The sequence below is a fragment of the Schistocerca nitens genome, chromosome 2 (genome assembly GCF_023898315.1).
Source record: "Schistocerca nitens isolate TAMUIC-IGC-003100 chromosome 2, iqSchNite1.1, whole genome shotgun sequence".
Taxonomy (NCBI): domain Eukaryota; kingdom Metazoa; phylum Arthropoda; class Insecta; order Orthoptera; family Acrididae; genus Schistocerca; species Schistocerca nitens.
Window position 1 is genome coordinate 511,394,088 of NC_064615.1, and position 72,089 is coordinate 511,466,176.

The 72,089-nt window shown below is 41.9% G+C and overlaps 1 protein-coding gene across 1 annotated transcript; it reads left to right on the forward strand.

Moving 5' to 3' along the window:
* The first annotated feature begins 7,579 nt into the window (after positions 1 to 7,579).
* LOC126236498 (uncharacterized) lies at positions 7,580 to 39,820 on the forward strand. Its single transcript, XM_049945853.1, has 2 exons — positions 7,580 to 7,713; positions 37,459 to 39,820. The coding sequence occupies exon 2, from the start codon at positions 37,509 to 37,511 to the stop codon at positions 39,609 to 39,611; it is 2,103 nt and encodes a 700-aa protein (XP_049801810.1). The 5' UTR covers positions 7,580 to 7,713; positions 37,459 to 37,508; the 3' UTR covers positions 39,612 to 39,820.
* The last annotated feature ends 32,269 nt before the right edge of the window (positions 39,821 to 72,089 follow it).

Consider the following 72,089-nt stretch of genomic DNA (forward strand, 5'->3'; position numbering starts at 1 on the left):
TATGGACGCCTAAAAATTTCGAAGTTTCTATCCTATTTATTACCTCCTCAGCATGTGTCACAATTGTATGTAGTATAGTACCTATACACGTGCAGAATTAAATATGTTGTCTTTTTAAATTTGAGAGTAAAACTATTTCCAGAAAACCAGTCAATGATGATAAAACCTTCTCGGGTTGACAGCCGAGTCAACGCATTGACTCGGCTATCAACCCGAGAAGGTTTTATCATCGAGATTCGCCGAGAAAGCCTGCATTCTCATATACCAGTCAATAATACTTTTATGAACACTGTTTACCATTTCTTCTGTTGCCGCACGTATTCTTGGACCGATTACAATACTAATAATACTACAGACTCGCCTCCGCTATTTCATGTCAGTAATTAATACTTCACTCCAGTTTTACTGAATCGAGATAAGCAGGCTTAATACGTCTACCTAATGAAAGTAAAGAAGCCACACAAAAAGAAAAAAATAATAATTTGTAGTATAACGCCCCACGGTCTGTCGGCGCTAAGATAAGTTTCAATTTCACGTACAAAGAAAGTTGCTGGTCTGCAGTTGCGAAATAATCGGTAACCGAAGTTTCAAAAGTATTTGTGGTATCAAAAGTAATTCAGTCGAAGATTGTTGGATGGATAGTAGAAGACAGTGAAATCTGAGTTTGCAGGACTGAGAAAATATGAGGGGTGTCAAACTATCTCCCTGCCGATTTACAGAACAGCTATATTCCTCATGTAAACTGAGTGCGGATATCCATTATCGTATTGCAGCTGTGAGTAAAGCTGTAATGTTGATAATGTTGGTGAAGTTTCTTGAACTGAGAGTGCAATGCACTGGTATAGAAACTGGTATAGGCATGCGTATTCAAATACAGATATATCTTAACAGGCAGAATACGGCGCTGCGGTCGGCAACAAAAAGTGTTGTCAGATAGTTTACTGCTGCTACAATGGCAGGTTATCGAGATTTAAGTCAGTTTGAACGTGTTGTTATAGTCGGCGCACGAGCGCTGGGACACAGCATCTGCGAGATAGCGATGAAGTGGACATTTTCCCGTACGACCATTTCACTAGTGTACCGCGAATATCAGGAATCTGATAAAACATCAAATCTCCGACATCGCTGCGACCGGAAGAAGAACATGCAAGAACGGTATCAACGACAACTGAAGAGAATCGTTCAATGTGACAGAAGTGTACCCCTTCTGCATATTGCTTCAGATTTCGGTGCTGGGCCACCAGCAAGTGTCAGCGTGCGAACCATTCAAAGATACGTCATCGATATGGGTCTTCAGAGCCGAAGGTCCATTCGTGTGCCCTTGATGACTGGACGACACAAAGCTTTACGCCTCTCCTGGGCCCGTCAACACCGACACTGGACACGCGTACAGAGACAACCTCATGAAACCATGGACCCTGCTTGTCAGCTGGGGACTATTCAAGCTGGTGGAGGCTCTGTAATGGTGTGGGGCGTGTGCGGTTGGAGTGATATGGGACCCCTGATACGTCTAGATACGACTCTGACAGGTGACATGTACGTAAGCATCCTGTCTGATCACCTGCATCCATTCATGTTCATTGTGCATTCCGACGGACCCGGGCAATTCCAACAGGACACCCCACACGTCCAAAATTGCTACAGAGTAGCTCCAGGAACACTCTTCCGAGTTTAAACACTTCCACTGCTCACCAAACTCTCCAGACATGAACATTATTGAGCGTATCAGGGATGTCTAGCAACGTTCTATTCAGAAGAGATCTCCGCCCCCTCGTACCCTTAAGGATTTATGGGAAGCCCTGCAGGATTCATCGTGTCAGTTCCCTGCACCACTATTTCAGACATTAGTCGAGTCCATGCCATTCGTGTTGCGGCACTTCTGCGAGCTCGCGGGGGCCTACACGACATTAGGCAGGTGTACCAGTGTCTTTGGCTCTTCAGTGTACTTCGGAGTAGACAGCAGTCCGTAAGACATCAGAAATCCTCACCCGATTAGTCGTGTAAGATCGTCTTCTGTGGCTAGGGAAAAACCATAATGTGGGGTTTGCTCTTTCGTTAGAGCTCAGCTAATCATTTTTCTTCCTCATGTTGATATGTGGACACCCCATTCATTAAGAGTAGAAACGTTGAATAGGGAAGGTTGATATCTGCAGGGCCTGTAAATCGAACAATCGTAAGTATGTAGTCACAAAATGAGTTGCGCAGTTCCCACTGAAAGCGTTTGGTAACCATGATGGCTTTTGCAACTGTTACATGGAAAAAAAAAATGGTACACGACCGGTCACCTACTACTGTTTGGGGTACCGGAAGTGGATAATTATGGATGGAAGATTTCTGAAGGTCGTCACCGAAGGCCCATGGAACCACTTTATTGCAATGTTTACATCAGTGACATTACCTCCGTAAACGGCACATATATTTCATGACGTCTATCAGCAAAACGACGCAAAGTGTCACACAGTTCCCAGTGGAGTTGCATGGTTCGAAAGACACCAGGATGAGTTCACGCTGCTCCTGTGTTCCTGAAACTAAACTGATTTACACATACTAGAATAATTTTTTTCCAGCAATTTGCAACTGAATTTCTTCACATCGCTTATAAAACAGGGAGTACGAAATCAGCTCACAACTGTCGTTTGTTGGTGCAAATCAGCAAATTGTCGGTACACTCGTTCAGGCATATGGACATTGCATAAGTGAAAATCGATCAAGCCTCGAATAACATGAACGGTCGGAAAGCTTGCTCGAATTTATCCATACATCCTTTGTAAGAAGTATTCGATTACGCACGCTTAACAAACTTATTGCTACGCGTTTGCTCACTTTTATGCAATATTATGTTGTAGCTAACTGATTAATTTAATCAATATTTACTATTCGTAGTTTACGAATCCACCATAATTATATTCTTTACAGCGACCTGTAAAATATACAAAGCCAATATTTTTCTGGTTTCGCTGTGATATCGTCCATCAGAAGTCACATTACTAATGGATAACCCGGTTCATGACACAGTGTACAGGTTTTCTGCTAGAATCAACGGCGAGAAATAAAATGCTGTGCTGTGGAAAATGTTAGTTTTCTGTCTCGTAGTCAGTTTTAACTACATTAGAGAGATTGTTTCTCCTATACATATTCGTTCTTCTTATATGTACTTTTATAGAAAAATTGTAGACACAACAGTGCGTCGAAGAAAATATGTGATCTATTTTAATGGCTTATCGGCTTATGATTAGAATACGGAACATGAATTGTCTGAAACTTGGTAATCGTAGCCGTTCGCAGATTAAGACTGCGCCAATTACTGTTATTGAAGCTACTATCTTCACACTTCGAGCAGCTGGAAAGGTCTCTCTAATACCCCGTATACCATTGCTCCAAACCGATTTGTCGACTCATTTTAAGCTACTCCAGTTTCCATTCAAGTTTGGTTTGCAATAATAGTAAACAAGCCTTAAGGCGGGAGAGCGAAGTAAAGAGGAAATGGACAGGAAGATGGGAGAGGGGGGAGATCGAAAGAGAGAGAGAGGGAAGGAGGTAACGAAGAGAGAGAAGGAGAGGAGACGAAGATCGAGAAAGAGAAGGGAGAAGGAGAAGGACAAAGAGTGGGGCAGCAGGAGATTAGGATGTGTATCCAACTCCAGTATATAGGGGATTCTTATTAACGTTTAAAAACCTCCGAAGCGACGTAGATGACATTGAGAGAAGTAATTTAAAATAAGACAAATGAGACCGCAAATGTCGGGAAATAGCCCAGGAGTGGACGACAAATATTGAACATGTTCCGCCACCCAATGACATGCCTCACCGCTAGAGCAATGGTTAGATTTTTCACTTCTGCCCTCGCCGGTAGGGGGCAGCACTACACATCGCAAACTCAGCGATGCAATATTTACAATCACACAGACTGTGCAAATTTCGAACTCTTTTTGTAATTTTTTTTTTTTTTGAAACATAGAACTTACAAATTTACCGTCATCGCTGTAACCAATCAAAAAATGTTATTACTTCCTTTTCTTTTCCTGTTTTCCCTTCTGTTTAGTTTACAGATTTTATCTAGTACAGACCCCGTATGTCAAAATAAAAGTGGTTCAAATGGCCCTGAGCACTATGGGACTTAACATCTGTGGTCATCAGTCCCCTAGAACTTAGAACTACTTAAGCCTAACTAATCTAAGAACATCACACACATCCATGCCCGAGGCAGGATTCGAACCTGCGACCGTAGCGGTCACGCGGTTCCACACTGAAGCGCCTAGAACCGCACGACCACACCGGCCGGCCCCCGTATGTCAATTACCAGTAATGACGCTATTCGGAAGCTTATACTAATTTCCTTGTTACGTAATACGGCAGGTTTTTGCTGTACTGTACTCTGCGATAAACCAGCGGAGGCCACAAGACCGATAAATAAAATAACAAATCTTATCTCAACGTAAACATATAGCTGTCTAACTCAAAGCAAAAAAATACTTCCTGCTCAACTCAAGACTCGAACCTCAAGCCCCAAGTACTAAAAGTCGCTCACATAGGCCCGAAGCCACACCGACTTAGAGATAATCAGATGCGTCAGAACGATAGACTCACCCGCTGCACGTACAGCGAGGCTCGTCATCTGGTGACGTCACATGTTCAGCATTGTCATTCCCTTTTAGTATCTTTCCCTACATTTGCGGCCTCATATCCTTCTATATTAAATTACTTGTCTCAGCGCCATGTACGTCGCTTCAGGATTTTTTAAATGTTGACAAGGATCTCCCTCTATATTTATCAATTGTGAAGCATTGCCGTGTTCGTTAGTATTTCGTATAATTATTGGACAATGAGGAGTACTTGGTCACATTGAAGATAACAGCAATCCAGAGTTTGACACATGCACAAACCAAAACAGTTTACTATCTCAAATATTTGTTTTATACAATGACAGGTTTCAGTCGTTCTGTTCGTCTTTAGATTGTTACCTGTATCACCATTTATTAAATTCATTAATGAAGACATTGGTGTACAGATGAATCTGAAGATGATCGCAGCGACTGAGACTGGTCACTGAATAATACAAATATTTGCTATCGTTGATCGCTTTGATTTTTGCATATTATTGACTGACTTTAAAGATTTAAAGTTCCATCATAATCTACTCATTAACGGTAATAAAGTTATGTTAGAGGTTTAACACAGTAAGACGAGAATTAAAAACTGTTTATGTGTCTAGGGGCAGTGTAGCTCACTACACGAATTATCCAGACCACGTTCGTTCACTTAGCAAATTCCAACAGATTTTAAATATAATTTCAAAGTTTTTCTCGCTCGCAACTGTCACAAAATAATGAGAGGAAAAAAGTTATAGCTTATTATATTTTCGCTCTCCTTGCAGTAAAACTTCAGCATCAGGCAGGAAGCGTTAATTTAATACTTTTCTTACTGCGAACTACATTCGCAACTTATTTTGCAGGCGGTATCCACATATACCAAGGAATGTACCCACAAAATTACATCATTGTACGACACATAATCCAGGGGAGACGATGCCAGAAGCATTGAGTTGCGTGAAAAAACTAGCTTTACTAAAATGGGCTTCAGTATCAGCATGACGTTTTAGTCTATTATTTCTTTACTACTGACTCTTATCGAAACACATTTTGCAGACAAAATCCATACAATTATACTACTGAATGTACCTGCAAAATGATATCATTCTACGAAACATTCTCAGCCCCGGGTCTACAGGCAAGAGACAAATAAGACAGTACACATTTCTTCAGTCCTTAGGTCCCAACATTTTTTCCTCTCTAATCTTGCTATAGCTTTACATGGCGAATGACTCTATTACCTCATCAAAGTTCGTAAAATGTTTTACTACACGAAAAATCAAAATGTCCTTGTCTAATACTGAAAAAGCTGTTATTACGAATAGTAACCAAGTCTGGTGTGGTTTCTCGATTTGATAACGTCTATTTTGTCACTGTCTGCTAGATAAAACGAAATAGGTCTTTCTAATATTGCAGCAGTTGTAACACACGAGAAAAAAGTAAGACTGTTTTGGCACAAATGGTCATTTTTACGTACCTCATTTACATAAATACCACGACAGAATATAATTCATGAAGTACCAATATCAAATGCCACTAGACCTGCTACAAGCAAAAAGCTTTATGTTAGTAAATAACTTAGTATTTCATTCATACACTCCACTTTCTCAAGCAGGAGATGGAAAAGCAATAGTACGAAATTTTTACATACATTTGGAATCATCAGAGTCTTCCATATAATTTGTGTCATTCCTCATTTCTTCTCCTAACAAACAACCTTGTCATCATCAATTCTGTAACAGTTCCTGCCATGTCAAAACTTATTCTCTAGTTCAATTCACTAACCCTACCAGAATCACTGGTTCAGTTATCCCGCGTTTATTCTCCTGTTAAGCGCTGTTACGTGTTCGTACAACTCGTTTTCCGCGCCATTCCGAGAATAAATTAAGCGGCACCTAATCGGGGACTGTACAACAGGTCCTTAGTATTGTGGCCTTATGGCAAAAATTTTCTGTCAAAATTTCATTTTCTTAGACACACCGAGAAGACAGTTGGTAATCTTCCTTAGCTGTTATTCTTGTTAGTCGTTTATTTCCACTCTGGTAGCCTGAATCTATGGATTTCGCTAATAATTATAACAATGTTTATCATTCGCACACCCCATCATAAACAAACAGCGATTGTTTATCACATAAACAAACAGCGATTGCTATTTATTCGACTCAGCTCGTGTAGCCCCTTTCCCGTTTGTCTGCGGTAAAGAATTTTATTTCTAGATGCGACGGAGATTCCCATGGCAGAGACATCACGTACATTATGCACGCATTAAAAAATCAACCTATGGTTTGTTCAGAAATCAACTTAGAATATGTTCAAAAATGTTCAAAAACAAACTGGGATGCGTTTCAAAATCATAAGAATAACCAATAGACCAACACGCGCTGCATGCTAGGCGCTTTCTGAAACAATGTTTTGTTTTTCAAGAATATGAATTTGGCGCCCCCTAAATCCCTAAAATTGCCTTGCCGCCCGGAGCAGATACCTCGGTTTGCGCTCCCCCCCCCCCCCCCCTCTCCTGATTCGGGTCTGCACATACTTCAGTACATATGACGTCGTAAAGTGGAGATACCTGAAAAACTAGGTTTTGCTTAACATGGAGCGCAAATGGCGTAGACATTATTCATCCTGTGTTTCATAACGAGAGCACTTATGACTTCCAACGAACTTTAAAACATAATTTCAAAACTTTTCAGAACTTTTTCTTACTTACAAGCTGAACGTCGAATATTTAGCACATTAACTCATCTGCAAACAATCAGATATTCGAAGCTGTTTGATACGCTGGTGTTTGATTCTTTAAAGAATCAGGGGTTTATTGTTAACAATCTGTTATTGAGGGACGCTGGCGGAAAGAATGCATACAACCCGCCACACAAATTCCACTACCGCTTTCAAAGAAGTTCCTTTTCTGAGCTGCAGATGGCAGCACTCCGACAGCAGCGCCTCTTGTAGCGCTGTGGGGTATCACGACGAAGTAAAGCCGCGTGAGTGGCAGGAAAGCGTTACTTGGTGACGGTAGCTGGGCGGAGCAGCACGTGTCTTTTGGCACCCATCCAAACACCCTAACTGGAAGCTCGAGAAGAACTCTGATCAGAGGGGCGTGCTTCTGCAGCTGTACTGTGAGGTAGGCTGCAGCACAGCAAATACGCACGCACTTGTTTTGAGGGACATGTATTTCATCGCATTTTTTGCAGAAAGCATTCAGACATAATATTTTGCTAACGAGTTCATAAATTTGTTACACAATTCGAGAAATAACTTCCGGACACGTTAATAGTACAGTTTAAAATTAGTTGATATTATCTACTACCACAGAAAACTGTTAAGTACAAATAACTTAGAAACTAAGGGACAAAGTTAATGTTGTCAAAGGCAGGACGTGGAGAAAAATTGGATTCATTATGATGGAAGTATGGTTCTGAGAGGCACTTCCACTGGATCCATTGGCTCTGCGTTCTAATACTGGCATTTAACTCACTATAGCAGCAGTAAATTTTAGTAGGTAACTTCCACCGCTGGCAATTTATATGTTATCAACAATATACTGATACTGAAAAATTGTAACGATATAAAGAATAATTTCTGTCTTATGTACGTAATTATGTTTTCAGATACTGCAACAAACTGTTTATTTGTATGTAGTTGAATACTAATCATCTTATTTGTTTGATCTTACCACTGTGCACCTGTATTTCTCACACGTTTTTGTAATGCTTGGCATGTGTAGTTCGCAGAACCAGTCTTCTATCTGGAAAAAGAGGCGTCCAGGTATTTTTGGGTGACATGCGCTTCAGGCAAATCTTTAGGGGCGATGGGTATTGTGAACCTCACTTTGCGGTAAATGGTTCAAATGGCTCTAAGCACTATGGGACTTAATATCTGAGGTCATCAGTCCCCTAGACTTAGAACTACTTAAACCTAACTAACCTGAGGACATCACACACATCCATGCCCGAGGCAGGATACGAATCTGCGACCGTAGCAGCAGCGCGGTTCCGGACTGAAGCGCCTAGAACCGCTCATCCACAGGGGCCGGCTTTGTGGTAAATCTGCTGAGAACTATGGGGAGGCTAATACCAAATTTTAAATCAGATGGCGTTACAAAAATAATCATTTTTGTAATGAGGTGAAACCTGTACATTTCTTATTCTTATTCGCTGTAAAATGGTAGAGACACAGCAGCTGTTTACGTTATTTGCACATTGTTTTACAGGTACGAAATTTTTTGAAAAATCATGATTTGGCACATTAGCTGTAAGTCATTATATTAAAACTACGTTTCTGTAAACGACAGGCAATCCTCAGGTATGAAAAAAAAGAAAAAAATGATGTTAATGATAATGACTGGATACATTTCTTCTAATTATGGCCAGTTTGTAATACTCGACGATGATCTACTTGACCGAAAGTTGTAGTTTTAATAACATGACATTCAGCTGTGGCACAAAATCATGATTTTTCAAAAAACATTATACATTAAAATTTTTTATTTAGCAAGTTGTTTGGTCTGTTGCGCTGACTAAGAAAATGTAACCGCTTATGAACAGAAACATAATTCTGTAGGGTAATAGAGTGCTTAAAAATGGCTTTTACATTTGTAAGGAGAAAATAAAAATCTTTTCTCACCATTTCAAAATACAAGTAATTATTTTGTAAATGTAACAGTAAAAAGCATTAGATTATAAATAATATTTTGTTTAAAATTTACTTAAAAAGCAAATTTTGTATCCGTTTTCGCCACTTTTCTTTGTGGTCAGCTTAATTTAAAATTTCTCATTGCCAGGTAGGAGACGGGTGCCGAAATTGACGCCGCTTGAGCGTTTTGGGGTTGCGTGATTATCAGCACTGTCTTAGATACTGCAGTAAAGTGGGGAATCATATTCATTAATCTTTCAGTCACTTTTTGAGCATATATTACAGCAAACCAAAAGCAGACCCATAACAGACTAAGACTGTCAATTACTCTGAAAAATGTCTGTCCTTACCTTACGAGTTTCTAAAATCATTAACACCAGGCATAGTTCGTGGTGGTATTAGCAAGTGGGCGCAACATAAAAAGTATTTGAGAGGTTTGCTCAACTACACTTAGGAGAATTTTCAGTCTGGTATATTAAAACTGGCTACGTTTTCTACAGTTTCAGAAGTTCTCGGCTATCGGGTTCACCATTCAGTTAATCCTTACAGCTAATTTTCCCTGAAAAACCTAGGACGGATCTTCTTCCCGAAAACTGTATGTGTAGCAGGCCTATGGTTCTAGGCTTGTTATGAGCTGAATACAATACACTAAGAATATGATCATTGTAAGATGTGTCAATTCACACCAGTAACAGGAGATAAAGCTAATTCATTCAACGAGAATTCGCGTGTATCGGAGTTAAATACTGGCGCTGTCATCCTGATTTACGTTCTCGAGGTCTGTAAGTCCTTTTGGGACTGCGTCTTAACCGTTTTGCTCGTCTCACTAATTACTGTGAAATCAAAAGGAATACTAAATCCCCATTGCCATTAAAGGTTATATAAACATTTCTGTGGCACTTTGTACCAAGCAATAATTTGTCGTCTGTGATACGTTTTCATAGTTTGTGCGTAACGTAGCTAGCTGTCCACTACAAAGTATCCTGTTTTACCCGCCGTAACTTTTCTAAACATACGATGAGCCGATAGACTGCACGTGAAACGTGTTGTCTTCCAAAGAAATTGTCGTGAAAATATATCCAACGCTGCATTCTAAATTCTTAACCTGGAAATATATACATCCTATCTGGCATCGTCTTTCGAACTGTTTCTGAAACTGATTTATACCTGTTTGTTTCTACTGTGGTCTAGTCCAAAGACTAATTTATTGTAACTCAACATGCCACTCTATTCATCTATACATAACTCTTGCTAGCTACGACGGGCAGCCGTATGAAGACGACATCGATGGAAGAAAGTCGGTAAGCTATTCGCGGTTGCCTACGGAACCGAGATTGTACTCAGATGTGCACCTCTTCGTCCGAAGCAAATAGACGGCCTCTTTCTTCAGGACTCCTGACCACAACAGCAACAAACAGATATAAATTAATTTCCGATACAGATGGATTGGATATACGAGTATTTTCAGGTTAAGAATTTAAAATGCGGCGTGTGGTTTCAGGACAGTTTCTTTCGAAGACAATACGTTTTATGTGCAGGTTATTGACTCACTGTATGTTTAGGAAAGATACGATGGATAAAACAGGATACTATGCAGCGGACAGTGTAAACTATGGAAACATGTTACAGATGATAAGTTATTGCTTGGTACAGAGTGCCATAGAAATATTTGCGTAACCATGAATGAAAACAGGAATTTAGTATTCTTTTAGAGTTCATGGTAATAGAGACAGTGAGACGAGTAAAACGGTTAGGACGTTGCCATCGCGCTAAAGGACTTACAGACCTAGGGAACATAAATCTGGATGACAGCACTAGGATTTAACACCGATGCACACAAATTATCGTCGGATAAGCTAGCTTTGTCTCTTGCCGCTGACGCAAATTAAAGCGACGTAACTACCAATGGTCATATTTCCATGCGGTATGTATATTACGCAGCCCTGAAGAGAGACGTTGGTGCCTGCTGATTTACTTCGGAAGAAGAGGAGCAAGCCTGTGTACAATCATGGTTCAGTAAGCAGCTGCAAACATTTTTCCGTGAATGTATTGACTGTCTTATCACACGGTGGTATGAATGTAATAATAGTTATGACGATTACTTTTGAAATAATAAATAGTTTACTTCGTTTTTTCCATCTGTACCGTTTTCATTTGACTACACCTTATACATTCATTCGAATCTACTTACCGCAGGCAACGCCATAATATTCTGCTACAACTTTCATCCCCCACACCTGCTTCTATTACCAAATTGACGGTTCCTTGGCGCCTCATAATGTGCCCCCTCAACCGATCACTCCTTTTAGCCGTTCCACAAATTTCTTTTCTCTCCAGTTTGTTCTCCGCTCTACCTACCCATCTATTTTTTTAGTGTATTGGCTTTCGGAATGTGCCCATACATACAAGCACTGGAAATGTTATACGACAGTTTATTTAGACAACTTAGAGCATAGATTAGTTTAAGTCGTAGCCTGGTACGAAGTTAGGGGGCTTAACAGAGGACAGGACATAAAACAAATTCTGAATTCACAGTATACTGGAACAAGCAAATCCATCAAACCTTGAACCTTCTTTTGTAGCATCAAATTTGCAGAACTTCTGTTTACTTCTTGTCACAACTCCTTATCGCTCACGTTTCACTTCCGCTCAAGGCTACACTCCACGCAAACACCTTAGTTTTAACAAAGCACCCTGGCTAATGCCTGTGATGGCGAATGTCCTGTTCTTTGGTGTTAAATCTGAAAGAAGACACGTTTTATGTGCGTTTTAATACGGATAAAACAGGGCGCTTTGTGCAGCACAGCTAGCTATGTTACGTGTAAGCTGTGAAACGTGCCACAGATGACAAGTTATTGCTTGGTATAAAGTGCCATAGAATTCTATCAAAAATGGTTATAGCGTGTTATTCACTGTTCCGTTAATTAAATGATGATTTCATCACGATGCCGTATTATAGTTTGAGCGTAACACGTCACGAATGTGCACAATTATTATTGTCTCGCCCGGCGCAAAGTAACAAGCGATTAAAAAAAAAGAGCAGGTGACTCCCGTGTATAAGAAGGGTAAAATAATGGTCCCACATAATTACAGATCAGTATCCCAAACATCAGTTTGCCGGCCGATGTGGCCGAGCGGTACTAGGCGCTTCAGTCTGGAACCGCGCGACCCCTACGGTCGCAGGTTCGAATCCTGCCTCGGGCATGGATGTGTGTGATGTCCTTAGGTTAGTTACGTTTAAGTCGTTCTAAGTTCTAGGGGACTGTTGACCTCAGATGTTAAGTCCCGTAGTGCTCAGAGCTTGAACCATTTGCACATCAGTTTGCCGCAGAACTCTTAAACATTGTCTGAGCTCGGAAGTACTAAATTTCTCCTGAGATAGAAAAGCATCTTTCCACAAATCACCACGAATTTCGAAAGTATCGCTGTGCGAATCTCAGCTTGGCCTTTTTTCCGCACGGTATCCAGCGGAACATGGATGTAGGGCAAGGGGCATATTCCATATTCCTAGATTTTCGGAAAGCATTTGACGCGATGTCCCGCTGCAGACTGTTAATGAAGATCGGAGCGTATGGGTTAGGTTCCGAGATACCTGAGCGGCCTGGTACGGGTTCGCGTCCTCGTTGAGTGACAGTAGGAGGATACAAGGTGACTTAGATAAAATTTGTAGTTGTCGTGTTGAGTGGCAGCTTGCTATTAATATAGAAAAATGTATGTTAATGCAGATGAGTAGCAAAAACAATCCCGTTATCTTCGAATACAGCAGTAGTAGTACGATGCTTGATACCGTCACGTTAACTAAAAAATAGGCATAACGTTGGAAAGGGATATGAAATGGAACAAGTATGTAAGGATTGTAGGCAAATTGTCGATTGAAATTTTTTGGAAGAATTTTAGGAAAGTGTAACTCACCTATAAAGGAGACCGCATATATGAGTGCGTCATTGATAGTGACCGGGCCAAAGATCTCACGAAATAAGCATCAAACGAAACAACTACAAAGAACGAAACACATCTAGCTTGAAGGGGGAAACCAGATGCCGTAGGTCAATCGGATATCAACTGCGTTTTTAAAAATAGGAAACCCCATTTTTATTACATATTCGTGTAGTACGTAAAGAAATATGAATGTTTTAGTTGCATCACTTTTTTCGCTTTGTGATAGATGGCGCTGTAATAGTCACCTAACATTCCGTCAGTGCGGACGGTATGTGCTTCGTGATACATTCCCCGTGTTAAAATTGACCGTTTACCAATTGCGGAAAAGGTCGATATGGTGTTGATGTACGGCTATTGTGATCAAAATGCCCAACGGGCGTGTGCTATGTATGCTGCTCGGTATCTTGGACGACATCATCCAAGTGTCCGGACCGTTCGCCGGATAGTTACGTTATTCAAGGAAACAAGAAGTGTTCAGCCACACGTGAAACGTCAACCACGACCTGCAACAAATGATGATGCCCAAGCAGGTGTTTCAGCTGCTGTCGCGGCTAATCCGCACGTCAGTAGCAAACAAATTGCGCGAGAATCGGGAATCTCATAAACGTCGGTGTTGAGAATGCAACATCAACATCGATTGCACCCGTACCATATTTCTATACACCAGGAATTGCATGGCGACGACTTTGAACGTCGTATACAGTTCTGCCACTGGGCACAAGAGAAATTACGGGACGATGACAGATTTTTTGCACACATTCTATTTAGCGACGAAGCGTCATTCACCAACAGCGGTAACGTAAACCGGCATAATATGCGTTATTGGGCAACGGAAAATCCACAATGGCTGCGACAAGTGGAACATCAGCGACGTTGGCGGGTTAATGTATGGTGCAGCATAATAGGAGGAAGGATAATTGGCTCCCATTTTATCGATGGCAATCTAAATGGTGCAATGTATGCTGATTTCCTACGTAATGTTCTACTGATGTAATTACAAGATGTTTCACTGCATGACAGAATGGCGATGTACTTCCAACACGATGGATGTCCGGCACATAGCTCGCGTGCAGTTGAATCGGTATTGAATAGCATATTTCATGACAGGTGGATTGGTCGTCGAAGCACCATACCATGGCCCACACGTTCACCGGGTCTGACGTCCCCAGATTTCTTTCTCTGGGGAAAGTTGAAGGATATTTGCTATCGTGATCCACCGACAACGCCTGACAACATGCATCAACGCATTGTCAATGCAGATGCGAACATTACGGAAGGCGAACTACTCGCTGTTGAGAGGAATGTCGTTACACGTATTGCCAAATGCATTAAGGTTGACGGACATCATTTTGAGCATTTATTGCATTAATATGCTATTTACAGGTAATCACTCTGTAACAGCATGCGTTCTCTGAAATGATAAGTTGACAAAGGTACATGTCACACTGGAACAACCGAAATAAAATGTTCAGACGTACCTACGTTCTGTATTTTAATTTAAAAACCCTACCTGTTACCAACTGTTCGTCTAAAATTGTGAGCCATATGTTTGTGACTATTACAGCGCCATCTATCACAAACCAAAAAAAGTGTTCGAACTAAAACATTCATATTTCTTTACATACTACACGAATATGTAATTAAAAATGGGGGTCCCTATTTAAAAAAAAACTGCAATTGATACCCGTTTGACCTATGGCAGCGCTATCTAGCGGGCCGACCATAGCGCCATCTGGTTTCCCCCTTCAAGCTAGACAAGTTTCGTTCTTTGTAGTTTTTTCGTTTGACTCTCATTTCGTGGGATATTTGGCCCGGTCCCGATCAATGGACCACCCTGTAGAACAATAGTGCTACCCTTTCTTGACTACTGTTCGAGCCTGTGGGATCGCCACCGGGTCGGATTAAAGGAAGACACGGAAGCAGTTCAGAGGCGTGTTGCTAGATTTGTTACCAGTAGGTTCGATCAGTACGCAAGTGTTACAGAGATGCCTCGTGAACTCAGAGGAGAATTCCTGGAGGAAAGGCGACGTTCTCCTGCCGCCAATGCAGGTTTCGCGTTAGGACCGCGAAGATAAGGTGAACAGCAAAGGAAATGGCTGGTATCATCCGCCACGCACAGTGCCCTGGCATGCGGATTGTGTATGTCACTCTAAAATCGCTGCTGGGGGGCTAGTGCTCTCATGTGGTTTACAACAGGCACGTGAAACACTGAACCACGATTTCTCGGAAACGCGTGAGAAGCGCATCGTACTTGAGCATCATTTGCTACACAGAATGCAATCCGTCGAAGAATGAGTGAAATAAACAGCACCTTCGGTGTATGCTTCCACTGTAAGACGGTGAACTCGCTTTCGGGATGACTGCGGTTCGAATACTCTTCGTGCCATCACGAGGTCGGCTTTACACAGTGTCCATAAATCACATCTGGGGAAATAACGGGACAATTTCCTTAGAAAGTTCGCAACTGGCTTGTTGTTTCTTCTTGGTCAATTCCAGCTTCCTTTGTAAAGATTTCCTCGTTGATAACCTTTAAAACAAAATGATACTTACGTATTAATATAGGAAACGAATTTCCGGTATGAGTCGGCGATCATCATGAGGATTTTATGATCAAAACCGTATAGATAGCTAGAAAATTGTCATTATTTCGGCATCTGTCATCATCAGATATAAAGAAACTTTGTACTTACAGAACGAGATAAGGTATAGATTTTAATATTTACGCTGAATCTTGTTTCGCGACTTCAAAGTTTTTGACACCTGATCACCGAAAACGCCTAAGAGTCGTAATGTAAGGGGTGTCCAAAAAGTTCCAGTTTGAGTGCGTTCAAAAATGTTCAGATGTGTGTGAAATCTTATGGGACTTAACTGCTAAGGTCATCAGTCCCTAAGCTTACTGACTACTTAATCTAAATTATCCTAAGGACAAACACACACACACCCAAGCCCGAGGGAGGACTCGAACCTCCGCCGGGATCAACCGCACAGTCCATGACTGCAATGGCTAAGACCGCTCGGCTACCCCGCGCGGCGAGCTGAGTGCGTTCCTATAGCGTATATGCAACCCAGCGCGACTCCGGTGTGGGCATGTGATTACCGACATGGAGGCAAGGGGTTAGTGTAGTCGTCGAACGAAAACTTTTGGATCGCCCCTTATAAATGAAAAAAATTTATTTACAGAGCTAGAAGGTTCTACCCGTAAATTCATACATACCTACTGATGCCCTAACATTGCCCGCTGTTATTCGAAAACCTAGTGAATCTGTATCAACAGCAGTACGAAACATATCAAAGGAAGTGAATGTTCACACTGTTTATAAATATCCTATACTCTGACTGCAAAAGTGCATGATATAGCGGTAAACTATGTGGCAAAACTTAGGAAGAAGCTGTCTGAGTTATGAATGCAGATTCTCTGATTTAGACATTATCTCTAAGCTTTTATGTCACTAAAAGCGAAAGAAGATTTGGCTTTATAAAGTCCAATCAACGTCGAAGTCACTAGTCACAGAGCACAACCTCGCACTGTACGGGGATCAATAATGAAATCTGCTTGGTCAAGATTTAGCGCCCAGTCCCGTCGGCGTCAGAATCATTACAGACGAAGCACAGGTAGTTCCCCTCCTCACCCTTCCCAAAACCCAGCTTGCGCACCGTCACTGACAATTCCATCATCGACGGGACATTAAACCGCAATATTCCTTCATTTCATATTAGGGAAGGAAATCGCCAGTGTATTTTTTAAAGGAACCCTCCCAGTATTCCATTAGAGAAATCGAGGCAAACCCAAATTAGATGGGGATCTGATTCGCCGCCCTCCAGAGTCGGGCAACGAATTCAAACGTGCCAAACTCCTCTTTAAGATTTTCCACGTGAATGACGTCCAACATGCCGATCATCCCGTAAGTGAAAGACATGTTGCCATGGCATATCCGAAGAAATAACACGTTTCGTTTACCATAAGGATATAACTATTATAAATATTTGTGCAACATATCCCACGCATTTTTTAAAAATATTCAGCAAAAGCAAAGAGTGTTGTCTACAGTGAAATACTCCTATCGAACAGGCCTTGGAAGGCCCAACGGCACCGGCCGACCGCCGTGTCATCCTCAGACAGTAGGCGACACTGGATATGGGAGGGGCATGTGTTCAGCACTCTGCTCGCGAGGCCGTTATCAGTTTTCGTGACCAGAGTCGCTACTTCTCAATCAAGTAGCGTCTCAATTCGCCTCACAAGGGCTGAGTGCACCTGCTAGCCAACAGCACTCAGCAGACCCGGACTGTCACCCATCCGAGTGCTAACCAAGCCCTACAATGCTTAACATCGGCGATATAACAGAAACCGGTGTTACCACTGAGACAAGGCCGTTGGCACATCAATAGCGAAATACTATCTGCAAAATGCTGTACAAAGGTACAGTCACATCTTGAAAATATTTTAAAGCTGTGCAAAGATGGACAAGTTGCTTTCAGCGTTTGGGAATGTATCACTGAGTACTTCACAAAACGAAAAAATTCATCTCCATCTGATACAATGTCAAGGGGTCACAAATGAAACTTGAGTATAACTACTCCACACGATCTGAGGCACCTTCCCACGATTCACGTGGCTTCCCCTGCCGGAGGTTCGAGTCCTCCCTCAGGCATTGGTGTGTGTGTTGTCCTTAGCAGAAATTAGTTTAAGTTCGATTAAGTAGTGTGTAAGCCTAGGGACCGATGACCTCAGTAGTTTGGTCCCATAGGGTCTAACCACAAATTTCCAGATTTTCTGAGTATAACAATTTGTACAGATATGAAATGGAACGATTACATAGGCTCGGTAGTAGGCAAAATAGATGACAGACTTCAGTTCATTTGATTGGCGACTCCATAGTGTCCTGTGCACTACGACCAGATAATGGGTATACTTGGAAGGAGAGACAGCATTGGTCGTATATTTTTGTTTATTATCGCAAAATCGAAGTGACCATCTTCAGTGCTGTAATATATAACTTAAATTAGGAAGCACTGGTGTCAATAAGCTTACGGCGATCACATAGACTCACATAGTCTATGTGATCGCCGTAAGCTTATTGACACCAGTGCTTACTAATTTAAGTTATATATTACAGCACTGAAGATGGTCACTTCGATTTTGCGATAATAAACAAAAATATACGACCAATGCTGTCTCTCCTTCCAAGTAGACTTCAGTTCGTTTGTCAGATGTGAAGAGCATCCTTATAATAAAAAATAAAAGAAACATATTTTCATATATATGCTCCTGCCACCTATAACCCCTTTGATCATCCACTACACTGCAATACTTCTTCATGTCCCTTGCATTTCCGGTCCTGCAGACACGAGTGCCCTCTGCTGTTAGCCTGAAGTGTACGTCGCTATCACAATAGTAATGCCCACACTACATTCGCCCTTGCATTCAGTACTGCCCGGTACTGTCTTGGTTTTCTTTTTCCATCAGTGTTAGTTGTACAACATTGATATGCTGCAGTATAGGCAGTTTTACAGTTGCGGAGTCGGCTGTATGCAACTCGTGTATTGGTTCACTTATTGCAGGGGAAGCCAAGAATTAGGCTCATGAGCCATGCCCTGGCACAAGTGGTGTAGCGCTCAGCCTCACTGCACACTACCGGCCGGGGTGGTCGAGGGTTTCTAGGCGCTTCAGTCTGGAACCGCGTGACCGCTACGGTCGCAGGTTCGAATCCTGCCTCGGGCATGGATGTGTGTGCTGTCCTTCGGTTAGTTAGGTTTAAGTAGTTCTAAGTTCTAGGGGACTGATGACCGCAGAAGTTAAGTCCCATAGTGCTCAGAGCCATTTAAACCATTTGAACTCACTGCACACTTCCCCCACCACCACACCATGCAGTCTGAGTGCGAGCTGCCAGAACAGGGGTAAACAGCAAATGCGCTGCATTTAAATAGCAGCGCAGTCACACGGCATGCAACTTGGTTTTATATTTCACATTCTCAACATCATGTTGACAAACAGTATTATTTGAATATTATTTCACAGATTTTCTCACTCAGGTTGCTGCATAATTGTGACTTATTTAGTTTCATAATCGAAACAGTTCTTTCCCAATACTATGTCGATCGAAATATTGTAGCACCATTGCAACCCTATTATGGAGACGTGCAATCTCTGCTGAGGAAACTGATGTCTTTGACAGTTTTAACGCAAAAGGATTTGTCATTGAAACGGGAATTACATTGCAGGTCAATCAGTTACGTCTGCATATGCACAAGGTCGCTTTCAAATGACGCGGCAAAAAGTCTCAAAAACAGCTCGAAAACGAATGCGAGCTTGGCAGTGCCCTCAGAATGTTTAGGAAACTATCCTCGTAATTCTTTCAAGGCCATAATGAATTCTTCTATCCTCGCGTTTTCTTTAATGACAGTGAGCTTAGGTAACTAGACTGTGTTTGTAAGACTGTTCCTTCTGCAACGCGATTTTCATTTTAAATGCGTCCACATCAAATAGGAAAGAAGTTATTTCTCACGTTGCAGTGTCTTACTGTGGGCAGTGTGCAATCAAGTCCACTTAAGGAGTGAGGTCTGCAATCCGTAATCCATTTAGGATGTTTTAAGTTTCGTTCCTGCAGTCTTTATGTTACATGCCAAATTTAGTAAAAAATGCCTTGTTTTATACCCTACTGGAACCGTAAATTTTACGAGGGTTTGGTAATTTAACGTTAATTAAACTACGCTATGCTGAGCTTTACACGCAGCGGCAGCAACCACATCACAGCAATTTGATGTTTGTCTCGTTACTTTTTTTTTTGTTTTGTACATTTTGGTGACTACATATTGCAGGCTTTTCCAATGTGGTAAATGTAGGTACTGTAACGGAAATAAAAGTAACTGGGCTAACAGAATGAATAAATCACACCTATATCGTTGTTCTGCAACGAACCACCGGAGCCCGCGTGTCCTTTGTACGAAAATACGCAGCAAAGATGCGAAATTTTGTCGCTAGTTTTCATCCCCCCCACCACCATCCCCACCCCCACCCCCACCCCCACCTTCACCACCCGTATTCTGTTTCAGCGCCGAACTTCATACAGTGCAGAAGTCACATTTTTGGAACAAAGAACTCATGTGCTGAGATCCGTATAAGAGTTGTTGTTCCCACGACTGGAGTTGTGCTTCCTGTCATCTTAAAAATGAACGGGAGGAGCACTCCTGTAGCATACAGGTGTCTCAACACACAAACTAGGCTAAATATCTACAATTTGTACACGAATATCCTGTTTTCTAATTCGGATTACAGTAGAATGATTAGCAGCTGAGAGCTACCTCTTACATAAAAAGGTTTGTAATGGATGCTTCTTGTCTTACTTACCTTAACGGCCTTTCCCTTACCCTTCCATAAATCTACGCCGTGGACTGTAATCTCTTTTTGTCCTTGTAAATTTATGTATCTTTCTGCACGGTGTCCGCGGGTAACAAACGCGATACGAAAACATGGAGCATGCGAATGAAACCCTAATTTGGACTGGAAGACCGTCAAAACTTTTCTCGTCATCTGGGAGAGACTGAGTAGGCGGAGATGAGCCACTGAGGAGGGAAACACGTTATGTTTATGAAGCCGGTGAGTAATTTAATCAAGAAGATTAGAGAGGTGAAATTGGATAATCCTGGGAGGAAACAGGATTCTTCTCTCATTCCCGTGAGGATTCACCTCGTTTTTCGCGGATAAAACCCAGTTACCACAGTAAAAAGTCGGTGGAATCATAACTAAAGCCTTAATTGGGCACAAGACACTATTTTAACATCCAGATAAATGTCGTCCTCCTCTACGCTATTAGAAAATTCTGAACATACTTCTGCCATTAATGAAACTATTCCTTTTAGAAACTTCACGACTGTAATGTAGTCAGAAAAGGCTACATAAATGACTACGCCCTACTACTGGAGCTATCCATCAAGGACTGCACTCGGTATGTGTCCGAATTTCGACTGTTTGACGCTGTTAGTACTTTACGCTTTCAAATAACTTGAATGCTTTCCTGACAAGCAACGTGTCTGTCGCCTACTGTGCCTTGTTTGAAAGTTTCTCAGATTACAGTGAGCTCAGTTACTCACCTCATACATGAAATGAACCAATGCAACGCCGGTATGCCTACCATAACGGTCGCACCTGTCCATAATTCCATTTGGCCATCATGCTCGTTTTCATTTGACTGTCCCTTATAGTTACTGTTGTCTCGTGCTGTGAATTAGTTCATTTATTGTTGCAAAGCGAATAATAAAATAAATTTCTGGTCTGTTGTGGAAACTACCTGAAATTCGGAGAAGGAATTTTCAAGACATGTGCAAGCACATGTGACACATAGTCCCAATTATACCATCGTAGACGTATATGGTACAATGTACAGGGTTTACGGGTAGTGGGTGGACTAAGAGAGGAAAACTTTGATACTTTCATTTCGCGTGCTACAACGTCCACAATATTGTGTCACATGTTAATGCTAGTAATTAAAAAGATGTAATTATTAATAGTTTATATAGACAGTATCATAACCTGAAGAAATAGTGATAATAGGAATTAGAATGATAATGGTAATTACAGTACGGAAATGTGGAGTGGAGCAACAATGGCCATGAACAAGACAGATACAACACTACAAGCATATAACCTGCGAAAGAACGGAGAAAACCGTTAAATGAAATGAGTAACTTTGAGGGACTAGATCTTTGATTTCTATCCGCCACTGGTTACTGATTCTTTGTAATTTACGTTTGGTGCAGTCTCATGCGGCATTTGAGAGAAAGTAGAAGCGACGTTTCTCACAATCCAGTATTCTCACGTATATGCACTCTCCTTATGTTTCTTTTCCTCCTCCTCCATTAAGTCACACTTCATCATTCATTTCATTTAACAATTTCCTTCGTTCTCTGCAGGTTCTATTTTTGTACTATTGTGTCTGTCTTGTTAATGGCCACTGTTGCTCCACTCCACAATTCCATAAGAGAGCGTACCCAGGGTCTGAGCTCTGAGCCTGATGTTTACATGGTGCATTCGAGTTCTAAGGCCTCCGATTTTCTTTCTCTGGACTGGAAAGAGATAGAAACATGCGCATTGTTTTAAAATGAGGCCGCGTTCATTGTCAATACGTCCCAGAGATGGCAGCACCGTACAGCAGATGGAATTTTACCGCCAGCGGCGAGAATGAGAACTGTATAAATATTTAAAATGGCGACGTTTTCCTTACTTGAACAGCGTGCAATCATTCGTTTTCTGAATTTGCGTGGTGTGAAACCAATTGAAATTCATCGACAGTTGAAGGAGACATGTGGTGATGGAGTTATGGATGTGTCGAAAGTGCGTTCGTGGGTGCGACAGTTTAATGAAGGCAGAACATCGTGTGACAACAAACCGAAACAACCTCGGGCTCGCACAAGCCGGTCTGACGACATGATCGAGAAAGTGGAGAGAATTGTTTTGGGGGATCGCCGAATGACTGTTGAACAGATCGCCTCCAGAGTTGGCATTTCTGTGGGTTCTGCGCACACAATCCTGCATGATGACCTGAAAATGCGAAAAGTGTCATCCAGGTGGGTGCCACGAATGCTGACGGACGACCTCATGGCTGCGCGTGTGGCATGTTGCCAAGCAATGTTGACGTGCAACGACAGCATGAATGGGACTTTCTTTTCGTCGGTTGTGACAATGGATGAGACGTGGATGCCATTTTTCAATCCAGCTCAATGGAAGCACACAGATTCACCGCCACCAAAAAAATTTCGGGTAACCGCCAGTGCTGAAAAATATGATGGTTTCCATGTTCTGGGACAGCGAGAGCGTAATACTTACCCATTGCGTTCCAAAGGGCACTACGGTAACAGGTGCATCCAACGAAAATATTTTGAAGAACAAATTCCTTCCTGCACTGCAACAAAAACGTCCAGGAAGGGCTGCGCGTGTGCTGTTTCACCAAGACAACGCACCCGCACATCGAGCTAACGTTACGCAACAGTTTCTTCGTGATAACAACTTTGAAGTGATTCCTCATGCTCCCTACTCACCTGACCTGGCTCCTAGTGACTTTTGGCTTTTTCCAACAATGAAAGACACTCTCCGTGGCCGCACACTCACCAGCCGTGCTGCTATTGCCTCAGCGATTTTCCAGTGGTCAAAACAGCCGCTGCCATGGAATCATGGCGTCAGCGTTGTGAAAAATGTGTACGTCTGCAGGGCGATTACGTCGACAAGTAACGCCAGTTTCATCGATTTTGGATGAGTAGTTAACTAGAATAAAAATCGGAGGCCTTAGAACTTGAATGCACCTCGTATTACCGCATGATGGGGTAACATGAAATTTTCTGAGGGATAAATATATAAACGTACAATTGTGTTTCGGTCACAAAACTAAGTTGTTTTTAAAAGATAATTACGATTATCACTGTTTCATAATATTGTGATACTGATTACGTAAGCTACTAATAATTATATCTTTTTTAAATGCTAGCATTAACATGTGACACAATATTGTGGAGGTTATAGCATGTGAAACGAATATACGAAAGTTTTCCTCCCATAGTCCACCCTCTACACACACACACACATACATACACACACACATTATACATTGTTCCATGCATCTATGACATTAAAATTAAGACTTCATGTCATACACACACACACACACACACACACACACACACACACACACACACACACATTGTACACTGTGACATGCATCCAGGACATTAAAATTGAGGCTTCATGTCACATATGCTTAAACATCTCATGAAAATGCCCGTCGTCGAGTTGTAGGTAGCTCCGCAATAGACCATAATTTATTTTATTATTCGCTGTGCAACAATAACTGAAGTAATGGACAGCACAACACGGTAGCAACAATAAGGGACAGTCAAACGAATATGAGACAAATGGAAAAAAAATTAAGTAAACTTTTTATTATTTCAAAAGTAATCGGTGTAACTGTTAATACATTTATATCACTGTGAGGCAAGTCGGTCATTGCCTTCATGGAAAAATATTTGCGACTGCATATGGACCCATGTTGTAATCAGGCATCTCTTCGTCTGAAGCAGGTCAATGGCCATGAGTGTCTTTCTTCAGGGCACAAAAATATGGAAGTCGAATGGGGAGACGTTGGGACTGTATAGAGGATGTGTAAGGTCTTCCCAGCGAAACTCCTGCAGTGTAGTCGGAACAACATTGATAACGTGTGGGTTGTTTTCATTTGACTTCCCTTACGTGTAAAGGCTACTACATTGTTGCAGGGCGTATTGTTATTATTAAATATTATTATTATTAGTGGCACGTCAGGCTAAATGCTTCCAATTTCTACCAGTTCAGAAGTAAGAAGTCCAGCAATCAGGTGATTCAGAAACATTTTAACTTTATTTTAAATGTGAGTTCAGGGTGTGAAGCAAGTATCTCGAGGGTCAGGATTGATAGAGAAGCATGTTTTGTAACAAGTGCCTATTCTCTATGTCAGTGGTTACCAGTATTTCCGAACCTATTATCACTCAGTGCATTGAGGTATTAGGTAGTCCCCTTCCCTCCCTCCCTCGTCCCCTTACCCATACCCCCACCATCATCAGCATTAGCGCCTAAGTCAACTAGAATGGCAAAGAATTTTCTTTGTACACTTTCATTTTTGAAATGACGGAAGATAAGTTCTATTTATTTGATATGGGTGTTTTACTAAACCACGAACTAATGAGTCAACGAGACAATTTGTACTGCTTATTTCTAACAACGTTTTGTATATAATGATGAAGCAATTCGCAGTGCATCACGAGTGCTACCTACATTTCCTTCTCAGAAAAGATAGCAAGCTATCCACAATGAGGTATGACACTTGTTACAAAACAAGCTTCTGCTTGGCGTCAGTTGCTTCGCCCACACATTGCATCCCCATTTCAAATAGATCAAGTTAAAATGTGTGCAACTATAGTTAGCAGTCTTCAAATCACTCTATTGTCGTCTTCTTACTTCTGAACTGGCAGACATTGGAAGAGTTCAGATTGGGAGTGATGTCTGACGACTGACACTAATGACGATAATAATAATAATAATAACACAGTGTTGGTCCTAAAGCAGTGTGGTTGCCAGCACATGGTTTACTGTCTTGTTGTGCTGTCAATCAGTTCAAAAATCAAACGGCTCCGAGCACTATGGGACTTAACATCTGAGGTCATCAGTCCCCTAGAACTTAGAACTACTTAAACCTAACTAACCTAAGGACATCACACACATCCATGCCCGAGGCTGGATTCTACCGTAGCGGTCGCGCAGTTCCAGACAGAAGCACCTAGAACCGCTCGGCCACAGCGGCCGGCATCAATCAGTTCGTTTATTGTAGCAAAGTGAATGATGAAGCAATTTGTGTTCTATAGCGGGAATCACTTACAGCAAGGAGAAGGAGAAGGCATTTTTATAAGTATTTAAGGGTATATGATGCACATGCCTCAATTTTACAGTCATAGAAGCAAGGTACAATGTGCAAAGTATGTGTGTAGTGAGTTGACTACGTGAGGAAAATGTTGTCTATACAGTCGCTTCACAAGCTGTATTCAAGATATTGTCACACATTTATGGTAATATTCGTATTCCAAAAAAATGTAATCATTGGTAACTTACGCTATCACTGTTATCACATTACGAGATAGTGTTAACAGAGAGAAAAACACTATTGAACGTTTCGTTTTCAGCCCGCAGAAAATTTCATTTTAGCCCTCAGGGGATAAAAACGCTCAGGTTGGGAACCATTGCTGACAGCAGCACTCGCAACGCATTGAGAATTTCTTTATCATACAGTATGAGAAAAAGCAGTTAGAAACAAACAGAACCAGCCGTCTCATTTACTCATTAGTTTGTGGTTTAATAAAACATCAAAAAAATTATTTATGTGTGGTCATTTTAAAACTAGAAGTCTTCATATAAAATTCTTTTTCATTTTAATGTTTAGTGAGGCACTAATGTAGATGATGGGGAGAAAGAAGGGGGGAGAGTGTTCTGGCTAATATCTGAATGTACTCAGTGGTAAGGGTCTCATAAAGGATGGTAAGAACTTATGTAGGAGTAGGAAGGATGCAGCTCTGATTGTTAATATCCATTACTTTTTCTGACTTTCTTCACACTGAAACCGAACTGATATGTCCGTTGTAACAAGAAAGGATGCGAGTTCACTTTTTTGAAGATCATTAACTCCAAAGAAGGGCGGAAGTGAGAGAGGGGGCGGGATGGCAGCTGCCCTCCCCACTGTCCTTTGCTAGTTACTCCCTTGTTTCCATTCCTCCTTTTAGTACACTGTCGTTACACTTAATATTAATGTTCATGAGACTAACTCTATTGGCGGAAGTCTCCTATATTCTGAGATAACGCCACTGGCGTTATTACGTAGGGACTTCAGAAAGTAAGTTAAACATGTCGCCCCACGCCAAGACCATTGCTGAATAGGACTGGTGCGTTGTCAGATTGGAGTACATGTTCCGGGCTTCCTGCAGACCTTGTTTTGCCGCGGTACGGATGACAGGCGCGTCTCAGTGTGCCAGCAAAATGGCGCGACAGCTGTAAACGTACCCCAAAGTAGAACTCCGCGAGACAGTACGATTCTTGCGAACAAAACGTATGAGTTTCACATAGATTCATCGTGAAATTCTGCCAAGGTATGGAGCATGCCAGCAATTTGACCACTACCACACCACTGGTATTGATCACATAGTCCATATCTTGCACAGTGCGATTTCCATGTTTTAAGTAACCCGAAAGAATACCTGGGAGAAAGAAGTTTTGTGGGCGTTCGTTTACACAGCGGTTCTCGAATGGCTCTGTGGTCAAGAAGCGTATTTCTCTGGAAGAAGAACTGAAGGATTAGCAGAACGTTGTTTACAAGGATTGGGTGATTATGTTGAAGATTAGTATGACATACCTGTGTGTCTTTGAAGTGCAGTGCAGCCTTAAATAAAAGTTACTCGACCTGCCGTAATAATGTACAAATTACTTTTTTAAAGTCCCCTCGTATTATTACTCTTCCTCTACTCCTAGTCAGCATCGTTGTTGACGATGATAGGCAGAGAGAGAGAGAGAGAAATGAAAGTTTTGTTGAGCTAAACTCAGTTTACATCGCGTTCTGAATATGAGTACGACACAGGACAGGAAATGGTGGAATAAATTGGAAAAACGGAAGTAAATATGGCTGGTTGCCACCATTTTATGGTTGAAACCGTCACGGAGTTTAGTACTCATCACGCGAAGAACTCACGTTTTCTAGAAACGTAAACATCTCCTACACACTGACAGTACGTTCATGGAATGGTAAACCCTAAATTCCTTCTTTTTTATTTTTTACGCCGTGACGCCGTGACGCTTGGTTCCCTAATAGTTCTCTGTTTGGCCAGTATTCGTAATTTATTAATATACCGAAATAAGAAATCAATATCTTCTTTGAAATGGGGAGATGCATTTCTCCTTATACATATTGGGGAACTCGCAAAGAGAGGAAATACCGGAATATAGTGCTTGTTGCTGTTTGAGATGTAATACAAGAAACGCCCAGAATTGTACTACATATGGCAGCCAAGACAATGGTGCCAGCGGTGTTACGCGATGTTTAGTTGGCATCGTATATCATACTCTGCTTTACTAGCAGGCATGACCCACACATGCGGAACATTTCCAAGTGATTTTCTCAAGACGGAACGAAAATTGTATTTGCACCAGTATAGATAGGGTGATTCCTTGATGATGTTAAAACTTTCAAGGATGATGGAGAGGGGTAAATGTATCAATTTGAGGGAAGGGACTCTAGTCTGGTAACGACCGAGTTGGAACTTTTAAGCGAAAATCCTTCTGAGACCTCTGTCAGTGGAATACACATACCTGTACCGTTGTTGCTTCGATTGTAGAGTGGCCAACTTTCAGAGTATAGACCAAAGCAAGCAAAAACATGCAGTAAATATGACCTAAAAATTCATATCATATGAGTTATGGCCACTTTTTCAGTAGAAGAGATGTATTTCACAGCAACGAAGATGAACAAGAGTAGTAGTCCACTCCCAGAACAGTTCTACGAAAAAACCTTCAAGACAGTGACCTTTGGAGTCATGTTACAGTTGAGCTTTCAAATACCACGTTCAGGATTGTTATATTTCACTGATTTCAGCAGCTGCACTTAATTGTCTCCAATGCTATTCCAGGAATCATGACATCCCGCCACATGACAAAGTCAAGGAGGTAAGAGGAGGGAATGGAAGCGGTGAGGAGGAGAGGAGAGGGAAGGGTCTTCTCGCCCCCCCCCCCCCCCCTCCCCTGCGTTCCTGCTATTTTCATGCCGAAAAATTTGTGACCTATGTTTGCATTACTGGCTTCCAAAAATTCGTTTAAGGACTGGCTCACCAGTGACATTGGTAACATTGATTTGGAGCTATAAATCATTCGTCATGAATACTGAACTAGTAGCTAACATATTTCTGTATAAATAATTAATAACCAACATTTACTTGTAAAATATAAATAACAAGATAGGAATTCGTACTTGTTGACCTTGAGTATTATCTTAAATGCTATCCTACAAACCCATAAAACGTGAAGTAACGCAAGTCCTGTTTCACACCCCAATTCCTCTTGTCACCAGCAGATGCTGCACTGAAAATATGAATGTAGTGCGATTTTTGGACTACCCCAATAGATGGTTCAGCTGTTAAAATCGTCCTTGCTTCGTTGCTGTACCATCAGTAAGTAGTTGTCACTGTTACTGACAGATGGCTCTACAGTAGGAAACATAACGGAGTCATAAACTAATCATTTTCCACAGTTAAGATGTTGCGATATTCGTCAATGTTTACAAAATATGTCGGCAGCACAAAAAGTGCAATGTCTGCATCGAGTATCCAGGACTTAGTTGAGGTTAATACCTGAAAAAACGCCTTAAGACTCAAATCAGTTAATGAGATGTCACGTTACAGTAAGAATACATCTGTAACGTAAAAGAAAGTGTGAGTCAGTTTCCACATATACGCATATTCGTCCCTGAATTCAAAAGTAATTTACTCCCAATGCAAGATTTTAACGCCTAATAATAGCTGTCATTTGAGAACGTAGGCCTAATAATTCGATGTCGTAAAACTAACCTGACCAGGCCTATAACTGCAGGAAAAATACGCTTTAGCTAAAAACTATTGATCTAAGCACGCAAATAGTCTGAACGAAACTAATTAGGCCTAGTCACAACACACCCTCAAATTAGTAATATCCTCATTTAGATTGTTCTGAAGCTCCATTTTAGGAGGGACAAAGATAAAGCATCATGTTATTCCCTAAAAACAATAGAAACGATGCTAATGAATGCCGGTTATTGCTAGTACTGCAAATGACACATGCGTGCTGAAGGCTATGTGCAATAATAACAGTTTGCAGTCAAACCTGCGGTGGTAAAACACAACAGAGTCGCAAATTAATTATTTTCCACATTTAACGAATTGAAAAATTCTGGAAGTCTACAGAATACGTAAGCAGGCAAAGTCAATTAATATGACGTCACATATGTCTTCAATGTAAAAGAAAGAGCAAGTTAATTTCCGTGTATACAAAAGTGCACCCAATGAACGCTCAAATTTCTAAAGTATTTACCCCAATGGTAGATTTCAGTGTCTAATATATGATGACGTTGTAGAAGCTAGGTACCATAAAACTGCCCTTAGTAGGCTCATAACTGCAGAAAAATAAGTGTTAGCTAAAAAATACTACGCTAAGCACGCAAATAGACTGAATGCAAATAATTAGGGCTATTCTTGATGTAAGTAACAACACGTCCTCAAAGAACACATTCCATTGACAAACTGCCTATTGGCTTCTGTCTCGGGTTCTTCGGCCGACGTTCATCTAATGATTTTTCTGACGTTACGCCAGCACGAGTGGCTGGCATTGTCAAAGCTTCACCCTCCATTGCCGGTGGTGAACTGGAGCCGAGCTCGCGGGCGCAGACTATATGTACCTGGCGCGCCAACGTCCGAGGGCTTCTCCGCGGTCATTTCCGGTGCGGTTCTCCTCTTGCTACCTGCGACGGTCGTTCGCTGCAGTACGGGAAGCCAAGATCCGTTGACCTTAAGGCTTTCCTCTTTCTTGTTCAAACTGTTCGCGTGTTTTTGTATTTCTACAGCTTCTCTGAACAAGCGCGTGTGATAATGCTTCTCTACTGCCAGAACTTCCGTGTCGGCGAATTTTATTACGTGGTCGGTCTCATTCAGTGCGTGCTCTGCCACGGACGATTTCTCCACCTGCCTCAACCTGCAATGTCGCTTATGCTCTTTGATCCTGGTGTTGATGGATCGTCCAGTCATTCCGACATAAACTTTTCCGCATGTGCATGGTATACGGTATATTCCCGACATTGCAAGTGGGTCTCTTTTCTCCTTCGCCGATCTAAGACACTCTTTGATCTTCCTTGTCTGTTTGAAAATCGTCTTTACGCCATGTTTGCGCAATATGCGGCCGATTCTGTCCGTCACTCTGGGAATGTATGGCAGAAAGGCCGTACCCGACATTTCTTTTTCTGGAAGTAAGGAGAAAAGAGACCCACTTGCAATGTCGGGAATATACCGTATACCATGCACATGCGGAAAAGTTAATGCCGGAATGACTGGACGATCCATCAACACCAGGATCGAAGTGCATAAGCGACATTGCAGGTTGGGGTAGGTGGAGAAATCGGCCGTGGCAGAGCACGCACTGAATGAGACCGACCACGTAATAAAATTCGCCGACACGGAAGTTCTGGCTGTAGAGAAGCATTATCACACGCGCTTGTTCAGAGAAGCTGTAGAAATACAAAAACACGCGAACAGTTTGAACAAAAAAGAGGAAAGCCTTAAGGTCAACGGATCTTGGCTTCCCGTACTGCAGCGAACGACCGTCGCAGGTAGCAAGAGGAGAACCGCACCGGAAATGACCGCGGAGAAGCCCTCGGACGTTGGCGCGCCAGGTACATATAGTCTGCGCCCGCGAGCTCGGCTCCAGTTCACCACCGGCAATGGAGGGTGAAGCTTTGACAATGCCAGCCACTCGTGCTGGCGAAACGTCAGAAAAATCATTAGATGAACGTCGGCCGAAGAACCCGAGACAGAAGCCAATAGGCAGTTTGTCAACAAGTGGCCAGGAAAGCCTTAACAATTTTGTAACACGTTCCATTATTTAAATCGTTCTCAAGCATCATTTTAAGAGGCATATAAATAGTGCATCGTTTCATCCACTAGAAATAATATAAAAAATGTTATTGATTGCCAGTTATTGCCATTATTACAAATAATACAGGCCAACTAAAGGCTATGCACAATAACAGCAGTTGGCAGTCAGTAGGCTCCCAGAAAGCTTTATTAGATCGTATATTTCCTATGAAATTGCTGACGATGTGCAAAAAAATACGTCAGCAGCACGAAAAAATCGATTTCATATTGCAGGGGACCAAAATACAAAACGAGTGTATTCACTGTGTACAGTTGGATTTCTAGAAACTATGGCTTGCGAAAAGAAAAACCTGTAAGCAACTACACCACCACATATTTATCCTAATATAATCAAAATCGCTACGAAAATTCGATTTTGTGCACCTTGCAAGAACAACGAGCCATCAAAACATGCCTAACGCAAGACATTGTATGACCAGCTTCCATTGTTATAATTACTAAACAAATACCACAACAACTATGAAAGTAGTGTTATTCTTTATAATGTATAGATCCGTAGATGTGAAAGTTATCGTGTTCTAAAATTTAATGGGTCACAACCGAAAATGACGTAAGAGTTCTTACAAAGTCATGATGCTGCCTCAGCTGAAATATATGCTTAATATCAAGCCCTCAGCCGCATTGTTCATGTTAGGACTTCCAATAGGGAAACTCTAACAGAATGGCTGTAAATATTATGAGGTATGTTACCTCAACATTGCAATGGGACAGCATGACAGTGCAGAAAAGAACATATTGATGGTGTAATACATGGAAAATGGAGATGGAATAAAGTGATTACAGGAGCAGTATCGGTAAGGCGTGTCCAATAATAATGGCGAAGTGGCGTAATTATATTCCATAACAGAGTAGCTGAAAAAAGGTACAAATTGCTGCGTACATACCTACACAGTCTTGCACAGGGATGAAACACACTATCCATTATGTAACGGTCTCTAGCCTGGTAGTACCATGTTCTTTAGCCAAGGAAAACATAAAAATTCCCCATTCTCACAATAACTTTGCTTACTCCTGGGCTTATCGTTTAACACATAAATATACTCTGTAGGTTTTTCTCTACAATTGCAGGTCATCTACGCTAAACAGGCATCCCCATCAGCCTTATTGTTTACTGTAACCCAAGGTGTCATGTGTGTTGCATAAGAGACAGAAACGAAAACCGGAAATGTAGACCCTTGAAGTTATATATGGTGTCGCAACACTTTTATCTATCTAACATCACCTACTTTTCAAGGTCATGCAACTACTCGCATGCCATACACATAGATAACCGTAATTGGGAGACTTTTTAGGATTTTTCCTGGGTAGCGAATAAAAAAGCATAATATGTTCTGAAACTTTACTCATTCTTGCATGAACATTCACACAAAACCTCACTCTATACTCTTATTTGGTGTAGTTTTAATAACATACAGCTTAATTTTTAACTTATAATTTAAGTCTATATTGGACTTTGGAAATGGTTTTTCTGTTGCCAGGTGCGCAATATCCAGTCTGGGAGATTTAGATACACATTTACGATCTTTATAAAAAGATTTCTCGCGTGTTCTTTAATGTAGTAAACATGCTCCAGTTCATCATTTTCGGCCAGGACTCCTCCAACATACGGCCAGTTACCAGTGCTATTAACAGTAAAATGCTGATTTTTATATTCCTCATCCGTTGCCAGATTTCGCCATACACTGTGTTAAAAACAATATGTAAGCCTTACCTGCAATTCTTCAGTAGCTTTCACTTTTTCCAATTGCAGTTTATATTGTTTCTTCATGGCAGTTGTCTTCTCCAAATACTCCAGTTTTTGTTTTTTGACTTAGATCTCTTCCATTTCTAGTTTTCTTTTTCGTACTTGCACCACAGTAACTGCGCTTAAAAGACGTAATTTCTGTAGTGGGGAATGGTTTAAGTCTGTGCAATATATTTACTCTTTTTCTTAGGACTTGTGGGATAACATTGTTTGTGGGTGCCAGTCCTAATTCGGCTGTACCTATATCTGATGGTATCGTGGAGAACAATGTCCTGAATTGAAAGAAATATGTTTCCTTTGTTTTAATATAGCTCTTCTGTGTGATACTTCATGTTGTCATTGGTGGAGTCAGTGTTAAGAATCTCCATATAGTTTACATAACAATGTCCTGAACTGAAAGAAATATGTTTCCTTTGCTTTAATATAGCACTCCTGTGTAATACTTCATGTTGTCATTGTTGGAGTCAGTGTTAATCTGCCAGGAAGTTTCAATCTCCATATAGTTTACAGGTAGATAATGAAAACTGCATACAGGCAGAAAAACTTATGCTTCTTGCAAATAACAGGAATGCAGAGGGGGAGAGACGATAGGGCACTCCCCTCCCCTCCCCTCTGTTCCCCTCCCCTCTGTTCCCCTCCCCTCGCCGCCTTGACTTTGGCAGATGGCAGAATGTCATGATTCCTGGAATGGCCTTGTAGATAAGGAAGTGCTGATGCTGATATCAGCGAAATATTACAAGGACACTTGCCTGAGCATGGTAGTTGAAAGCTCAGCTGTAATATGTCTCCAAAGTTTATCTGAAGCTTATTTCATACCTGTAATAGGGTGTAGTAAGGTCGTTTACTGGACTTTTTTCTTATTTTGGTCCACACTAACTCCTCCAAAAGTATGAAAAGCAAAGAGCTACCAGTAGAAGAGACGTGTTTTATGGTATCGAAAATGTACAAGTGCTCATCGGTCTTTAGGTATGCATTTTAGAGATCATATTTACTGGAAATATCTTTCGTCTTTTAATCGGTACTTTCTCCTTCGAAAGTTGCCTACCCTAAAATCTTGGCAGCAACAGTACTGGTAGGTATAGTCCAATGTAAGAGGTACTGGAACCATTTTCGCTTATAACTCCGCTTATAACTCCATCGTTTACAGACCAGTGTTTCTTGCATCAAATTGATACATTTCTCCATCGTGCCAGAAAATTTGTAATATAATCACGAAATTACCTTGTGTAGTGCAATTATGGATTTTTTTGTATTCCATCCCAAACATCAACAAGCCTCGTATCACGGTATTTCCTCTTACCCCCTAATATCGTGTCGGGCGCCCTTTTCCCCAGTGTAGTGCAGCAGTTCGATGTGGCATGGACTCGACAAGTCGATGGAAGTCCCCTGCAGAAATACTGAACCATGCTGCCCCTACAGCCATCCATAATTGCGAAGGTGTTGCCGGAGCAGGAGTTTGTGCACAACCTGACTTCTCGATTATGTTCCATTAATGTCCTATGGAATTTATGTCGGGCGATTTGGCTGGCCAAATCATTCACGCGAATTGTCCAGAATGTTCTTCAAATCAGTCGCGAACAACTGGGGACCAGTGACATGTTGCATTCTGTAACGGAACCTATTAAAGGCTTTACTTTACCGAAGTATGCGATACCCTCCAAATTCAACCAGTTTAACGAGTATTTATGATTATAGAAAAGTTATTGTGTATGTTAACAATGATTGCATAAAATGTCTCCATAAACAGTCAACCCATTAAATTATACTGAATAAATGACCCACACAAAAGTTAATATCACTTGATCACTGATACAGCAAATGTCATCATGTAAAAACACTAAGTTCATCTTAAATAATTAATATGAAGTACGAAAAATAGTGGCCAACTTATGTAATATGGATCTCCTTAAATAAAAATCACCCAGTGAAACCTATTTGTTCACTAGGACCTTTTTCACTCAGTATTCACGTAAACACTCCTATTTTAGACGAAAACCACTGTAATTCTTAATAATTCATGTTATTTACTTATTTATGCAAATTAGCGGAGTCTGAATGTCACTTTGGTAAAGTGTATGTGTGTTATTGTTCGAGGTGGATAAACATTGCAAAGAACATGTAAAAGAAGTGCTACTTTGTGTTGTGTCATTGTCTTTGGTGGACAGTGGAATTAAGATGGCCACCAGAGTAATAAATATTTGAAGTTTAAATATTTGTTGGTTTCGCTCATTATTTATCATCAAAAGCACATCAAAAACACGGGACCTCATCTTTTTACCCCTAGACAACCAGATTTAGAGCCAGCATTAGCATCGAGACACAGCAGCGATCCAGCAAGCAGCAGCGATTACCACAATGCATTTTAATGGCGCCAACCTAACATCAAGTGCTAACAAGCTCCACAAATGGGAGTGAAATAGTGCGATTATAGCAATATCTACGACTAGGCGACCATTATAATTCCCATCCATAAAATCTGATTGTCGTTTGGTAATATGAAGTCCATGAATGGCTGAAATAGTTTCCAGGTAGTCGAACATAATCATTTGCGGTTAAGATCGGTTCATTTGGGCCAGAGGCCCAGTCCACTGGCTGTAAACACAGTCCACACCTTTGGGGAGCCACCAACAGCTTGCACAGTGACTTGTTGACAACTTGGGACTATGGCTTCGCGGGATCTGCGCCACACTCGAACCCTAGTATCAGGTCTTACGAATCGAAATCGGTACATATCTGTCGAGGCCACGATTTTCAAGTCGTCTGGGGACCAACCAAGATGGTTATGAACCGAGCAGAGGCGCTCCAGCTGATGTGCTGTTAGCAAAGGCAGTCGCATTGTTACTTTCCTGCTATAGCCAATTAACGCGAAATTCGCCACACTGTCCAAACGGATGTATTCGACGTACATCCCACATTGATTTTGCGGTTATTTCACATATGTTGCTTGCCTGTTAGAGCTGACAACTCTACGAAGATGCCGCTGCTCTCCGTCGTTAGGTGAAGGCCGTCGGCCACTCAGCTGTCTCTGGTGAGAGATAATACCTGAAATTTGCTATTTTCAGCACACTCTTGACAGCTTGTTTCTCGGAATATTGAATTCCATAACGACTTCTGAAATGGAATGTCCCATGCATCTGGCTCCAACTATCATGCTGCTTTCAAAGTCTGTTACTCCAGCTGTGGAGCCATAATGACGTCGGAAACCTGGCACGTGAATCACCTAAGCACAAATGACAACTCCGCCAATGCAATTCCCTTTAATACATTGTGCACGCTATACTACCGTCGTGTATATATGTGCATATCGCTATCCCATGACTTCTTGCCACCTCGGTTTTCAGTGCCACAGGCAAACAGCAATTTTCATCACATTTCTATATTACTTCTCGGTTTCTTTACTGCTTGCTCGGTGTGCAGATTAAATAATATCAGGCATAGGGGACAATCCAGTCACACTCCTTTGTTAGCTAGTGCGCCCATTTCGTGTCCTTCGACTCTCATCACTCCAATCTTGGTGTCTATATAAGTTGTGAGTAACCTTACAATCACTGTACTTTATCCACGTTATTTTCAGAAGTTCAAAGAATGGGCTCGACACAACACTGCCAAAAACTTTCTTTAATCTACAAATGCTATGCAAATAAGCTTTTTTTTCTTTGCTCTATCTTTTAAGGCAAGCCCTGTCTGTTCCTACATTTCTTGGAACCCGAGCTGTTCTTCCATGAGGTTGGCTTCTACTAGTTTTTCTATGCGTCTGTAAATAATGCCTACTTTTATTTTTCAGCCATTCATTGTTAGTCAGCTTTTTTTGGAGTTGGAATTATTTATTTGATCTTCAAGTCTGGGGTTATTTCGCTTGTATTTGCAGATAGTTTTGAACTGGTTGGCTCTCTCAAGGATCTCAGCTACTGTGAGGGAATGTCGTCTACTCCAGGTCCTTTGTTTTAATTAGATGTTTCAGTGCTGTTAACTAATCTGTAACGCTAGGTAATATGCACAACATCCACTTGTAGGAAAATCAGTTGCTAACAGGCGTTTATGACATAAGTATCCATTGGAAATCAATAATACTGATGGCTAAAAGCCAACACACGCCTATAATTTATAAATAATAGGTAGAAACAAGGTTTGGTACGAACCAGGCTATAACAGCTGTGTACTATATAAACAGCAGATTAGACAAAATTTCATAAAACTTTGTTGTACGAAAAGTGCGAAAGAGATACATATAACAGAACTGATAATACAACTGGTAGTTATAAAATCTGTGAAAAATAATTTGAAAATACTATAAAAATTAAAAATATTTTATGTTCTGCTTTTCAGGGTACCTGAGAGCATTCCAAGCTAGAGGGCTGGAAGCAATACAGCAGTAGATGGAAATCTGCTCTGACAACATGTTCTTGCTGAACTGGTGGAGCATCCACAACCTGTGGCTGTCACAGACGATGGGAACAGCGTCGGAGAAAAGCTGCCATTCAGCGTACCAGCTGCTGAGTGGACTTGGAATTCCAGCCTTGGATCAGGCATCTTCGCCACAGCGCCAGCAGCCACCACCGGCCGCCAGCAGTTTCCCCTCCATCGAGGACGAGGAAGCGCGCCACGCTCCTCTGAATGACGTCACTGGAGGAACCTCACCTGCCAGCAGCGAAGTCCGCGCCACCATCTCCATATTCCACGAGCCAATCCCGAGAGATGATGCCAACCTCTCAGCGTATCTGTCTCGAAAAACGTCAGTGGACACAAGCTCTGATAACATTGCTCCACAAGCGGAGCCCTCCTTTCAGAATACAACAGCTCACGGGAGGCAGCCATATGCTTTTCCTTCCACCTCATCTTTTGGTCCATATGGACCACACGGTAGCCACCAGTCTTTGGGATTTTCAGTGCGGCCACGCCCAGCGTCTCATAACGCGGTCGGCGATGTTTCAGATAACTGTCCAGAATATGAGGGGTCAACTGACCCGCCTAAGGCCAACCACGATGTACCAAGCCACACAGACTCAGACTCTGAGCTTGACGATTCTGACGACGGCGACGGCGACGGCGACACCCCTGTGCAGCCATCTAAGCAGGGACGGCCTGACTCACCCATCCGACGTCCGACCTACACTCATTTGTCGGACGTTTCTAATGATTCAGTAGATGATTCAGATGGGAAAAAACAAGCAACAGCTTCACACCCTAAACCTTGGAAACGGATTGAGAATGCATATGTACAAGCCTTACCTCCTTACAGCTCTTTTCTTGCAAGTCAGCTCCTCCTCATAAATGGCAGACCCGGTACCATTTCTGCTGCAATGGTGGAAGAGTACCTTTTCAATATATTGATTCAGGCACTGCCGAAGACCAGGTTGTTGAAACTCTTGTCGAAATGGCAGGCTCGGCTAAGTGACAATATTCCGAATTTTAAAACGGAAAAGGCTTCATTCCGTGGGCATCATGTCCCGAACGCCACACAGAACTCTGTCACGCAACAGTTCGGAAACATCAATGTAGACAGAGGGCAATCTATGGACAGAGAAGCAACTCGCAATAAACAGCATCACAGAAGTTACAACAATGAATATGAAATGGTTGATCCTACTCCTGATGACGAGAAGAAAGTGGCAGGAGCCCAGGAGGAAAAGCAGCAGGTAGGTGAGCAGTCGTCACCGCTTGGGGAGCAGCAATTTCAGCAGAATTCCATCATCCAGCCACACATCGAGCAGATGCAGCCTGGAGATCCTCCAGCGATGCATTCGCTACCAGAAGATCCTCCACCAATGGGCGCTGAGGCTTGCACACCTGCTGTCCAGCTGCCAGCCCCGCTGGCACAGGAGTTTGTGTTACCAATTCTTCTCAATGAAGCAGGTATGCAGTCAGCCGCATTGTCAGAAGAGGCAGCCGTAGCACTCTCACCACAGTCTCCCATGCAGCTCTGTTCACCCCAATCATTCTCCCATGTCCAGGACTGCACCACAGAGGAACCAGCTGAAAATCGACCAGGGCCTGTGGCTCCATCTGCAGAGCTTGTGTCAGGACTCCCTGCAGAGCTGTTATCTTCCTCACATGATCATCCCATGGAGCCAATTTTTGTGGCTGAACCATCTGCGCTGCTGCCAGCTTCTGTAGCTGAACATCCATCCCCAATGGAATCAGAGCCCGAGCCATCTGCGCTGCTCCCAGCATCTCTGCCTGAACATTCACCCCCAATGGAATCAGAGCCACTACTGGGGACATCTCAAAGCGTGGTAGCGCCCTCCTCCTGCCAGGTCCCTGCAGAACAAGATGCACGCAAAGCACGTACCGGGTTCTTCGAGAGGAGGAGCAGGGAACCGTGGGACCACAAAGGACTTTTTAGCTTTGTGGCGCGCCACGCTTTTACCTTACCTCAACATGTGTGGGCTGAACGTAAAGAGGGGCAGCCCAGGCGAAGTATGCGCATTGCAATGAAGAAACAAGTCAACACCTATTTCCCACGTGAGAGACTGTCTTGAAAGTCAGCATCTAATAAGAGAATTGGCTCGTGCTGAACTAGCATGGGCGCAGAAATCTGAAATAATATCTTTGTCTGTAGCATATAAACGAGGTAATATGTGTGTTTTGATGAGGAGGTGTAAACATTTATTGAGGAAGCTGAAGGTATTTATACTTAATGTTTCTAGTTCAGTGGTGGATAGGTAAATGTGTAATAGCCATAATATATGTGAAGATCTGTGTGAAATAATTTTGTCATTGGTGGTTTCTAAGCTTATATTGTAGCAGTTGTAATTGTGTATGTAATCTACTGTGTTTAATTTATAATAAATGTTTCTAGTGTATATTCTAGTTTTTCTTGAAAATGATCTCTGGTTCATGACCCCAAGTGTTTATCTTGTGGCGTGTTTCGGTAACTGAGAAGTGTTTGTTTTATCTACTGAACATTTTGACAGTTAACTTTTTAGTAGACTTAGAACTGAAAGGTGGTCCATTATCCGGTTTCAGCGCCTAAGGTATTCCAAACAAACTGATCTAGTTACCTAATTTTTTCAAAACTTTTTCAGTGGTACTGTTTCGCATGTAATAAAATTCAGACAACCCAGAGTAACTGTCCACTATCAATAAATTTTCTTGTTTTCCCAAATAAAATAAATCTGCAGAAATTAGTTGTCCTGGATAACTTGGCATTGATTTCACTGCAATGGACTCATGCTTTCCTTTTCTTGAATGCAGGTGACATATGTTTCATGTTGATACATAATTCTTGATTTGTTGTGTCATATTTCTCGAGTATACATATTTTCTAGCTCTCCTGCAACAACTTTCTATGTCAAGGTGTCCTTCATGGATCCATTTCATTTTCCTTTGAATTAATTGTGATAGCGTAATTATCTTTTGTCTTTTGAAGAAAATTCCTTCAGCATAGTTAATAATTTCTTTAAAGGTCCAAAAATGACAGTTCTTATGCAGCTTCCTTCAGGTACGTCAGGAATTCTTCACTGATAGGTAAAACCGTCAATACCTCTAGTTCTTTCACTTCTGCTTTATCTTCTTGGTTCTTGCAGTCTCCAAGTATGATGTCTGATATCGGTATATATGACCCTTCAGTATAAATTACCATAAGAGAAAGACAAAATTTCAAAAATTATGCGTTTTAGTCTTCCAGGTACACCTTCGAATAATTTTTTAAAATTTATCTCCAGTGGTCTGTAGTCAGTTTCAGTTATCAACTCTTGCCATTAATACAGTCACGAAATTTCTTGACTGACTATTTAATTGCCATGGCCTACTTTTCTGTTTGTGGAGATAAGTGTTGTGCTTGTGACAATTACTTTTGTAGCATATGCGGCTGGCTGTTTACCCTGCAACAGGAGAGTTCCTATGGCTCTTTGGCTGGCATCAAGTGATAAATTCACAGCTTCACTATAACAATGAAGCACTGGAGGTATTGTGAGACATGCTTGCTGTTTTGCCAAATCCCATTTCCACTCAGTTTCTTTCCTTAGCAACTACTGCAATAGGTCTGTCACTACATAAGAATTTAGTACGTATTTAGGTAAGTAATACACCATACCTAACAGATGTTGGTGCTGCTATTTATTTTGAACAGTTTGAAGTTGTTAATGACACTTACTTTACCAGAATGAAGTCCATCCTCTGCGAAAACGTGTCATATGAATTTTGTTTCCTTCACACGAAATTCACATTGTCTTTATTTAGTTTAATGCCCAGATTTTTCAGTCTCTGTATAAGTTGTTTTATTACTTCATTAAGTGTTTATATGTTTCTGCATTAATCAAACTATCGTCTATAAAACATGCTACATTCTTGATCATTTAGGACTCTAGGTATGACTTGTTGGAAAACCTCTGGAACATAAGCTAAGCCAATTGGTGATCATGTGCAACTCATCCTGCCCACTGTGTGCAAAATGTTAAGTATTTAGTTCTTTCTGCCACTGATTTGCCAGAGTCCTTTTGCACAGTCTAAAAGTATCAAATATTTCGCTCCACTCACTATCGTACTAATTTCTGCCAGTGTCTTTATTGGATAGTGTCGTTCAAGACTAACTACATTTAGTTCTCTTGGATCCAAGCAAATACGAAGTTTCTTATCTTGTATATGACTATCATACGTGAAGCAGCAGGCACAGCATCTTTCACAGGCTTGATTACTCCAATTTTAACCATTATCTCAAGTGCATCTCGTATTTGGTACAATTCTATGTCGTACACGAAATATTTTATACATCCCAAGCGTGAAAAATATAATGCATCTGGAATGTAGACTCCTAGCACGCTTACTCTTATCTGTTCTACTCTTTTTATCAGATTCAGTTTTGAACACGTTTCTCGTCCCAAAATTATCTGAAAATCAGACTCCACCACCAAAAACTTCACGTTTTCCAGCCTATTCCCAATCTTACAGAAGGCACTGGCTTCTCCCACAACATTTACTCTCCCTGTATTATAGATAAGTAGCTTTTTATCACTAAATTTGATATTGTGGCACCTTCTTCGTTTCTTTTTCTTCTGGTTATGCGTATAGCAGGACGCACTACCCGGAAAATCCCGGGAAAAATCGATCCAAAGTTTCTTAGGTGTCTTATGAGCATAAAATGTTAGTACACTGCCGAGTTAGTACACTGGCCGAGTTAGTACACTGGCCTCGGTGTTAAAAATAGGGCTCGCATTCTTACGCAAGAGATCTCGTGTTCGATTCCGCCTTTGGCACTTTTTTTTTCTTCTGTTTCATTTTTTTTGGTTATTCCACCAATTATTCAGAAAGTTTCCCAAACCTACATTATCTTTAACAAATTAGTTACATTATTGAATAAAAATTATTTTCTTTTTGTCCAACAACACAATTCATGGCGGTGGGTTTTCTATTTTTCATTGTAAAATATATGAGGAGAAACATTGCCTTTTTAATCAGAATAACAAAGTCGATTGGGAAACATTGAATTTTTATACATATAATAATTATAAACAAGAACCGCAGTGGTAATTATCGTATAAACAAACAAAGCAATAATTTTTGCGACATCTTGCGCAACATATAAAAGCGGATTTTTTACAATCACAGGGCGTTTGCAATAAATCTGTACAAAAACATGCCCCATTAACATTTACGAAAATGTTTCGAGTTTCTGACAATTTGGAGGCAAACCAGGCATATTAAATCATGTCTCGGAATATTGGTGACGATAATTGATGGTGAATTATAGAATGAATTTTTATACAAACTTCCCGGGAATTAATTTCACGATTCTCCTGAAACAATGCGCTGCAATTTTGCAAGCAACAGAAGAAAAAAGGAATCGAACCCGAGACCTCTGGCGTAAGGGCCCGAGTGCAAACTTTTTTTTTTTTTTTTTCTTTTTTTTTTTTTCTGTTCGTTACATATGCTCGGGGCGGACGTCGTAAGACATCCGTTTAAGTTCGTCATTGATCCATGAACTCAGTTTTTTTATTACAGAGGGCTGTTAACCCTCTGACGACCATGTAGGCCAGACGGCGGCGCGACAACGGACTAACAAACTTTGAACCTAAGAAACTTTGGATCGGTTTTTCTCGGGATTTTCCGAGTAGTGCGTCCTAATATTTTAACCACGTGAGGTTTTAGGGGTCCTCTTTCACCAGACAAAATTGCGGACAAATCCCAGACGCCACGGTCGTGCCGTCTGCTTGTTAGTAACAATACACTTAGTAAAGCGTAGCCTTCACTTCCAACAATCAAATAGCAGATACGTCCATATCGTGAGCACCTCTCCCGGGCTGTTCATATTAACCCGACGAGCCACAAGTCACGTTCTGCAGTTGCATGGAGCTGTACATAGAAGTTAGCCTTGATTTTGTAATTAAATTTCCTAGAGCACTGCCTGAGAGAAAAAAGAACTTGAACCACTCAGAAGAAGGAGCAAACGAAATGAAACCTCATGGGTTGACAGAGTGTGTGATATCCTTTTAGTGACTGCAAATTCGAATCAAATTTGCAAGAACTTGGCTCTTTGAGCTCACTTACCAGCATGACGTTGCACCCTCTCTGACATCGACGCACGCACTGATTCGGTTGGGAGGGTGTCGTAAAGCCGTTGTGTATCCTCCTCAGGCAAGCTTGCTCACATCTGCTGTAACCGGTCATCGATACTGACTCGGGGACAGATTTGACGTTCGACCAGTTCCCACACACATCTTCTTGGATACACACCTGGCGACTTCGCTAGCCACTGGAGTACCTCAACATCATGCAGACATATCACAGAGACACGCGACACGTGTGGCCAACCATCAGACTTTTGGAAATGGCACCATGATACTGTCACGTGAGAAGCAATACCTGAAGACGCATGAGGTCTGTGATGTACCGCTGTACTGTCTGAGTTCTCTCTATCACTATAATTCAATTCTTTTATCTTGGTGGTTCGCGCATGCCCGCCCAGACGAGGGAGGTTGCTGCATTGCCAGTTGCACGCACCAAGAGAAGCAACGCCATAGTATAGTTCGCAAACTTACGTTTAGGGGGGAGCGCACAGTTTATGAAGTAAAGGCCACCACGGCCGCATTAACCCTTTCGCTGCTACAGAGACATGCTCCCTGCATTCCGCGCTGTGCGCGATTTTGTCATCACTGCACTGCTCGCCTGTGAAAACACATGGTGTTTCGACTGCTTTGACACACTTTATCATTCGATTTCATGAAAACAATTTGGCCCAAAAATTTGATTTTTACACATCTTCTTGACTGATACTTTTCCCCCATAAATGACTTAATTTTGTTTCGATGTTCAACGCAGTTATTGTGCAGCATTAGATGTACTAAACCATTGCACGAAATTTTGAAGAGTTTGCAGAGATAAAAGTCCATAGCGTATACTTTCCGTATGGCCGATTTTAGTTGCCACTAGAAATTTCAAAAAATTACATTCAAACGAATAAAATTCATGAAGTAAGACACTTCGATATTGTTTTTACATAAAGAAAATATTAAACACTGAACAAGGTTTGAACTCAGAACCTTTCGCTTAGCAGTCAAACACTTTTTTTTTATATTTTGTTTGTTGTTGATCGTTTCGTTTGCTCGTTGCGGACGTCACGTAACATCCGGTCAAGTTCGTTGTTAATCCTTTCTCTCAGTTTTTTTTTATTACAGAGACCAACCAGCTCTCTGACCGAACACGCTGAGCTACTGTGCCGGCTAATTTTTCGTTCGTTGTATCTGCTCTGGGCGGACGTCGGAAGACACCCATTTCAGTTCGTTGTTGATCCATTAACTCAGTTTTTTCTTTTATTATAGAGGGCAGCTAGCCCTCTGACCGAACACACTGAGCTACCGTGCCAGCATTTTCTATATTGTTCGTTGAATTTGTTAGCGGCGGTCGTCCGATGACACTCGTTCAGTTTGTTCATTGATCCGTTTACTCAGTTTTTTATTACAGAGAGTAGCTACACCCTCTGACCGAACACGCTGAGCTACCGTGCCGGCGTTTTAACCATTACGCTAACGCAGCTCGTCATTTAAGGGGCTCCGGAACGCCCTATACTTGCAATGTTAAAATAACGCTTATAAATTACATCTTTCCTCACAAAGTATTTGAGGTAGAAAGTTGAACTTATTACAGATTATTTATTGGAATATGGGCTACAACTTAACACAGGGATTTTACAAAATTTTAGTTCAGTTATTAAAGATGATTTTTTTTCAATTGTAATGAAAATTCACAACATTTTTTTGAAATTGTTTATTTATATATTCAAAAATATACAGTTTTTTGGAAAAAGGCTGTGTTAAATTATGCAGAAGGTACTGTGTAACGTTTACTGAAAGTTTGAAACAAATATGTTTGGAAGATCCTTAGAAAACATGTAATTAGTATGAGAAAATAAAAGTTTTGGGAATCGAGCGACAAAGATTGGATTAACTTTTTAGTGCATTCCAGGTCCATAGGATGGATTATCTTCATCCTCTGCAAACTCCTCCTCCAGCTTCCTCTTGTTCCTCCTCCTGTTTACTCTTGCTTGTATTTCTAGACTCTTTACAGCCCTGTCTGCAGCCCGAAGGCGTTCCTTGTCTAAAGCAAGCATCGCTCGTTGTTGTTTTCGTAGATTTTGCTACCATTTTCTTCAGTTGCAGTTACTGCAACACTGTTCCAAAAGGTGGTCATGTATGAACACTTATCACATTTCAGTTGCATTTCACTAGCAAGTCCTACGTGTTTTATTATGGAGAGTTCCAGACCAACTTCACTACAATGAATACATCTTACACAGTTTGAAAAAATTCCTTTGAAAACCGACATATCAAATATTTCATTCACATCCGATTCGCCCATAAAACATTCATAGTGTCACTCATTGAACCAAGCTTCTTCTGTGAAGTATTTTCTTTCCCACTTTGACTGCTATGGGCAGGTGTACTTGAGAGGTTAGGTTCACTCTCTTGGTTATCGTCTTTATTGTTTACAGTAATAACACATACCTTTGGCTTTCCAACATTTCTCCTTTTCTTAAAAGCCTTCAGAGGATTTCTAATAACTTTACTTTTACTCATTATTATACTTCAACAAAACAGAGACTCAAGAAACAGAATTAATCACGAATATTTTCGAGATAACGACAGAGTAAATAAACATGAAACAATCGACAATCACACCAGCGATATACACTCCTGGAAATGGAAAAAAGAACACATTGACACCGGTGTCTCAGACCCACCATACTTGCTCCGGACACTGCGAGAGGGCTGTACAAGCAATGATCACACGCACGGCACAGCAGACACACCAGGAACCGCGGTGTTGGCCGTCGAATGGCGCTAGCTGCGCAGCATTTGTGCACCGCCGCCGTCAGTGTCAGCCAGTTTGCCGTGGCATACGGAGCTCCATCGCAGTTTTTAACACTGTTCGCATGCCGCGACAGCGTGGACGTGAACCGTATGTGCAGTTGACGGACTTTGAGCGAGGGCGTATAGTGGGCATGCGGGAGGCCGGGTGGACGTACCGCCGAATTGCTCAACACGTGGGGCGTGAGGTCTCCACAGTACATCGATGTTGTCGCCAGTGGTCGGCGGAAGGTGCACGTGCCCGTCGACCTGGGACCGGACCGCAGCGACGCACGGATGCACGCCAAGACCGTAGGATCCTACGCAGTGCCGTAGGGGACCGCACCGCCACTTCCCAGCAAATTAGGGACACTGTTGCTCCTGGGGTATCGGCGAGGACCATTCGCAACCGTCTCCATGAAGCTGGGCTACGGTCCCGCACACCGTTAGGCCGTCTTCCGCTCACGCCCCAACATCGTGCAGCCCGCCTCCAGTGGTGTCGCGACAGGCGTGAATGGAGGGACGAATGGAGACGTGTCGTCTTCAGCGATGAGAGTCACTTCTGCCTTGGTGCCAATGATGATCGTATGCGTGTTTGGCGCCGTGCAGGTGAGCGCCACAATCAGGACTGCATACGACCGAGGCACACAGGGCCAACACCCGGCATCATGGTGTGGGGAGCGATCTCCTACACTGGCCGTACATCACTGGTGATCGTCGAGGGGACACTGAATAGTGCACGGTACATCCAAACCGTCATCGAACCCATCGTTGTACCATTCCTAGACCGGCAAGGGAACTTGCTGTTCCAACAGGACAATGCACGTCCGCATGTATCCCGTGCCACCCAACGTGCTCTAGAAGGTGTAAGTCAACTACCCTGGCCAGCAAGATCTCCGGATCTGTCCCCCATTGAGCATGTTTGGGACTGGATGAAGCGTCGTCTCACGCGGTCTGCACGTCCAGCACGAACGCTGGTCCAACTGAGGCGCCAGGTGGAAATGGCATGGCAAGCCGTTCCACAGGACTACATCCAGCATCTCTACGATCGTCTCCATGGGAGAATAGCAGCCTGCATTGCTGCGAAAGGTGGATATACACTGTACTAGTGCCGACATTGTGCATGCTCTGTTGCCTGTGTCTATGTGCCTGTGGTTCTGTCAGTGTGATCATGTGATGTATCTGACCCCGGGAATGTGTCAATAAAGTTTCCCCTTCCTGGGACAATGAATTCACGGTGTTCTTATTTCAATTTCCAGGAGTGTATATTGAACCATCACAGTTTAGCCACAACACATACTTTATCTCACATCACTAAAATGTACCTGATGAACACGGACGTTAATAATAACACCATTTGACAGCAGTTTAACAGCGCCACAGTGGGTCACGCCCATGTACAACACATTTCAAAAAAAATTTAAAAATAGTTGTAGTATTCGGAATTGAATAAATTATATATCTATTAAAAGGTAATAGTCTGCAGATTCAGAAAACGCAAAAAAGTAAAAATTGAACTTTTCATGATTTTGAGCCTTTCCGGAGCCCCTTAAGCGATCTACCGGAGGACTTTAAAATATCATGCAAAATACCGACAAACACTGTTGGTATGACTATGAATTACTCACGTTTCGTCGAAGTACAATAGGAAATAAACAATTACCGCTATTGTTTATTGCGAAAAAGCGGTTAGTGAGAATGATACATACACGTTTCCTTGCTATCGCCTGAATTAGGAGGCTTATTTCTTGTTTCGTTTAATTAATTAATAGAATATGAAGCAATTGGTATAAAGAATGATTTTTCCAAACTTTCTATAAAAGAAAGTCTGCTATCAAGACATTGCTTTTGTTCAATTACTTTATTTATGACTGAACGTTTCTAAAACTGAAGACACTCGTCCGTGCTCTGCACTGCAGTCGAGCTCTGGCAACGTCGTCCTCTGTTCATTGGCTGACTGTGTTTTGTGACGTCAGATGCGCAGAACGAACCTAAACTCGTAAATGACGCACACTTTAGCAGTCGTGGCCTGAAGTCATAGTCGATGGCTCCTCTCACCACGACGCAAGGAGTGACACCGTTGTGCCGCTCCACAGCGTTGGAAGACTCGAACCTATCCCCAGTTCGCCGCCATACTCGCTGATACAGGTCATCTGAGATACTGCAGAAGAAAGATGCATCGCTGAACACAATGCGTCGCCATTCGTCAGCAGCCCACACTTCCCAGTCACGGAACCACCCCCAAAAGGCAGCCTACCAGAGGATCGTTAATTCTGTAGTCCGGCTGCTGCTGGTCTCCGACTACTGGTGAGCGATGACACAGACTGGTGCACGGAGTCCATTACTTGTTCTCGGATGGCAGGAAGGGGCTACGAGGTTCTTGGGGCACCATACGGCGATTCTCACTTGTTGTGTTCATACGTGGCCGAGCGCAACCTACACAATGAGTATGCCTGCCTTCGCGTTCCGAGTAGTCCAACATAGATCACTGTCACATCTGAATGCCACAGAAATGCAGATATCCCACGATTTGACCATCTGGCCAAGTAGAGACCCACAATGAGACCGCTTTCAAGTTCTGTAACGTGGCGATGACGATGTCTAACATGAGTACGCGTCGCGTCCATGTCCTTTACATGTGACGCTGATCACTCTTCTTATAGATCCTACCAGGCCTGGTAACAATACAAAACACGAACAACGCTAATGCACTCTGGTGGCAGTCCTACGTGACAGAGAGAACTGCAACTCCAATTGCTCGAACAGTCCACGGGAATACTGCCGGTTCATAGTGTCCACCGGGCACAATATTTCGGCGATCAGACATGTCGCCATCGTCAGGTGCGCAGACGAACTGAGCTCCTGAGGGCGGGCGGCCGATTTAAATCCCCTTCCCCCGCGGGCCGCTCTCTCCGCCGTCCGCGCCCGCGTCCGCGCGCCGGCGGTCGCGAAGACGTGGGCGTCAGAATCCGTCGTAGTGTCGATGTGCTTGCTATCACGTATAAGCTATTTAGCAAGCATATCGACACTACGACAGATTTCGACGCCCACGTCTTCGCGACCGCGGCGCGTGGGCGCGGACGGAGGAGAGAGCGGCCCGCGGGGGAAGGGGATTTAAATCGGCCGCCCGCCCTCAGGAGCTCAGTTCGTCAGCGCACCTGACGATGGCGACACGTCTGATAGCCGAAATATTGTGCCCGTTGGACACTATGAGCCGGCAGTATACCCGTGGACTGTTCGAGCAACAAATACGCCGGGAGAAACTGAAGGATCACTGCAACTCCAATTATTTACGTACGCGCCACTGGTGTGTAGACGTACGCAATTACATTTACATCCAACCAGGTCTTCTAGTTACTTCACTGCTTTTGTCAGGCAGTGTATTATACCATCCTTCCTCTTGCTTTCATTTCAAACAGACCATGCGATAATGACTTGACTAAGAAGTCGAAATCGGGAGTGATATCATTTGTATTACCAGAGACTGAAAAATACAAAAACAAGAAAATTTCGTTTACAAGACGATCAGTGCGTTCCGACACAATGTAACTCAACCTCTCTCTCTCCCACGCAACGCAAACAGATTTTTTATTCTTAACAGTAGTTGCAAATTCCATCTACAAATTCCGGAGTAGTTTCAAAACTAACCACTTAGTACCAGGGCTGTTGTCGATAGCTACAAACGGACCACGTGATGTCGCATCACGTCTCACAATGTTCGTTGGTGATATTCAGGAGATAGTGATAACCAGAAGAGTTAACAAACATCATTAAATACTTCATACAATGGAAACAGGGTATGATAGATTGTCGCTTTACACTTACAGATAAAGTGAAAATTATACTAATAAATGAAAATCACCAGTTTGCTTTTGCAAACTGGTGCTTTTCATTTATTATTATAATGTTGTTCTATCAAGAACCGACGGAAGATTCTGTTAATATGAAAATTATACATTTATTATAGGTATACGCCAGTTTAATTTTATTTATATGCACTTTAGGTACGAATTTCTATATTCTTAGAAGCTGTTTCAAGCGACGCTCTCAGACATTCCAGGTTCATTTAAATTTTATTTGTAAATTACTTCTGCAGTCCAACTTTTTATGTTCGAAACTTACAGAGAGCATAAAGTGTGTGCTGCAGTACACATTTTATAATTTGCTCTCCGAACAGCGAGAGGACCATAATATTCAGGAAGCGTCGTGTTCTACGGAAAACGTATTCAGAAGTTGAAATGACAGAGCCTGCACTTCCCGAGAACCCGGGAAACGACGAGTTGGCAAGAGAAGGCGGGAAGAGAAATGTTTAATGTGTTTCTTTCCTCCCCTCTGCTGGTGACCTAACTTTCTCAGCGTCTTTATTTGCACGATTTTGAAGAAAATTTTTCAATGAATCCACGAACTGCTGATTACCTTACCTTAATAACTGCTGATAGCACTTGCGAATACAGAAAAGTCAGTCCACAAGTTACGGAAGCTGAAGCATCTGTACTTAGCTTATTATAAACAATCCTACCTCCATAGCGGACAAGAAATTTACTAATGGCCATATAAATCATAAGGAAGCTACGTAGTAAGCTTGTTGTTTCCTTAGTTTATTGATCGTATGAACGATTTTTTTATCGAAATAATGTGGAAACAGTTTACAGGAGGCGTATACATGATCATACATCACTGCAGTCATTGGCTACATGCTGACACTTTATGAGTACTGAAACGTCCCCTTTGAAAAATTTATACAAGACTGTGCTTAACCTGACACACAATATTTTTAGCGCAACGCAATCTGACTTTCAAAATTCCCTACAAAAGAATGGCCCTGACTAACATTAAACTATACCTTTCACAAATCACTTACCTCACAAAAATCTTCGCTGCTCAAGTTACTGCAATACAGCGAGCGCCACTACTGCCAGCTAAATAAAAGATTCAAACTATGGAAGGCACTAACTACTGATAGGGATAGTTAGCAAATGAAAGATATTAATAGAGAACAAACAATGTATTTACCTTGACATCATCATATATATAGCAGTTCATGACAAATTACAAAACTCCGCCATCTCTCTCCCCACATCCACCACTGCTGGCGGCTCACCTCCAACTGCCCAACGCTACGCGCTGTTAACAGCCCAGCTGCCCAACACTACAATGGCGAGTATTACTACAATGCAAAGCAGCCACAGGCTGCACACAGCACAGCCAGTGATTTTCATACAGAGGTGGCGTTACCAATAAAAAAACCTAAACAGCCTACTTACATAGCCCCCATGCTCCCCACAAAAAATTTTACAAATTGGTTTGGGCAGTGCCCAATACAGATTTGAAAAAATTTTTCATAATTACAATAACAAAGAAATCAAATGCACACACTTATTGATACAATGTTGGTCAAAACCTAAAATTTTCTCACAGTCCATAAAGACAGTCCTAATCGTTCATCACAGTAAAATATCTGTCTTTTTCTCAAAGTCTGAGCAGTAAAAGAAAATGCACACGGAAGTAGTGGATTTCCATGCAGTATTGAAGAAGTATTGTTGTCCTTCCAACGAAAAGACAGTGCTGACTCTACATGCAGACAGGTAATGGGCCACAACAGAGTAAACCCACAGTGGAGTCAGTCGAAATTTTGAAGAGTATTGGTGGGTAGGTCATCACAGAGCAGACCCACTGTAGTCCTGGTAGAGATTACGGTATTGGTGGGCCACCAGAGGCGCAGACCCACTGCAGTCCTTGTAGAAATAATGGTACTGGTGAGTCAGCAAAGACGCAGACCCACTGTAGTCCTTGTAGAGATTACGGTACTGGTGGGCCACCAGAGGTGCAGACCCACTGCAGTCCTTGTAGAGATGGCCAGCAGCCATCTGTTGTGACTGTGCAGGTGCACAATCACCATTGAAGAGTCTTGCGGATAATATAGCAAGTCCATAAACCACCACTTGTCCACTCACAAAGTTTTTGGAATTGTCCTTAGAACCAGCAATGCTGTTATCTAGTCCCTTGCTGAATTATTAACACATGTGCAAACACTAACAGTCCCTACTTGTCACATATTGTCCATATAGTATGACCAACAGAAACGTGTGCAGTGAAATGGAACTTACAAGTTACCTAATTTGATGACCTGGTGTCAATTACAATTTTATAACATAAGAATACAATTACAAAGGTACAAAATACATCATTAAAGAAGATAACAATACAGATAACATTTGTAGTACAGGCTTTACAAAAGAATCAAAATAACATATACAACAGTGTTACAGGAATTATGACATAAGTAGATACATAAAAGACCAGAATAAATTTTGAAACATCCACTTCACACATGAGCATTAAAACAAAATAGAATAAATAAAGTCTAAGCATATTTACAAGTTAAATAACATATTATTAATACCAATTATATTTGAGGATAACAGTATTCCTCATCATAGTGAATAGTATTAGAAAAAAAATTCTATGAAACTACACAGAGACAGGAAGAAAACAAATATACAAGGGTACACAAACACATAGGGGGATAACACAATTGAAAGGACAGGGTTCATTTTCAGTGTAACTTTTGGTACTGCAGTATTTTGCGAACAAAACCTTTTTTGTTCTTGGAGATCTCCCTTCGTTCATCATTATTCCCAAAAAGTCCTATCTAAACCTCCTTCCTGTATTCTATTCATATTTCTCTCAAAATAATTATTTCTCATTGTACAATACTCATTTGGCCCAAATCTTTTTTATATACCTTGTTAATGCATTGCTTCCAATTCATCATAGTTAGTTTCTTATATAGTCTACCCCCTCTTAAGCTAACTTAAATCTACTGAGCTCAGATATATATACCAAGGGACAAGGCAATGCAGCATCACATAAAACAATTAATATAAACAGCAATGAAAAAAACGCAGATTTGCGAAGCAAGCAGCATTAAGCAATTAGCAAAGCAATTGTAATATTACAACTAATCTAAGGCAATGTGCATCAAACAATAAAAATAAATCATTAGTAAAACTGGCTTAACAGAATAATACAAAGTCAAATTCAATAACACTATGCCTGGCAAACAGCAGCAACTTATACCTAAACATGACATAGCTCAAGCAGAAAAAATATTACAGTAAAAATGGCCATGTATGTCACATCTTAACACTAGAGTGATGCATCACGAGAACTTACACTAGCAGATAAGTTACCAAATCGTAAAGAAATTATTTATGCAATTCCTGTGGAGGGAAATGTATATTTATGTGCCCTCGTTTTCTTGGAAGTAGATCACAAAACTATTATTTACTGGATCTGTAGACAGAAAATATTTATATTAGTACATCTATAAAATTTTATTTTAACCAATGCTGCAGTGCAGCTAGAAACTAGATATCAAATGAAATAAGCAACTATGAAAAGCAAAGCATAAAAATATCATTCAATAGTCATGTGACATTTCATAAGTTAGTAGAAATTCTCTCAACTCTCGTAGAAAGACGCTTGTCATAATCAGGTGTGCAGATGTAAAAATATTTCTCGTCATTTCATTAGGTATTTCTGTAAATATCATAAATTAAGAGCTCCACAGTGTCAATATATGTTTTCAAGTTCGACCGTGTCGTTTTTGCGATGCTCTCTACAAAGGAACGTCAATAGCGAGGATAATGGCCTCCCTTTTTTTTTTCTACCTGTGCCGCTGGAAGGCACACGCTAATGGCTTTTTTTCTCGGACGGCTGTCGCCCATCTGGGTGCCCACGACGTATTACGTGCAGGTGGTCACTTAACTTTCTTACGGAAATATTTATGACAGCAGTTTCCGCTACAGTGGCAGTCTTATATAAAAATATTTCACAGGTCAAGAATTAGCGTTGCAAATCTGTAGAAACAAAATCCTATAAATATAAGTGTCCAAAAAAAATATTCGTCAGCATTGTGATACATTCACGCATTTACACACATTTCATAATTCTAAAAGTACGATTCTCGGTTTCCAACATACGTCTTCACAAGGCAGAGTTCCTAACCGCTACTCATTACTCCTTACCTTATTACACATATATATATTCGTCGACGCTTCTTTAATAATTCATCATATGAAATACGTAGCATAATCAAATTCCTCATATAGCATCAGCTTCTTGACCATAAACATACCTCAGCAGCATAATACACATCGTCGTCGTAAAAATATCATAACATCTCACTCAATTCTCAAAATCTTCGTAGCTTCCTCCAATAATTTCAAAACCTAAAAAAATTCTCTGCTCATGTCAAAAGTGTCATCCGCCTCAAACGCACTTCAAAAATCAGGATCCCATACCAAATACATCATTCAAAGTTCTCATAGTATCACAATGGTTCCAAAAAAGTATGAACAGTTCACAAAGTACTGACAAAATGCAATTTCATACGTGTGAAGTTATTCAACTGTGTAATTACGTAAACATCTGTCACTAATGTAGTAAAAAAAAATGTTTATCTCTCAGTTACATGATCAGATAGCTGTGTAATTTGTGTGTTAGAGAAATATGGTACCGATGTGTAAAGTTGTATAAGCAAATACCATATTAGCTAGGGTTCCTTGTGGTTACCACACACATGGTACACAAAGTAAGCGTGTACCCCCCTGAGGATTAATGTAATTATACCCTCAGGTGTTACAGATTACAGCAATGGAATGAAATATATCTCGGAAAACTTTCTTTGTAATTCAAAAATCTTTAAAAATAAATGTTTTAAGTACAAAATTAATCACTCAAATACGTGTCCTGTAGCGCTAAACTGTGCGTCATGTTGTAAGATAATCTCTGTGGAAGTCTCGTAGTTATCGTCCTCCGAAAGCTAAGTTCTGCAGAAGTCAATGTACTTACCTAATGATACACAAAAGTGAAATGCTTTGCGTATAGATATCTTAGTTATTACGCTTATTGTTGTGATGAAGAAAGTACTGTGCTGTAACGTATTGTTGTGCTATGGAAAAGGCAGTCTCATTGTAGCTATACCACAAAAGTTACTACTAAAGTGTTTTACTTTCCAGAATAAAACTAAAACTGTGCAGATATAAAACAGAAACACTGCAAAAGCAACATTGTAAACTGTCACTCATTAGTAGCGTCGTGATATAGTCGTGTAGCTGTCAAATAAACTAACCACTGTGTCACCTGGTATCTCACATAAAGTAAATCCAGAATGTATTTTCAAGTAAACCAAAATGTTGCATTAAAATCTCATTAACAGTACTGGTAAATGTTCTAAGTATGTGAGCCTTATAGTCATTACGTAATCGTGCAACAAACAAGCAAGAATGTACAAATACAACACTGTGTAGTCTGTTCACTATAACAATACATTCGTAATTTCTGTTTAAAAATGTTCCCTAGGTTCTAGACTGGATGTTCAACTTCAAACATTGTTGCATGTTAACAGTTTCTAAGTCTGACAATGCATACTAGTAGCGTGAAATGAAAAATTTTATGGCAAAGACAAAGTTAAAAAGCAGATTATCATTCAAGAAACGGTTTTACATGTGAAGTGTGGGGTAATCCTTTACTCTTCATAGTACTCAGAGTTTCAACTTGAACGTAATTATCATGTGGTATACGTCGGTAAAGAATACTGGAATTTTCCTCAAGGTTAGCGTCTATGTTATTTTTCTCGGGGCCAGCGGGCGCACGCGGCTACCTCCGGTGCGAGTCATTGTCTGTTTCTTTGTTGGCGCGCGTCGTTACTGAGATTAGGAGACCTAACTTCTACAAATTCGCCTTGCCGAGAGGGCCCTGCCCTGTTTAAATCCCGCCAGTTCTGATGCAATTCAGGTCTGTCGTTACGATCATATCGTCTGTCGTCATGTCGGTAGTTTACATAGTTTCTTTCTTGTCGGTCATGTGGCGGAGAATTTCTTCCTGAATCGTACCTGCGCTCTGAACTGTTGCGTCTGAAGTTATTCTGTCTCCCTTGATAATAATAATTGTTTTGATTCCCATATTGTCTGTTTCTCTGATTGTCTCTGTGATAGTCATTACCGCGGAGAGGTGATCTTTCCCTGTAATTATTACTACTCTGCCAACGGTTGTTATACGGGTGGTGTCTGTTTCGGTCACGATTTGTGTTGTGAGAATAGCCTTGTCGCGTCCAGTTATTATTTCTTTCATCGTGGAATTGCGACGGATGTGATCTGTAATTGTTGTGCTCCTGCGTTCCGCGATTGTCAGTGTCAATTTCCAGTTCTTGTAACAGTCCCTGAAAAGATTCAATGTCGTCTTTGCAACGTCCTGCTAAAATAATATGCCGTAAATGTTCAGGTAATTTGATTAAGCAAATTCGGATGAGTTCTGAGGGGCTGTATGGGTTTGAAAGATACTGATTCTTACGCAACATGTCTTCAAAATATTTCATAATACTGGAAAATTCAGATTGTTCGAAACGTTTCATTATTATGATGCTATGTTTTACTCGGTCTTGTGTGGCTTGAGACCAATATGCTGAGAGGAAGGCATGATAAAAATCTCCTTCACTGTGACAATCGTGAATGACCGATCGCATTCTTACAGCTGGTTCATTCTCTAAGTAGCCACACATAAATTCTAATCTGTGCTCTAACGACCAGTTGGGAGGAAAACAATGAGAGAATTGATGGAGCCATTCTTGTGGATGAATGTCATTACCAGAATTCTTAAATGTTTTGAATTTACGTGTAGTAATGAACAGCTTATAGTCAAAATCATCGTGTCGGCGAGTCGCATATCGTTCATTGTTACGTTGTTTCTGTGATTCCATCTCAAAATTCGGTGTGCCTTGCCAATTTCTTTCATAATTTCCGAAATGCGCTGTGTTATTATTTTGTGGCTGTTCCGCATTTCTATGTCCCTCTTCCCGTATTGGGGCGCGAGTGTCCTCTGAAATACGTAATTCTTGTATTACTTGTGTCAGCTGATCTTGTACTTCCCGGATTTCTCTTTGGTGTTGCGTATTTATTTGATTCTGATTTTGTTTGAATTTCCTAATTTGTTCGCACTCTTCTGTGTCATTAAAGACTACCGGTTTTGTGTCATTCAGATTATCATCTACCTTCGTAGATAAGTTAGTGAACTGATCCGAAAGTTCGGCTACTTTCTCCGATAGTGAACACATTTCCTCAGTGTGTTTTTCTGAACCAAGTTTCAGAGTGTCCATTTGTGTTGAAATCGTATCTACTGTGTCCTTTAAGTTTTCCTGAGTTTTTGCAAGTTGCATAACCGTATCGGTAGATGCAACTGAGTCAATTTTAGCCGACAAGGTCTCATGATTTTCATGAACAATGGTTTGCAGTTCTTTTATGGCTGCTTCGTGATTCTGTAATGCATTTTCATGCCGCGAAAAAATAGGTTGAAAATGCTCACAAATTTGTGTTTTTACATCATTACAGACTTTTTGACATTTCGATTCAATATTATGTAACTCGGTAGTTAAATCTTCACGTGTTTGTTCCAGCTTATTTTCCACTGAGTCTAACTTTTGAAGCTTTTGTTCCATTGCGTCTAACTGTTGCTGTGTTTGACTCTGATTTTGTTCCATTTGTTTCTGATTTTGTTCAATTGTGTCTAATTTTTTAAGATTTTGTTCCACTGTGTCTAACTTTTGAAGATTTTGTTCCATTATGTCTAACTTTTGAAGCTTTTGTCCCATTTGTTGCATTAATTGTAATAACAGTGCACTGGTGTCTGAAACATGTTCCTCAGTGCTATTCGGCAGTGAAGTTGCACCGGCAACATCCACATTTTGACAAGCAGAAAATGTGTCTTGACTCATTTGAGAAAACGGTGAGGACCCAAAACCTGAGTCTACAATATTTGAAAAATTGTGTCCTGTCATTTCGGATTCCTGAGGCGAGCTGTTGCCGACCGACCGATCGATAATGCTTCCCTGCTCACTGATTGTTTCACTGTCTACGCCATTATTTGCCGCCCGCTCCATTTCCCTATGGACAATTACCAAATTATTACTTTGAACATCAGTTAATTCATTACTCGGTGGCGCTAACACACTGCTTTCGTTTTCACTGTCATTTCGCAGTTTACTTTGGAGCCTAGTATTACGTTTTTCACACGCCATTATTGTCACAGTATTTCACACGACAACACAGAAAAGCACAATTTGAAGAGCAAAAATAAGAGAACACATTAACATAACACTGAAAATAATATCTAGTTAATTGCAGCTGCGAAATACTTGGTGCAAATCTACATGCATGCCACAACTGTTTTACTGTACACCAATGAAAGACTGCAACTACAAAGGAGATTTTCTCTACAATTACGCGCTAGCAATAAACAAAATCTACACTAATTACACAAACTACAAGAAAAAATCAGAAGATTCCAGTGAGGTATCCTAGGCTAAGGGTCGACATATGAAACGTCCCCTTTTTAAACAATTTTACATACGACTGTGCTTAAACTGACACACAATATTTTGTTAGCGCAACGCAATCTGACTTTCAAAATTCCCTACAAAAGAATGGCCCTGACTAACATTAAACTATACCTTTCACAAATCACTTACCTCACAAAAATCTTCGCTGCTCAAGTTACTGCAATACAGCGAGCGCCACTACTGCCAGCTAAATAAAAGATTCAAACTATGGAAGGCACTAACTACTGATAGGGATAGTTAGCAAATGAAAGATATTAATAGAGAACAAACAATGTATTTACCTTGACATCATCATATATATAGCAGTTCATGACAAATTACAAAACTCCGCCATCTCTCTCCCCACATCCACCACTGCTGGCGGCTCACCTCCAACTGCCCAACGCTACGCGCTGTTAACAGCCCAGCTGCCCAACACTACAATGGCGAGTATTACAACAATGCAAAGCAGCCACAGGCTGCACACAGCACAGCCAGTGATTTTCATACAGAGGTGGCGTTACCAATTAAAAAAACCTAAACAGCCTACTTACAGTACTAAAAGCCATACTGGCCTAAACTTAACATTAATGAACATACTATTCTGTAATCCTGCTCATGCAAGTTCACTTAAAACGAAGGCTGTTTTTTTACGCAACAAGTTTTTAAATAAAAATTCGTTTATCGAATAGACGTTTTTATCCAAAAGAAATCACTTTAGATTAGATTTTAAACTTGCTTTACTAACTGCTAAACATTTTACGTTACTGGCCAAAACAAAAAAATTGTTGATGCACACTGAACTCCATTTTGAGTCACAGACAGCTTTAATAATCAGTAGTAAAGGTAATTTTTTCTCCTATTGCTGTAGATATCGTCGGATTGTTTATGAAAAATTTCGGATTTCGGTGGGGAATTGCGTATGTACATATACGCACTGTGAAGCGCAGTTAAAATACCTGGCTTCTACAAGATTACCGTGGGAGAACACCACACATATTTCTTACTGCTCGCTTTTGTGCAATGAATACTGTGTTGCCACAGAAAATTATTGCTTGAGACATTACAGAGTGGATATATGCAAAATATGTTACGAGGCTGATTCGTTCGTTTTCAAGACGAACAGTCACACGACGAACTAAAAGAGGAGAAATTACTTGTTTGAGCATTTCGGAAATATGTTTATTCCGCATCAGGTTCTCATCAATATGCACATTCAAAAGATTAGAACATTCTACCCTGTTTACTGAGACCTGTTCATGTGCTACGGGGGGAGGACAAATATAGGGAAACACCCAAAACAACAACACATTACCATGCCTAATGCGGTGTAGGAAAACCGTTAGCGTTCGAAACAGCTTCCAGTCATCTCGGAATGGATCACTGCCGGTTCTGTATGGTTTACAACGAAATATTATTCCATTCTTCGTGCAAAATCGTGACCAGTTGAAGTAACAATGATGTAAGTGAATAGCGACCACGCATCCTTCTCTCCAAAGGACACGACAAATGGTGAATAATAATGAGATCCGATGACTCTGGTGGCCAAGGAGTCGTGACAATACATTCTCGCGCTCACAAAACAGTCCTGGACGATATGATCTGTGTGATACGGGGCCCTGCCGTCTTGGAACATAGCATAAGCAATAGGGAACAAATGTTGCATCATGGGATGGGCCTGATCAACCAAAATGGCCACATGATCCTTGGCAGTCAAGAGACCTTGCAAACTAGTCATGGGGCCCATGGAATACCACGATGTGCCTGCCTAAACCATCAACAAACCACCGCCTTATTCCGCTCTTACGACGTAGACTTGGCCAGAAGTTGGAAAAAGTGTACAGCAAAGTTCATCCGACCAAATGATTGTCTTCGATTGCTCCCATAGTACAGGATTTATGACTTATGTACCACATTTTCCTGTTACGGGAATTTGCATGACCTACGAGTTGTTTCAGAATTCTCTGCCTATTGAGCTCCATTTGTGTTATTTTGGAGCTGCCAGGGTTTGCGAGTGTGACATTCTGTTGTAAGGTGACTTAATTACACACGTAGCACCACCCATGTATTTTAGTCATATTTTTATGCTCTAATAGCACCCCCAGATCTATTAACGCAATGAATGCATGGGTAACTGAGATGTTCTTTTCATGATTCGTGTTACTACTTGCAAAATGCAAAGCTAGGAATGGAATTAGGCGTTCACTTCGGGTTTGTGAGAAGTTGTATTTTTCAGTTTATTCGGAACAATAGTCTAGAGGAGAGGAATGGCGGAGGGATGCAAAAATTCGACCTTCACCACAGCCATAAAGGTGTAGCTTTAAGTCTTCAAGGCCAATGCAGTCTGCAGCCTCCACCCTCGCGCTTCTCTCGACTAGAGGCTGGCCATATTAACGAGATGGGATGTAACGCACCAAGTGGCTAGAAAGCAGTCGTACAATGGCGCGATGCGTATGTGGACAAATACCTCCTTTACTTAAAGAAAGAGGCGGCTGGAAGTTTCCGTGGGAACCGTTGGACACAGTGTCTGAACGGTTGCTCTGGGACATAGCTAGAAAGATGGTTCGCTTCAAACCATGCCCCCCACCCACAAAATAAACAAAAGGTCTCACCCTTGTTGGCGCTCTGTCAAAAACTTGAAGATGGTCGATGGTCGTAATCTCGGCAAAACTTGCCTAGTGATTGGACTCCCCTTGGAATCATTACAGTGATTGGTGGATAACTTGGAGCTTTTCCAAAATTGAGAGGGAGCTTAGAATTTCGGTTTGAGCATACTCTGTCTCCTGCCTCCACGAACGATGGTCTTTAACCGTCGCTCGCAGCCGGTGGCACACAGCAGAGTACTGAAAGTCTATTTGGTGAGATTCGGCCAGCAATGGTTTTCCATGGAACAGTTCAGTATTGTAAACTATGCGGAGTTGGTCGTTCAGGCAATTGATAATCACACGTAGTAGTTTGATTTGCAGGATGCGCTTTGGGTCTGTGAATGGTGTTTATTCTTCTGAGTTAACTTTTCACTAGCGCTTTCTGAAATGTACTTCGCTTGAACATTAGCAATATTGATTACGCAGTCCTAAAATTGGTACCAAGTTCGGAAATAAACGTTCCAAGGTGTGGGCTGGATTCAGTTGGCGAAGCTCGCTGACTCAGCAATGGCCTGTCATCACAGTTAGCAGGCGGCAGGCAAGGCTGCGTGGGCGGCTCCTCGGTGGTGCTGACTGCTGACTGGGGTCTGGGGCTGGGTTTCGTGGAGCGACCAGAGGAGGCGGCTGAACTGGCAGACGCTGACACACAACTCAGTGCTATGTGCACCAGGGCATCCAATAGAAAACTGCAGACTCCTGTGTTGACAGCAGTGGTGTGTGCCCGCACAAGCTATGGCGAGTTGGCAGCAATGTTTACCCACGCAGTGTGACAAATAGCAACAGTGTTTCGCCTCACAGGTGGTGACGGTTGGGTTGCTATATGAGCTGGACTCGAATCAAGGGTCATCAGAGTGCGTGGCCAGCTGTGGCTGGACATTAACCAGCAGGTGGTCCTCCATTGGAATAGTTTGGCCAGCTGTCACAACGTCCACAAGGAGTTTGAGTTGCGAACTATCACAGTTATGTTCCATACTAGAAGCTCTGTTTGGTCCAGAATACACAACACGTACAGCAAAATTGGATTTCTGTGGGTGTATTTTAGGAAAGGGAACCTTTTTTTTCTGTAAGCATACCGCTTGAACATGTCCGTTCTTCCCACATGAAAAACATGGTGCGTTTCGTGACGGGCGTAAATGACGCTTATGCGCTGAGAGGCAGCGCGGGCAAGACTTCATGTCGGTGTCTCGTCGGCCTGGCTGTTTACGTGGCTGCCTATGCTGAGCCTGAGTGGGCCGCTGTGCACTCGACGTGGAAGCGCTGTGTCTGCACGGCCACGAGATACTAATCCTAGGCGCTACAGCACGAATGTTGTCTGATTGGAAAGTGTGTCCGACACTGTCACAGGAGTCTTGATAGTTAAAAATTTGCAAAACTTGCTGCTAGGAAGGGTCGGGATTCTTGAGAATATGTTTCCTTATTCTATTATGAGCTACGTTCTGAATGACGCCGTCACATACCGTGAAGTTACTACATACTGACGTGACAAGTGATGCGCTACCGCCTAATACCGTGTCAGACCTCCTCCTTTTGCCCGGAGTAGTGCATTAACTCGACGTGACATGGTCTCAACAAGTAGTTGGAAGTCTCCTGCAGAAACAACGAGAGATATTGTCTCCATAGCCATTCATAATTTCGAGAATGTTGCCGATGAAGGATTTTGTCCACGAACTGACCTCTCAGTTGGATGAGATTCATGTCTGACGATCTGGGTGACCAAATCATTCGCTCGTATTGTCCAGAATATTCTTCAAACCAATCGCGAACAATTGTGACCCGGTGCATCGGCGCATTGTCATCCATAAAAATTCCATCGTTGTTTGGGAACCTGACGTCCATGAACAACTCCAAATGGTCTCCAAGTAGCCGAGCGTCCAGACCACCCAGTTCTTTCCATGTAAGCACAGTCCACATCATTGTGGAGCCACCACCAGCTTGCACAGTGTCTTGTCGGCAGAGTCCATGGCTTCGTTGGGTCTGCGCCACGCTCGAACCCTACCACAAGCTCTCACCAACTGAAACAGGGACTCACATGACCAGGCCACTGTTTTCCAGTCATTTAGGATCCAGCCAATACTGTCGCGAGACCAAGAGAAGCGCTGCAGGCGATGTCGTGCTGCGGCGCTGCTAAGTCCGAGGCAGGCATGCGTGGGACTTGAGGCGGTGGGGTAGCCATGACAAAGCAGAAAATACTGAAGCTAAGTCAATATGTGACAGCAAAAAGATGTCGTCTGCTGCCATAGCCCACTAACGAAAAATGTCGCCATACTGTCCTACTGCACGAGTTCGTGATACGTCCCGCATAGATTTCAGCTATTATTTCACGCAGTGTTGCTTGTATGTTAGCACTGACACCTCTTCGCAAACTTCGCTGCTCTGGTGTGAAGTGGAGGCCGTCAGGTAGTGTGTTGCTCGCGGTGAGAGGTAATGACTGAAATCTGGTATTCTCGGTACTCTCTTGACATATGGAATTCCTTAACGATTCCGTGTTCAAAGTCTGTTAAATCCCGTCGTGCAGCCATAATCTCGTCGGAAACGTTTTCATATACACCATCCGAGTACAAATGACAGCTCTGTCAATGCACAGCCGTTTTACATCTTGAGTACGCGACACTACCGGTATCTGTATAAGAGCATATCGTTACCCACTAATTAGTGACTTCAGTGTAGTACTCGCCACACTCTCATTTAAACTTACACTGCCTAGTAAGCCCTTGTAAGTTTAAAATTTTTTTGTTTATTTATAGAGGCTGGCTAAAGGGTTCAAATGGCTCTGAGCACTATGGGACTTAACTGATGAGATCATCAGTCCCCCAGAACTTAGAACTACTTAAAACTAACTAACCTAAGGACATCACACACATCCATGCCCGAGGCAGGATTCGAACCTGCAACCGTAGCGGTCGCGCGGTTCCAGACTGTGGCGCCTAGAACCGCTCGGCCACTCCGGCCGGCTTTATAGAGGCATTATTATGACACAGTCATAAACGGTTTCGGCCATACAACGACCATCTTCAGATTCTAAAGGCGGCATACACTGAACTAAGTTTGAGTTTGACAACGCATGAACCTGTGTTCAGTGTAGCAAACTTTTAGAATCTGAAGATGGTCATTGTATGGCCGAAACCTGTTATGACTGCGTCATAAGAATGTGATTGCGTCTATAAATAAACAAAAAATTTTTACAAAATAATCAATCACTGACTCCATTGCCAAAATGTCGTTCTTTCCCTTGTAAGTGTGTCACCCACTGTCTATAAACTTGTCCTGATTGCTTCTTTGGTCTGAAAAATTTAAACCTGGAAGCCGCCACACCAATTTTCTGGTCATAGTATCCATTCAACCCTGGATAATTCTTCCTAGGTCACAAGTTCTGGCCGCAAAGCGGGAAATAATTTGCAGCACGTTGTATACATCACGTTGATGAGAAAAAAAGATTACTTAACAGTAACTGGGACTTGGTGTGTGGATAGATGAGCTTCGAAATGGGCCAAGTAAACCAATCCTAATTTTCTTCTTCAAATGGGCGGATCGGAGGCACTAATGATGGCTGCGTAAGATGTTGCGGTGCTGCAGTTGGCGGCGTCTGATTGTGATTCTCACTGAGTGCCATCTGCAATTGAATGAAGCCCTTCATCACCTCAGTAAGGTGCGTCGTTTGTGGCGTCTGCAACTGAAGAAGATGTGTTAGACCGAGCGTTGGTGCCAAAGACGCTTGCAGTTGTGGCGCCACTAAATGCGAGGCAGGCATGCGTGGGTCTGCGGGCGGTGGGGTACCAATCGCGAATCAAAAAATACTAAAGATAAGTCAATATGTGGCTGTACAAACAAGTAAACTGAACAAAAATGGCAGTCACGGGTTCAAAATAGAAATAGCCACAAGTACAACTGGTAAAAGCGCAGCTAAAATGTCCAGAAAGCGATAAAAATAGAGGACAAAGGAAGTCAAACGATGTAGTGTGATACATTTGACAGGGTTCGTCTCCAGATGTTATGATACTAGTCGACAGATGCTATGTTCAGAGGAGCCAAATGTTATGCCTTCATTGCTAATGATGAATGGGTGGAAGATGGCCAAAGGATCTGACGCCGTAGCAATCAGGACAGGCAAGCAAAAGATTAGTTGACATAAGCGCACTTTAAATAAATATAATTTTGTCAACTTGTACCAAAGAACAGCTACACTGTTACAGATGATGCTGTATTTTACCGTCTAGTAAAGTCATCCGAAGACCAGTATCAGTTGCAAAGCGATTTAGAAAAGATTGCTGTATGGTGTGGCTGGTGGCAGTTGACGCTAAATAACGAAAAGTGTGAGGTGATCCACATGAGTTCCAAAAGAAATCCGTTGGAATTCGATTACTCGATAAATAGTACAATTTTCAAGGGTGTCAATTCAACTAAGTATCTGGGTGTTAAAATTACGAACAACTTCAGTTGGAAAGACCACATAGATAATATTGTGGGGAAGGCGAGCCAAAGGTTGTGTTTCATTGGCAGGACACTTAGAAGATGCAACAAGTCCACTAAAGAGACAGCTTACACTACACTCGTTCGTCCTCTGTTAGAATACTGCTGCGCGGTGTGGGATCCTTACCAGGTGAGATTGACTGAGGACATCGAAAGGGTGCGAAAAAGGGCAGCTCGTTTTGTATTATCACGTAATAGGGGAGAGAGTGTGGCAGATATGATACGCGAGTTGGGATGGAAGTCATTAAAGCAAAGACGTTTTCCGTCGCGGCGAGATCTATTTACGAAATTTCAGTCACCAACTTTCTCCTCCGAATGCGAAAATATTTTGTTGAGCCCAACCTACATAGGTAGGAATGATCATCAAAATAAAATAAGAGAAATCAGAGCTCGAACAGAAAGGTTTAGGTGTTCGTTTTTCCCGCGCGCTGTTCGGGAGTGGAATGGTAGAGAGATAGTATGATAGTGGTTCGATGAACCCTCTGCCAAGCACTTAAATGTGAATTGCAGAGTAGTCATGTAGATGTTGAGAACTTTGGGCATATGCTGCTAGCTATGAGCAGAGGCCCGACGAGGGCGTGCGTCTAAGTACACAGAACAATTGCCGGTAGAGCTAACTAACAGCAACAACTCGGTGTAATGTTCGGCAACAACTAGCAACTAGCAGTAATCTCGAACTAGAAGTCTGGTGCCCAGTGTCCGCCGGTGATAACACCGTCCTGGCGGTCTTCTTTGGTCGGCGGCCTGAAGGTTCCTCTTTGGTGGCATTGTTCATAGCACCGCTCGCGTCGCTCACAGGAACCTTCGAGATAACGGCTCCGGCAGTATCGATAAGCTACGATACTATAGAAGTATCCAGAATTAAATGAACGTTATCCTCGCTCCGCCCCTTAAGGACCCCAAAATCTTAAAACCTCTGGCGCACAGACGGTAGATACCTAGAAACAAGCCAGATGCTCACAGCTGCCACCTTTTTTTCCGGGTAGCTATGGTGGCGCTGGTGGCAGCAGAGCTGTTGGCCCAGTTGCGGACGACCACGACCTGGGATGCAGTGACGTCATTTGTCGTTGTTCGGCAGTGGGGCAGTATTTCAAATCGCCCACCTGTGGATCCGCCGCGACACGCAACAAGTTGACACGAGGGACAAGCAGTTAACGCCACTGCCGAGGAGGCGGCTCCTGAGCTGGTGAAGCGGAGTGGGGCCAGGGAATGAGTCCTCTTGTTAACGGCGTTTTAATGCTCATCACATAAAAATGAAATGACAACGAGAGCGTATAAAAAGTTTGTCTGACAATGTCTTATGTTGTCAACAGAGACTGAATGCTAATCAAATAATAAGGAAATAATAGTGACAGTACATGAGACATTCGTTTGACAATGTCCTATGTTGCTAACAACAATTTCACGCTAATTAAATGAAAAGGAAATAATAACGACAGAGCTGAAAAAAATTATATGATAATGCATGTACCATGCTGAATTTTTTTCATTCGTTAATTTTATTCAGGTCTGACTATTTTCTGAAACTTGTTTTTGCACATTTTCGGAAATAAAGAAAAACTGCAAAACTAACATCTCGTCATAAAGTCATACGCCGAATGTCATAAAATTTACTCAGCGAGCGCAACACATGTCACTGCATAGTAAAACTTGAGAGTACAGCTACGGATAAACAGTTATGTTCAGACTTGTCTGAAATGAACGAAATTCAGTGGCGGAAACGGGCAAAGTGTAACACCAAGAACACTTTCGCCGAATACTACCAAACTCATACTCCAGTATGTACTTGCCTGTGTGATACATTGATCAAAACTTCATCACTATGAGATTCATTATTCATTATTTTCAATGCCGAAAAACGCATTTCTACAAACGGTGAGTGGTGTGAGTGCTTGATGGCTATTCGGTGTATCTAACGTTACTGGAGCTTCTCAGGAGGACGTGAACGTCTCGCTTACCACCACCATTTATCGGACTCTGACAAAAAACCGAATCATTATCACGAGGGACAGGGACGGATCATACCGACAGGGCACACAGCCAGTTGTTTTAGCGTAATGACAGCAGAGTGAGTGCAGATGAGATGGTGTATCAAGAAGAGTACCCTCGGGTCCTTCCAAAAGGACTACACCAGGAGAAAGTCGCAGCATTGTTCGATAGGCTTTGATGAACAGGCGGTTGAAAACAAGTTAAATCCGGGCACAAGTTGCAGGCGGAGTGTCGCCACGAATAGTCGGCAACAGCTGGGTTGAAATATCGAGTTGCCACGCGTCCTTTAGCGCTGACACCGTGTGACAGACAACAGAGGCTTGCACGGTGTAGAACCACAGTCAACTGGGACAGTGAGTAGTGTTCTGTAGAGTCCAGCGGTGAGTCGCGCTCCCATTTGTGGCAGTCAGATCGAAGCTAATGTATCTGGAGAACACATGTTGAAAGCTGACAAGAGGCAGCTATTCTGTCCAACGCCTGGAATCACGGTGTTGGGAGCTTCTGGATCTGGCAGCAAGACTGATTTGGTAACTACTGAAGGGAGCCTGAATGCTCGCCAGTCTATGCCGAGACTGATAAACCCTGTTGTCACAGCCTTCATCACCAGGGTACCAAACAGCGTATTCCAGCAGGATAACACGAGATCTCATAGTGTAGTTCACACAACAGACATTTTCAGGACAGCCTAGTCCCCTGATTCGTCACCCAAGGAACATGTATGGGATTCGATGACAAGACGTCTGCTTTCATACCAGTCTCTAACCAGCTATCGTCATGAACTGACACAGCATGTGTTTCGGGTTTGACATGAAACTCCTCAACGTGACATTCGGAGGCTGTTACGCTTCCATGCCACAATGGATCTATTATGGTTCTGGAGATCACAGATCACACTGTTAGTCAATTAGTTAGTAAGTAGTTTATTTACCCATAGATAATTTAAAAAGATAATATCAGTCATGTCATCGTAACCGAAAAAGGAAACAGTTTTTTAAATTAGTTAATTCATGCATACAGTTAAATATATATATGTAATAACTTGAGACGTAATTGAGATATTCATTGGCGGTTTGCTTCTGCTAGTCTCGTAAATAAAAAGGTTTTCTCTGTCTGCTTACGGCAGTTGGTAGCGCGTGCGCATACGTGTAACTGCTTTGATCACGTAAAGCCGCGTTAGCAACCATGTGGGCTCAATAGCAGAAGGTGTTCTGTGTGCTTTCTCTCGTTGAACTAAAGTATGTTACACTCGAACAACGTCATTTTCGTCATGAGAATGGACTGAGACCAAATGACGATATCCTCACTAACGTAACAATCAAGAAACTGCCACGGACCACTGACAGTTTGCTTTCGACATCAGACCACTACGCAAAGTAAGCAGTTCCAGAGGCTACTGTTGAATTAATTCGTACGTCCTCCTAGCGGAGCCTTCGTATGTCAATCAAGTGAGTCAGACATACAAGTAGGCAGTTACATTTATCACGGTCATAAAAGGTTGTACCTACAGCCGTACAAACTGCATACTCGTCAAAAAATCAAACTTAGGGAAAGGCCGCGACTGAAGGCATTCCTGGAGACCATTCTCGCAAAAACGAATGAGAACAAGCCATTTTTAGATTTCGTTTGTTTCTCGAACGAGGCTGTATTCCACACTTTCGCCACGGTAAACAAGCACAATTTCAGCACATGGAGAACCGATCGCCCCACAAAGTGACAGAGTGCGAACGTGACTCTCAGAGTGTGGACGTGTGAAGTGGATTGTTAAAGGACACAATTACAGGCCCATTCTTCTTCGCGGAGCCTACAGTTAACGCAACGACGTACGTAGACATGTCGGAGCTGCATGCTGTGCCTCATCAAGATGGAACACCATGCCATTTTGCGAACATTGTGAAGGATGGGGCACCATGACATTTTGCGAACATTGTGTGGATTTCGTAGCTCATACGTTTCCAGATCACTGGATTGGAGAGATAGTCCATCGACTGCTTGGCCACCCAGAAGCCCAGACGTTGCGCCACATGATGTTTTTTCTGTGTGTATTTATCATGAATCAAGTATACCAGACATCCGTTCGTGGTCTACCAGATCTGCGCCATCGCATTCGTGCAGCTATCGCAAAACACTTGGAGAGAAGTGGAAAGCAGATGTCTCTTTCGCCATCAATGGTGCGCAAATTTAGGTTTGATTCAAATGCCTCTGAGCACTATGGGACTTAACATCTGAGGTCATCAATCCCCTAGAACTTAGGACTACTTAAACCTAACTAACCTAAGGACATCACACACGTCCATGCCCGAGGCAGGATTCGAACCTGCGACCGTAGCAGTTTCGCGGTTCCTGTGTGAAGCGCCTAGAACCGCTCGGCCACCGCGGCCGGCATTTAGGTTTATTAGGTGTTTAAAAAATATTTTGAGTTAGCATATTTGCAGAAACATACCGTCAATAAATATCTCAATTACTTCTCAAATTATCACATTCGATATTATACTATGTTTAACCCGGACTCCCCTTGGTAACTGTAAGTTTAGTCTAGGGTGTCCATTCGTCCCGTTTTTCCCGGGACAGTCCCGTTTTTTACCAAAATGTCCCGCTGTCCCCAAAGTTTTTTTGGGGACGCTCAAATGTCCTGTTTTTTTATGATTCCACTTGGCTAGAATATTTTACGCTACTGGTTGTTTGACTTGCTATTAACTGCTCAATTATTTACGCTAGGAAGCGTGTGATGACTTTCAGCATACCCCAAACATGTACCGAACTGTCAACAATCGCAAGTAATTTTAAACACACTGTAGGTTACGAATAACAACGAAGATTCTTCTCTTCTAAATCGATCCACTGAATCCGTCCTTTCGGTCCAGAGATACTCTACACCACTAATACTTGCTCTCTGGCTTTCATCACCTCACTGTTAATGTTTTGCACTGTGAAATCACTGTTTCATTATGCCAAAACGAAAGTGTAATTTTAACAGTAATATGAAAAGCAATATATCACTGGTAGTGGAGAAACTGTAGAATGTACGTTGTGCAGATCAAAATTTGCTATTGATCATGGTGTAAGGCCTGACATTGTGAATCACATTAAGACTAAGAAACATCGCATGAGGGATTACACGGAAAGAGCAAACAAATGCGTGAGTGACTACTATGTAAACTTAAAATCAGTAGCAGAAATGGATAGGCAGTTGGCAGCACAAGAAGCTACGTTTGCATACCCCAGTGCAATGCATAACCATAGCTTTACGTCAATGGACTGTACTACAGCTGTTGTTAAAAAACTTTTCAATCCTAAATTCACATGTGGACACACAAAATGTAATGCAATCATTTCAAATGTCATTGCACCGTATGCAGATTAGCAGGTTTTAAATGAACTGAAAAGTGCTCGATTCATTTCTGTAATGATTGATACATCGAATCATTTGGATTTGAAGTTGGTTCCTCCCCTTATCAGGTATTTTCACCCCGAAAATGACATCACGGTGAAAGTGCTCGAATTGCTTAATTTAGCTGGAGAATCTTCAGATTTGCTTCAGAATTATGTGCTAGAGGTTTTAAAGAAATATGATATTGAGGGAAAGGTGATTGTAGTTTCTGCAGACAACACTAACACCAATTTTGGTGGCAAGCAGAGGAAAGGAAAAAAACAGTTTGTTCTATAAACTGCAACAGAACACAGTGAATAATATAGTAGGTGTTGGCTGTCCCGCACATGTGGTGCACAATTCCTTACAAACTGGCTCACGCCTACCCATCGACTGCCAATTAATTGTAAACAAAATCTACCAGCATTTCCACATATATACAGTAAGGGTTGAATCTCTGACGTAATTATGTAAGTTTACTGAAACTGTATACAAAACTGTACTTGGGCACAGCAAGACAAGGTGGGTATCTCTGCTACCAGCGTTGGAAAGAATTGTAGGGATATTTCCTGCTTTAAAATCATATTTCATTTCCCTTGATAAGTGTCCTGTTATCCTCAAACAATTCTTTGATAACCTCGTGTCTCTTGTTCTTCTAGATTTCTTGCTAGCCAGCTAAGACCTTTCTCCACAACAATTAAATGTATTGAGAAACAAGAAATCACAATAGTGGAAGTTTATCAAGAAATAATCAAATAATTGGGCAAATTGCAATGCAGAAAATCTGAAAGATTTCCCACATCCTTTGTACATGAGGCTCTAAGAAAGCTGGA

Excerpts from the sequence above, each read along its gene's own strand:
- LOC126236498 (XM_049945853.1), top strand. The coding sequence starts at position 37,509 with ATGGAAATCTGCTCTGACAACATGTTCTTGCTGAACTGGTGGAGCATC.